A 57,313-nucleotide genomic window follows, 5' to 3' on the forward strand; every position below is an offset into this window, starting at 1 on the left:
CTACACTCTATGAAAGACATAAGAATATTCTGAAATAGGCAGTCAAGGACAACTTGCCTTGCTCTTATGAGGCTTTCCAAAGAGCACAGTGTTGGATATAAAAGAACATTGTGAATATATTTAGATATGTTTTCAATCAATGAGAATTTTAACCTTTTTCAGCTACCTGTAAAAAGCCCAAGCTTTTTGGGTTTGTTTTGACAGGTAAAATAATTAAATTAATTTTCAAAGGTAAAATCTTCATTTCAAATCAGACATTTGAAACCTTATTAACTTAAAATTTGAAATATTACAGCTAGTTTTCTTCCCCTTTGCCTACCCTAAAAACGTGATGAAATGAACCCCAGCTCACCAAATGCAAGTTTGTATTTCTTTATTAGGAAAGTGACACCTTCACTCGGTGCCACTGCCAACTTCCTTAAAAATCTAGTTTTAAACATTATATAAGGAGTTGATGAATGCTGAGCTTCACGGTGTGGGCTGAGCAGCTGAGAATCTTCCCCCGCATACACAGTCTTCATTACCAATGTGCATGCCTTAAAAATCTTGATGAGAAAGAAAGTGTGCGCAGAAGAAAATGTGTCTGTGTATCACATGCCTGCTTTAACCAGACCTCCTGGTTCCCTGCCTCTCCCTCTCTTGAGCCTTATTAGTAGAACTTTTAGATCAGCTTCAGCATTACCTGCCAGGCAAGCTTCTGTACATTGTTTTTTCTTCTCATTCAGCCTGTCAAGAAAAAAGGAGGAACTATTGAGAACTTCTGGGTTGATTTGAATATTCAAATCCATTGTGCTTGGAGGAGCTTAAAAGTAGGGGGGGAAATATTTGGCTCTATTACATTTATCATTAAAAACAGTAGGACAGATTCTGAGCGAATATGTTAACAGAACAAATAAGATTTAAACAACCTAGTGTAGTGGATGTGCTTGTTCCCCTTAATGCAAATAGCCATAACTTGGTACAGACTCCAAAGGAGGGAAAGGCCTGAGACATAGTCAGGCCAAGAACTCCTCCAGAAATCCCACAAATTGACTCAGTGAGCATCAGTGTGTATGAGCTTGGAACATTATGTGACCAGCACATGAATAGCAGATTTTTTTTCTATGACTCACAAAGAATATTTTCAGTAAAAAGAGTCTAATGCATACTCTTCCCATGCAATTTATTAGCCAAGCACTTTATCCCTACCAAGCTGTCAATAAATGACCCCCTTCTTTGACCCCTCTCTGCACAGTAGTGTGGATACATGGCAATGGTCTTCCTCACTGCTGGAACATTTCTCCAGTTTTGAGATTCCTTTCTGAGGCTGAGATACTTCCCTCCCCAAGGCAGAGACCCATTATTCACAACAGATCCTTGGTAGGTTGCTGATAACATGCTAAAGCTAATGAAATTCACACATTTCTTGTATCAGATATAAACCATTTTCCAAATCTGAGACTAAGATTGCTTGACCTAACGTCTATCGGGGGTTTATAAAGTAAGGGGGTCTACCCTTGGCCTCATGACTCAACAGGAGGGTGGGCCTTTTGCATCTTCAGTCTCTCTGTAATTCACTCTGAATTAGTTATTACTGAATTTTCCTTTGCATATTTCACCCATGGAGTAAATTGCAGAACCTTGCCATGGAAATTTGTCAAGTCTCACTTTTATAAATTCATGTTAAAATACTTTTGTTGATACCATTGATGGCAATCCTGCATCACTCATTCACAAATATGGAGACCACTTAACTGAGAGGAGGAACAAAACTCAACAAAATTACTAAAGATTCTTTTTGTGAACAGTTATTCAAAGCAGCATTTAGCTGTTTTTGGAGGAAACCTTTTATGCTTATTATTCCACTGTTAACTAGTTGGCTGCTTTTTTGGCAGCTATTCTTTTAACACCTTTATTAAGCACTCACATGACAGCTGGGTGTCATACAAGCTCAGCATTTTCATACCAAAATCCACCCCTGATATTTCGTTCCCAGTTCTAAGGGATTTCTGTAAGTCATAGAAAGGGTATAAGATTCCCACCAGATTTTAATGTTCCAAGGAGGTGATCAGCTGTGAAAACTAGGAAATACTAATTCTGAAGCAAGAGCTCCACAGAGGAGTACGCACTGTTATGTAGCAGCTGTGGTGAATGTCACTAATGGGGGGTGATGGTGCCTGGATCTTGTACACCTCACCATGAACAGCCAGTGCTGAAGAGGTTTGGAGGTCGTTGCTGCTCAACTAATGCCCGTGTTCAATTAGACATTTTTCAGTGACAGGGAGACAGACAGGTGGAATGAGTTGATTTAACACTAAAATCACCCCCCTGTGTGTTTTTATGTCTGGTATTTTCATAGGTCCTTGCTTCCAGTGAGAAAAATGGATAGAGCTGGCATCTGTCTGGAAAGCAGAAGACTGGAAAAAATCATGTGTATCTTGTCTGAAAGTTTTTAGATGTTGGTGGATTTTAAAGAAAGGAGAAACCAAATGAAGCTTAGTAAGCTTTAAGATGGCAAATCATGTTAACACCAACCAGTCTTACAGCCCGATAAGAGAAGATCTAAAGGCAGAAAGAAGTCAGTGTCAAATCTCTAAGATCCTGTTGTCTATTCTTCACACATTTCTGAGGCAAGGGAATTACTTGTGATTAGTTTTAATCCGTCCCTACTGGCTGAAACTCATTATTGGGACACTTCTAATTTAGTTTAATTAAAAGAAATCTAACTTTCAGACTGTGAAACCATTCTTTGATGTGAGACAAAATACCACAAATGGGGAGAAACGTAGAATTATATCTGAAATGCATTTTTGGTTCAATGCTTAAAATGCTTATGGAGAACGACGGAAAATTTTCTGAGGTCTGCTGCTAAATGATCGTGAAAAATGATTGTGAATTCCCTAACATCAAATCAGCTTCAGTTTCTTCTTACATCACCACTGTTATCTTGCCTTATGACAAAAAATAATTGTCAAATTTCAACCCTTTCCTACTTCACTGATAAGAAATCTTTCTGAACTATAGTGGTGTCAGCAGGATAGTAGTACATGATTAGCCGTCTTTCAACCTGGTGGCTATTTCTTAGTAATAATTTAATCCTACAAAAAATTTAATTTTTAAAGGCCTTAAGCAGTTAGGAGATACAGCAACTCTAAACTGATACTGCTTCACTGAACCAAGGCCAGATAAGCAGCTTGTCCAACAACACCTGAGGTTGTTGTCCAAGGAGCCAACCTATTCCCCAGAATAGTACTGAACAACATTAAACATCTATATAATTCCTGTTACAAATGAGTGGCAATCCAGTGGGGAATCTTTTCATAGATCTATGAAGAGTCAATTTTTTGCACCCCTCCTACAGAACACTAATAGCTGCTATCAAAATATTCTGAAAATGTTCTGAAGAATGCCAGCACAAAACTAGTCTCTGTTTACAGTTGTTTTGTTTGAGAATTGTTGGCAACTAATCTATAGTACACACAATAAAACGTTCATGAATCAAGGGCCCCAGGAGCAGGCCCACAGAAAGATGCAGAGAAGAAAATTACATGATTACTGTTGGGTCTTCCAGCAGTTTTGATTTGTGGCAGCACTTTTGCCATTTTACAGTAAATAAACTACCTCAATACCACTACAGACTGAGTGCTTTTTCTAGCAGTTCCCATATATGTGAAGTTGCCAGAGCCTCAAGTCTTCATTATTAAATCCTGTGGGAGGGAATGCAGATGCACCTTTCCCAAGAGAAAACTAAGTGGTGTACCAGCAGGCATCTCTCTAATAGTGGCTGCAAGGAATACCAAAAACTAGCTTTTAACTGGAGATTTTGCAGATTGCACCAATCTTGATAGGTGCCATCTGTGCTTCTGTGCATGAGTTCCTCCACTTCCCTACCCAAAGATGAAATTACAAGAGAGAATGAAAGTTAAAGAACAAGGATATTAAGTAATCAAAGAGGATGAAACATCTTTTGACCTGTTATGTTTGGTAATTAACCTATATTGCTAAAAAATGACTGGGCTGTCTCCCTGGCAGTACATTTTGGAAGAAAATTGCTGGCCATGTAGGCACCTATACAAATATTAACAGCCCATAAGGGGGGCACAGACAATTCCTTTGCAATCAGTATAGGCAGGTAAATTACTTACATGAAGAGGGCTTGGCAATAAAAGGGAAAAATAATTGATATCCAAAGTAATGAACTCTGAAGATCTCCCACAGAAATGCTCTACTAGATTCTGATTTCATTTGCACCAGTAAAAATTGTTCAGTTTGTGTCAGCAGAGATGAGACTATCTCTCTGTTGATTAGGACCTGTACATGTCCTAATGATGATTTCAGGGTTTTTGGTTTTTTGTTTTTTTTTTTTTTTTTGTTGTTGTTGTTGTTGTTGTTGTTGTTGTTTTGTTTTGTTTTGTTTGTTGTTGTTGTTGTTTTTTGTTAAAAACATTGTTTTCCTTTGCTGTGCAATATTTCACTCTCATAGAATCTAAATCTGGAGCTCCAGGATTGCAGGGACAATAAACCACAAATGCAACCTGTGTTGTCTGCATTGTCTGTCTATGTTGTACAACTGCTGTGAATCTGGCATCCCTCTGAGTCCTGAGTAATGGCTTCCCAAGTACCCAGAGTGGACCAAACTTAAAAAGTCTCAGTCTCTGCTAGAGAAAGCTGTTTTTTCACTGTGTTTGAAAGCCCTAACCTGCATATCATGGTCATGCCTGTAAGTTACAGTCTTTGTTGTTTACATAGATACTCCCTACCTGGAGAACTGTGTCCAGCTTTGGGGTCCAGAGCAGAAGGAAGGCATGGACCTGTTGGAGCAGGCCCAGAGGAGAGGCACAAAAAGTAACAGCTGGACAGAACACCTCTCGGGTGATTGAAGTCTGAAAGAGTTAGGGTTTTTCAGCCAGGAGGAGAAGAGGCTCCAGGAAATCCTTACTGATGGTTTTCAGTACTTAAAAGGAGCTATGGAAAATGGGCACCGGATTTTCAGCAGGGCCTGTTGTGATAGGATGAAGAGTACTGCCCATAGCATTCTATTTTCATTTATAGCATTGATCTGACCACAAGGGCTTCAGACTCGTCATAGCATCCCCAGCAGAACTTGACACCTACCCCTGCTCTATTCTTCTGCCTTTTGACATTTGCAATCAATATTTGCCTTGTTTGTTAGCCTGCTGCCACTGCTGTTCTTCCATTACAAATCCTGCTGTTAAAGAAACATTATTAGAAAAGATTTGCTGTAAATCTTACTTGTCCTAATAGCAATCCACAGAACAGAAAAGCCAGACTGTTATAATCCCACATGGGATGGATATTTCCCCTTTTAATTTAACAAACTTGAAAGAGTAAGACTGATGAGATCTCTATTTTTCCCTTTTAGTCATCTTTCTTCAAAGTTCTTAGGTAGCAGCATAGAGGTGCTGAGACTTACGTCCAGGTTATGCCTCACATCCTCACATAGGAGCATTCAAAAAGCACACAGGACTGTAAATGTTCAATTTGTGACCAGATGTCTGCTTGTCCCACAGCCAACAGGCACTCCTGACAGCCATTCATGATGTGTGCAGTTGTCTAATGAGCTGGAAGTTCATCTCTAAATGGTTCATCTGCAGTGTGATCAGAGTGGGTCTGGTGCATTGGGTCGTGCTGCCATGGGCCATGGAGGAAAGAGGGTAGAAAGGAACCAGCCATCAGACCACTGAACTGTTTGCACAAGCTGCATTTGGCCTGTGACAGAGGTCAGCTGCTCTTTCTTGCAGCATAATTTGCAAGGAGAGAACATGCAAGTTCTCACATGTACTATCCCTCTTGCTAGTGTGAATGTTTATCATTCTCAGCTGAAACTGTGAATGCAATCCCATGGCACTAGTGAAACCTTCTGGATAAACAAATCACTCCTGCCAACAAAGTGTAAAATTCTGCTTTATGACAAATGAAAAATTGTCAAAAGAGGCAGAGAGGGATCAGAAATTACAGAGTTAAACATGTAGTAAACTCAACAGTGAACTAAATCCCCTTCACCTTCTCTGTTCCTTCCCAGACAGGTGAAAAGAAGGGCATACAACCATTTTTTCTTATAAGAACCAGAGTGCTTAAAATGATGCTGCAAAATTGCAGTGCACCAGTATTAAAAGTTCAGAAGAGCATCACTGTGTACAGAAAGAACTAACAAATCCTGAGGGCTGACATAAACTGTGTAAGAAACAAATGTCTAAGCATTAGAAACACAGACAGAACTTCTGCTGTGAGCTTCAGCCTTAGCAACTGGAAGCAACGAAAGAGGAAAAGTAACTCTCTGTAGTTGTCAGGCAAAAAAAAAAAATCATAAATCTTTCTTGTGATACATGCTTGGAATTATCAGTTCCAGAACCCATTTCAATTACATACAGGAAAGAGGAACCTCAGGCAGAAAACTAGTGTTATAAAATGAATAGATAGATAGTGGCTTTAAAATTGCACTGAAAATATTGAGGCATTTCCAAATCACTTATGTTTTGTTATAGCGTTTAATTGGAATTTGTGAAAACAAAACCAAAATAAAAATAATAATTTCTTGTTAATATGATAGTGGCCAATATGCAGAAACAAGGTTCTTAGCTTGGATTCAGGCAGTTTGGTCTGGATGACTGAAGTTTGTAGTCACGAAATTGTGCATCAACAATTGTGCATCAGCCACCTACCTCCCATACTTTCCAAAGCACATGTAATGTGGGTGGCAATGACTCAGTTCCACATCTTTGTAAATCAGCCTGAAGTCCCCTCCTTTCTCTGCTCCCTTGTCCCCTTTGTTCTGCACATCAGTCAGATAAGGCCCTGGCATGCAAAGGAGTCCTGCAAGTGCAATCACAGCGAGCTTGCAGGACTCAGCCTGTGCTCATAAGAAGCTCTTGTAAATAATTGAAGAGATTAATGATGTGGAGCCTAATGCTCAGGAGACTCAATATTTAATCATTAATCTAACTCATGCTTCACTAAGGCATGGAGATTTTACAGATAAAATTTAAGAGGAATATTTATTGATCACTGCAATACTTCTGTAATATTTTTAATTGCTAGTTTTTTCTTTGCAGTTATAGTCACTAGAGCTGTGAAAACAGCCAAGTAGAACTGGTAACACTAGTTCAACTAATTAAAGTTTAAATTAGTTTGATCTTCATGTCTTTTGCAGTTAATTATCACTCTAATACCTACAACAATAAAGTCAAATTTAATCCATGAATCACACTGGATTATCTCATGATAATAACAGCAATAAAGGAAAATTATACACAGTGGGAACTTGGTTCCCAGAACCAAACAATCAGGAATAAAATACTAATGAATAATACACTTCATTACAGACAAAACACTACTCCCCATCAAGAGTACCATCAAATTATACAGGGTTACTGACAATGGTGTCTGAAAAGACATATCGTAGACATGAAATCCTTCCAAGGAAAGGGTTGAGTCATCTGTGCTTTTTTTTGCAGAAGCATAATCATTTCACCCTTGCAAAACAAGGAGCTCTATAACAGCAAGAGTGAACTCTTTAAATATTTCCCTGCGTGTAGAGTGGATTATAAGAATCAGTGTGTCATGCTGGGGTTTTCCCTCTCTTTCATTCATATTTAAATTTTCTTTTTAACTCTGGAGTTTCAGGCAGTTTATAGATTTTCCCCTTCAGGACAGAGGCCAAAACACAAGGTTTCCAGACACTAAGCTGCTCGCTTGGCCACAGAATCAGACTCCATTTTATTCATTTCCAAGTAGTTTCATTATTTGGCAGTTTTGGATGGACTATGTTCTACCTTAAACTAGACAGCATGAAAGTACCCTGCTGCTTCATCTCTTGCTTTATTGCCCAAATTTTGGGGTACTTCTAACAAAGAAGTTTCAGTGTCTCAGGGCTCAAGTACCTGAACCACTGCTATCCCTCTGCTGAGGGTACTCCAGCCATTACCGTGGCTAGCTTATTTCCAACTAAAGATTCAAGAAATTTGCTGATTAGCATGTACAGTTTTCACAACATCACTGGGCTCCTAGGTATCCCCACACACATAATAAGGGGATAAAAAACACTTTCAGAGCAGGGATCAGATTTATCACATCAGTTTGCATGGGGACCCTGGTAGTTCATAGCATTAAACAAGCTCCTCACTCAGCATATAACTTTAGGTGACCTCTTTGAAGGGCCTGGTTTTCCAGATGCATTACACCACGCATGGCACAGTCTAGGCTTTGAATTTCACATGAGCATGTGAGGATGAGGGGCCTTTCTCTTCTCTGCTGGAAGACATTCTGCAATGGACTGTAAGATAAATAGAAGGCATTTCTTACCTGCTATAACTCATGTTTTATGACAAGCTTAGAAATGAGCAACATATTGCTATTTAGGCAGCTAGCTAAGATGGTGATGGAGCCATCTCCATGCTTATAGGGAGGGATTGACCTCAATTAATGAATTATACTTTAAGCCATTATAGAATACATCTCCTACTGCAAATTACTAAATTAATGATGTGCAAAAGTGACAACATATTAATTATCCCAAGAGCTGTGTCAATGTTAATGAGGCAAACTGAACATAGAGGAGAAGGCAGTATACGATTTCTTTCTTCTTTCTTCTGGGAATTACCTTTTTTCAGGATTTGTCATAAAAGCAGTGATTGTGCAGATTGTTACACGGTTGGGTTAAATTTTCTAATCACAGTGGGCATTTGTAGGAAGTAAACATAAGGAAGAATATAAAAGTTGAACATTAGGAAAATGCCTACTGAGCCCTTTCAGTGGGAGTAAAGAAAAATGTCCATGGAGACTGGGATGAATAAAAATCCCACAAAAGTACATCCCACAGGCTTGCCCTTTGGAAACAGTGATTGCCTTTACCAGTCCCTTGACTGCAGAGAAGCCAAAGATGGTGGCACTCCTTGGGTCCTACAGCTGTGTGGAAGGACAAGGATCACCCACCCAGCTTGTGGGAATTTATAATTGCCTTCCTGATTCCCCCTGATCCCTGCTGAGTTTGGCCATTCTCTTTGGATGGGGCCTTGAATTCAGGAGAGAATCTCATGGTGGAAGTTAAATATCAAAATGATGAAAAATTGCTGCCCTAATTTTGGGTTAAACCCTTCTCCTACTTAATGGCTCCACAACCTTCCTGGGCAGCCCATTCTAATGCCTGGCAACCTCTTCCATCAAAAAATCCATCCTAATGTCCAGTCTGCATCTCTCCTGCCAGAGCTTGAGGTTATGTCTTTTTCTCCTGTCACTGGGTGCTCAGAAGAAGAGGACAACCCTCACCTGGCTACACACTCCTTTCAGGGAGTTGCAGGGAGCACTAAGGGCTCTTCTCCAGGCTGAACACCCCCGGCTCCCTCAGCCACTCCTCATAGGGCTTACCCTCTAAATCCTTCAGGAAGAAAGGAGTAAGTTGAGAAACTGTCACCTAATGAAAGTAAATAGAGGAATAAAGTACACATTGCAATTCTTTCAATTCAATACAGTCTTTTCTGAACTTTGTGAAGGAAAATCAAAAAAAGGTTATTTGCTAAATCTTTTCTCAGTTTCAAGGGGAAGGAGATGCACATCAAAGAGAAAGATCATCTCCAACTTTCACAACAAACTTTCCCACAACTAATTATTCTTGCTAAGACAACTCATTACTTCTTTTGATCTTCTTGAAGCAGTAGGGACATAGCTTAATATGCATTCCTCCTTACCTAGAAAGAATTTAAGTACAATTTTCTCGATCTATTCCCAGCTGATTTGAAAATAAAACTAAAATTATTCAAGGAACACACAATCTTAAAGATCAATATCATCTTGCATCAGAATTTAAAAAGAAAAAAACGGACAAAAAGATTACAGAATTTCACTGCATTGTGTTTCAGGGCCAGCAAGAAGGCAACCAGCATAGTGAGCCAACATTTTTCATTTTTTTTAAATCCAGATCACTGAAAAAAAAGAGCAAAAATCTAAGCATCCCAGGGGACAGCTGATCCAGACCATAGATGAGCTGCTCTCTGGACACATTCTGGGGGTCAGCAGGGCACAGGGGCTCAGGCAGGGGCCAGGCTTGTGCCTCCTCCCTTCACATCAGCTCATCTGGCCAGAAAGCACCACCATTTCCCTGGCTAGGTGAGGGAGGGGAGAACCTCCTGGAAACCAGGGAAGACTGGAAAAACATGAGGCAGGGGACAGGGCCAGTTGGCCTATCTTCCCAAATGATTTCTAATGAATGTTTGGATAGAATCAATAAATTATCATGGTAAATCATGAAGCACTTTGGATTTTGTGAGATTGGTATTTCTTAGCTTTGCTGAGGTAAGGAAAATGTGCAAGCTGAGCAGGAAAAAAAGGTCAATGTGGACTGTGGTTTTCTTATAAAGCTTTAAATAGACTGGCAGAGAGTGTGTTCTAACTTCTCTGCCTTAAGAGTGAGTCTCCAAACAAAAAAAAATATTGTTCCTTATCACATTAATTTTGTGACATAAATGACAAAGAGAAGACTGGGCAGGACACTCATGTATCACCACTCCAGTATTTTAGAGCATGAGGCAAGCTGAACAGGGCTTACTTGGAATCTGATTTTCAAATTGGCAGGAACATCAGTTCTCAGATTTCCTGGAGAAGACAAAGGGAGAGAAAGGAAAAGGAAGGCAGAGCTGTCTATCAAATAATTTCCTCTTTTATTTTGCAACCCTGAAAGCAAAGACAACTTACTCTTGTGCTGGTCATGACTTCTGCTGCCTTCCTCTGTCGATATCCTGCATTCCTGAAGTCTTTCATGTCTGGACAGGAGGAAAACATTACCAGGATACATCTGAAGTCTTTCTGTGGCAGGGCACTCCCATCAAGCCTTGGGAGGAGACAGAAATGGAATACAGTTCTCTCAGTAATGTACAGTCAAGTCCAAACTGGACATGTCAGTGAATGTTCAATTTAGGAAACCTGTAAAGATAAAGAAAAGAATCAGCATACAATTTCCCATAGTAGACAAAAACACATCCAAATCTAAGAAAATCCATTAAAATGCCACTGATTATTACACAAAATATGCAGCCCATTCTCTAATACCCGAAAAAGATTCTTGAATTTGTATGATAATTAAGATAAATATACTGATGTGAAATTTTTCATATGCTAGAGACCTAATATCTGATCATAATTATCGCTGTTCATTTTACCTAGCATACAGAAAGCATACAGAAAGCAGTCTTTATGTAGATATACATGGTCACCAACAAAGAGATTTAGGAGAAAATTTAATCTAATCTCAGTGCAAGGTTACTCTTCCAGTGGCTGACGATCACCTTATTCAGAAAACTATTTCTCTGCCCTGGAGACAAAAAGTATTAAATAGCGTTATTTTAATATGACTGTTTTTTGCTTTATAGTACCAAGCAATGCTATTTCTTTTCTCTCCATGCAATTCTGTGTTTTCTCTGTGTGAGCTACAGAGCATAAGCAGATCCTAACTTTGGGAGGTCAGGAGTTTGGCACAATCTTCTTCTGCAGGAGGTTTTTTCTCAATTTGCATATGCTGTTATTGGTCCTTTTCTGCAACCCAAGTAAGTGAGTCCAATTATGGAACCCTGCTGTGATCAATAAACATTGGAATTGTTGCAAGTATTTTGGGGAATAAGATATGAGGCTTTCAAGCATGGAGTGTTTTCAAAATAGGAGAAAATGCAGTAGCTGAAAAGTCTATTTCTAAAAAGGAAAAATCTGTTTATTAAAAAACCCTGGGCTTTGAGACTTTATTTTCTTTTTCATTTCAAAGTCACTCTTATGGCTGATGGACTTTTTTTCAATGCACTTAGTATTTGTAACAAATCAGGAACTAAATAATAGGGCCATCTAGCCTTTGGAAGACCATTTAAATGCCTTAACTTACACTATAAAAATATATACATTTTACAGCGAGCATATAACCCTTGTTGCTATTTGTATTAATATTCATTATAGATACTATAATGAATGTCATATTGAAAATCACCAAATTATTTTAAATTCTAAGGAAAAGAAAGAAAGAAATAAGGGTTTTTTTTCTTGTTCAAGCAAACTCATGGATATGATCCATATGTTCATGTGAAGTCAGTTGTATAGCTATGAGAGCCATATTTTCACTGTATCTTCAGGATACAGACTGCCTTCAAAAAAAGTCATGGTGGATATATGGATTTGCTGAAACTCTCTCTGTACAATACTTTTCACCTAATGGACTGGTATTTAAATGGATGACTTTATTTTTAGGTGGACTTTATAACCAAGCCCCACAGTTAATAAACCTTTGACAGGTTGCTAAGAAGAAAAGATATGGTAATCATTACTGCAAGCAGGTACAGTTTTAGATGTTTAAAGATATAAAACACAGAAATCAAAAGTAGGAGGATTTCAAGCAGCACAGAGCTCAGATCAGATCCCCACAAAGGACCAGTTCATCAAGTACAAAATCATGTAGAATAAATGTAGATCAGCTTTGAAATTAATTCTAATCCTCCTCTAATCTCTCCATTTACCCTCCTGTGCACACACCTTTTCAAACTGCTTCTCCCAAGTGGCCATGTATCACCTCTGTTAATGACATGAGTAAATCTCAGAGATGATAGCTAGGAATCTCCCCAATGTCACCATGAGTGATTCACTCTCCAGAAACAACTGGCAGCGGCAGCCAACTAGCTGCCAAGCTGTTGCTGCTTTTTTTAATGCAATGGAATAGGAAAGGACAGGCTTGGGAGAAATGGTTTAAATAAATCTCTCAAGTATCATGAATACATTTGGCCAATAGATGACAGTGTAATGTATGGCAAATTATAACAGCAGAGAAATTTCAGTTTGGGGCCCAGATCCTCACCCCTGGTACAGTTTCAAAAGTGCTTTCATAGAACTGAAAGAAAAATTGCTCAATGTGCAATATATGCTTTTAGCAGGGAATATCTCTAGCCAAGGTAATGATGCAATAAATCCTTTCATCTTTGCTAGATAGTTTGGAAAGTCTTAAGAAGGTATCTTCATTGTAATTCTAACAGAGACTCAGGCTATCAACATTCATCTCACTGAGAATCCCAAGGAATTTTCCTGAGACAGGTATTCTTAGACACCTTTTGTGGGGCAGCAATCAAATGCAACAAAGAGTGTGCAACACAACATACTTTAGAAATGATATCCACCTCTGCTTAAAAACACACCCTTCACTCTAATATGCTATGTAGGGGCAAGAAGACCTCTGTTCATTCAGCCATGATTTGAAGCAGATTTTAAAGCCTTTTCCTTCATCTCCTTTCTTTTATATCATCACTTTTTTTTCAATGCCAACAACCACTACTTGTGGCACTACGCTGAGAACCATGAGGGAACTGATCCAGCTTAAAAATTATTTTTTGCTGTTTCTGCTCTATTGTTGTTTTGAAAACCCAGAGCTGTTCCCTGACCAAGATTTTTTATTTTCCTTTTATGTTAAAGTTTTTATACAGATATGATATTCAAATAAATGCAGTGCAATTTTATTCTCAGATCAATAGAAAGTCAAAGGTTTAATAAAAACTCAAACACATTACCCTTGAAGTTATATAAATATTGAGAAATAAAGAATTTGACTAACAGCGTAGCAGTGAGGTCAAATGTATTATGTGATGTTTAGACCATGACCCATTGCAATGCTTCCTATGTAATCCACACACAGTAAATAACCTCTTGCCTCTGCCTCAGCCTTCTAGTGATATAATCCTCACTTTGAAGGTTCTTGATGAACATGTTTGGTAACTCTTACTTACCAGAAATTAAGGATCACAGCTTCAAGCGCCTCAAGCCCTTAAACTATAACACTCCAGTGAATAACTTTTGCAACTACTTTCAAACTCTTAAAAAAACAAAAGGAATGATCTTTCAAGCAGCATCCTCATCCAAAGTCATCACTGACAGGATACTCTTGTTCTGAACTAACATGCTAAAAAGAGAGAAATCCCTACATATTCTGCTCAGTATGTTTCCCTACTTTCCCCCTACCCACAACCTTGGTGTAGATTTGAGTTATTGCATTTCAAATTAGATATTTCCTGGCCAGGAATATATCCAGTTCTGACACAACAACAGAGAAGTGTGTGACACATCAATTTGTACTCACCTGCCTGGGAACCTACACCTGCCTCAGTCATTTGCAGCCTGGAGAATTCTCATTTACGACAGTAATTTAATAACAAAACAAAAATACATTTAAAAAAAAGGTACAGTCTCCCAAACCAGGAAATGGTAGTATTAAATAAATTATTAATAAACTTCACTGAAAATTATTGTGATCTATGATAAGAGAAAAAAGCTGTTTTTCATTCAGCACCTCTACATGTCTACATTGCCACAGGCACTGTGATCTGTCCCTTATGTTGCTCTTTCTGCCTTAAACCCTGCATCCCTTTGCCTGGTGCTACTATTCTAATTCTGATGGAAAAAATAGGCACAAATCTTAAACTCCTTGTCAAATCTGTCAGTGATAATAAAGGATTCTACAGCCTGATAGTGACACTACACAAATAAGTGGAAGAGTGTGATATATAGAGATACATAGGAACATCATCCATCTTAAGAGCTTTCAGCAAGTTAGTATGAGAGAAATACACCTATCTTACTCTTGACCTGTTAAGTATCAAATGGTGACTATTCTTATATTCTTAATGGTCTCATGAAACAGGCCCAGGCATTTAAATCCTGGTTAAGATTGTGAATACAAACTCTTGATCTCCTTTGACAGTGGGAAAACAGAACAGTGTCTGTTATTCTTATATTAAGCTTCCATGAAAGGAAAACTAACCATTTCATTGAAGTATTAAATCTGCTTTGAACTTTAACTGTACATTGCAATTCTCTATGCATGTAGAGGCTGAGACCTGACAGAGAACAGGAGAAAGGACTTTCCTTCTCTTCCAATGGTGCTATGGATGATACTTGTGGGAGGCAAAAATGTGATCTCTGCTGTAGTATATTAAGCTCCACTTAATCTTGTTACTAATGTCAAATCTACACACAAATTCTAACAAAAACAATTACAAAGATGATAAGGCAATTTCTGCCTCTTAAACCATGATATTTTCAACAGTTTTGAGAGAAATATTGACAGAGCACAGTTTTTCCAGTCTGAAGACATGACCTGATCTCCCCAGGGCCATACCGGTTCTCAGATGGTTTAGTTGTTTACTTCTAGCTCCTTTTTTGGTCACAAGTACAAAGAGGCATAAAAAAAGTTTTGACTCTCCTGAATGCCAAAGCCAGACTTCTGTAAAGTCTGCAGGGAGCCTTAGGGCAAGGTAAGCAATAAGGAAGGTAGCAGATCAAATGACAGTGGACAAACAAGGTCAAGGATTGAGCTTTCACTTGTGTGCTATTCAGGACTCTCTGACACTCTCTGGAGGGGTAACAAGCACTGTGGCGCAGCATGCAGCAGGCTGCATCTTCCTGAGGGATAGAAGAGCAAAGACACACAAGTTTTAGACCAACATCTCTTAGACTTTCTTCCTAAGTCAGATGTGTTATGATTTTTCACTGGACTCAATTCCCTAAAGTGCTTATTTGTCTTCTACTGAGGAGCCCAGAACTGGACCCAACACCGAGTGCTGAGTAGAGGTGAAGGACCACCTCCCTTAACCTGTTAGCAGCACCATGCATTAATGCAGCCTCTGATGCAGTTGGACACCTTTGCTCCAAGGGCGCACTGCTGCTTGAGTTCACCTTGATGACCAGCAGGTCAGACCCCTGTAATTTTTTCTGCAGAGATATTTTTCCATTACAACAGTGTATGCTGTATAGGGATTATGCTCCCCAAATGCAAAACTATGTTGAGCTGCATCAAGTTGCTCTTAGTCCTGTTCTCCAGTCTGATGAGATCTCCCTCAGTGGTAGCAAAACTACCTGGTGTATAAGCCACCCATCCATCTTTTGCATCACTTGTGAACTTACTGAGTACATTTTGCCCCACTGTCCACATCATTCATGAAGATGTTAAACAGTTCCAGCATTGACACCTGGGGAGCACTGCCAGGGACTGGCCTCCAATTCAGCTTTGTGCTGCTCGATCACACAGCTTTGAGCTTCACTATTCATCTATCCATCCAGTTTGCAATCTCCTCACTGTCCAGTTCTCTAGTCCAAACTTCCTAAGTATTTTTTAATGTTGCACACCCTTGTGCATGTCCACTTTTTAAAAAAATATTACTGTACCAGGTCCTATTCCACCAAGAGTAAGGCATGTTTGTGCCAGGATCCTGACTGCCAAGCTTTGCATTCCCAGCTAGTTCTTCTGAAAGTGCAAGGTCCATCAGAGGATCTTCCTTTATCAGATTCTCCATGTATGTTCATAAGTTTTCCACAATGCACCACAGAAACCTCCTGCATTATTTGTGTCCTGCTGCATTGCCCTTTCCCTGGAAAATGATTAAAGTCCACCAGTTGGCTGCCATATTTTACAGTTCTTAACCACATATGAATTTAGGCTTAATGTTAAGAGAGAGCTGTATGATTTTTTTTTTTTTGTAAAGCCAATTCATCTACAATCTCATTTCCTGCCCTCCCCAGAAAAGCCCCTTCTGTTCGTTTACTACAGCTTGGAATGAATTTAAAATTTCTTTGGATGCATTCATTCTGCAGCTGTTAAGTTGCTCTGGCATGTACTTAATCATATTTATTGTCTGTGGAGTGATTTCTCCTTAAGGCAGGACAGCTTTGAGGTTACACACATAGGATAAAAAAATCGTTGAGTGACTGCTTCATATCTTCTCACAATTCTCTTTGATTACTTTGAAGTCTGCATGAATATGACCCAAGAGATAGTTAGAAAATATTGTCAATACTGATATTTAAATAGCAACAATCACTCTCTGCTGCCTGTTGGAGAATATAAAAAATTAAAAAGATAGAGATTGAATATGTTTTCACTAATGGAATTCAAGTGTCAATCAACATTGAGGCAGGAGTGTTTAGAATTTTGAATTATACTTTTTATACCAAAATACCAACCACTGCAATTCAGTCACATAAATATTTATATTAGAAAAATTATTTCTTTTTTATTTTGTTGCCAATTGAAGATGAGCAAAACAATTACAAAAGTATAGTAAAGCCACCAGTCATTCTCCCAGGCTTCAGGGTGTGTTTGTTGAAGTGCAACACATCTTATTTTGGTCAGAAGGGAAAAGAGAACAACTTTATGTAATATTCCTGCCACCCCTGGATTTCTGGCCACCATCTCAATAAGGCCTTTAAAGCCTTACTGGCCTGAACATCTGCCTTAAGGCAAAGCTCTGTGGTCCTGTGGATAAAGCAGCTTTCTGCCTTCTGCCTGTCTTCCTGCCCTGAGACTTTTCAGCAGCCAGTGGTGCTCAAAGCCACACTTGCCTGTTTCACTTCCAGGAAGGTGCTGACTCTTAGGGATTTATAGGCCCTGGGGAACCCCCTTAGGTGAGAGGGGAACTCCTGTGGTATATCAGTTAATCATTCTCTGGCTTCTCTGTGCCATCAAGAAAATATAGGTGACAGCTAAGGGATCAGAATAAGACCATTTCCCAGCTCCTTGTGCCCCACAGCTCCTACTGCTTCACCAACAGGTAGGGTCTTACGAGGGACAATGAGAGTAGGAGAACTGGCAACTCAGAAGGTAGAGCCTCATTACCATGAAAGCAGAAATAATAATAATAATAATAATAATAATAATAATAATAATAATAATAATAAGTAGTAGTAGTAGTAGTAGTAGTAGTAGTAGTAGTAAAGTAAAGTAAAGTAAAGTAAAAGTAAAGCATAAATTTATACTGTTCTCATAAGTGAGATCAGGCAATTATAATTGTTCAATTCAGTCAGCACTCTAAAACAAAGTGAGTTTATCCCCTGGTCACAGCCAATAGCAAGAATTATGTATAACTAAAGGCAGATTTTACAGTACCTTATTACAAGAATTCTTATGCACTTCCTTCCAGATTTCTGTTGGAATTTTTCCAGGTAACAGCCAAGAAAGAACTGTGAAAGTGTTCTTTTTCCATTAAATTCAGGCTTCAAAAAAAGGCTAACAAAATCCCAAAAACACAATGCTGTCAAACTCTACACATCTGCTGAAATATGGCAGGAAAATAAAAACAAGATTATTCCACACTGCTCTGGCAGCTATTTTAACCAAGGAAGTTTTTATTCTGTAACCCAGCTGAATCTTGTCTCTTGGGTTCATGAAGAAGCTTTACTTTCTTCCAGAAAATAAAGACAGCTCTCTCCTTGCCTAGAAGGCAAAAATAATTAAAGAGCAAAGGCACAAAACAAAAATCTTCTCTTTTGTTACTGCACCTCTGTTTATGAAGTACAGAGGAAAAAAAAAATAGAAATACCATCGGGGAAGAAGAGAAAGAGTTACAGCTCAACAAGTTAAGCCTGCTTGTCCCCACCACTATGCTTGATGCCCCATGGTTTATAAACTTCAGTCTCAGACCTCCATTTTCAAGTGTACTTCAATAAACTCATAACTCAGGACTAGACCAGACAGACTAGAAAGGAAGCAGACTAGTTCCAAACTCATCATTAGAATAAAAATAAACTCTTGTCTATCTTCAATCCTTTCCTCACTTATGTTCATTGGTCTTCTTCACTGCAGACACAAATCTCAAACCTCCATTGCTTCACTGAATTGATAGAAGTCTACCTAGCTGGCAGCAGAGCAAGAATAAAGAGGTACCAAAAAATACCTATGTCATTTTAAATTGTTTATTTCACACCTGAGAGTTCAAAATTGATTTGGAAACTTGGTTTCTCTTGATGGGACCAACTGTGAGTCTGCCTCCCTACAGAATGGTCACAGGCATGCAAGATGCACGTGCAACCCAGGGCTCAGTGCTGAAAAGCACAGACCATTTTCTGCCAGGGTCTAAAGCCTTCCATTAACTTCAAGGGTTGGAAGCCATCAGCACATCACAGAATCAGACACAAATCATCACACATTTTTTTTACATTAAAACAGCTGTACTTCCACCTAGTTATATCAGAAGGAATATTTAAATTTTACTGCTCATGGTAATCTTCTCAATTACAGCCAAGAAGAGTGCCAAGTTATTAGAATTCAAAATTTGACATTGTGTTTGGAAATAATTGTTATTCATGGGTTTAGATTTAAATTAAGTCTCAGCAAAATCAGAATAAGAGCTGTCTAAGTCCAGTAAACTCTCATGCAGCGTGTATTTGCAGGACCATATGTTCTGCTATAATTGCAAATTATTCCAAGCATGTCTTCAGGTAACAAAAAAAGTATTTTCATGGAGGATAAATTGAATTAAAGCTATATTTATATACACAAAGGTAGAGCACTCCTTATTTTCTTGCTTGTTTTTTTCTTCATGAGTAAAAAAGCATCCTTCTCTCAAAGCAATAGTAATAGTTCAGGCAGTGAGAGCATAACTCAATCCCTGAAACATAAGGTCTGTTTGGAAATAACTGGAAGCATTTGGCTAAAGCACAGGCCTGCCCAAGAACCTAGTGGACTTCAGTGGGAAGAGGGGTTTCAAAGTGCCTAAAAGCATTTTTTTTGTGTTTTCCAAAAAACAATAAAAGATATTAAAAGTCCTTTGAAAAGGAAACCGTGAGTTTTTATTGACCTGAAAAGGCATTGAGTCTATCTCTCAAAAGTCAGTCAGCTGGGCCATCTTGTCTGTATTCTGCTGTTGCTTCTTAGATTATTTGGCTGGATATAGCCAGTTGTCTTTGTTGTGAGGAGCAACATATTCTCCTATGAGTAATATCTGAACAGCTTTTCAAAGAAGAGGTTTGCAGGTATGAATGTAGAGAGTAAACAAACCCCACAACTACCAGATTAGATGATAAATTTTCAGTTACTCATATTCATGAACAAAACTAATTGGCCAAATTTGGGTATTGTCACACGTCTCTGTATAAGAATCAAGACTGGAAAGAGCAACTACTTCATCTTGTCCATTTCTGGCATTCACAGGTATAATAAGAAAAGCAAAACAGCAGGTTGCTTTGACAGAGGTCTGCCTCCAGTTGTCTGACTCTATCTCCCTATATAATTTGAATTTTTTTATACAGGAAAAGTCATCAAATATTCCATATATGAACAGAGATATAGAAAAATGTGCAAATTACCAGAAACTGTGAAAAACATTTTTTCACACAAAAAAAATTACAAAAGCAAGGCAAAAAAAAAATACATGCCATAATATTTCACAGGTCTTTTTCCTCTGGTGCAAATTATCTGCAAATATTATCTATTCTTAAAAGTTGAAAAATATAGATTAAGCAAGGAGTCTCATAAACCATTTCACATTATGTTAGGACTAGATTAGTACAACCGTGTCTTGATCTAATTTTGAAGTCATTGATTTGACAAATGACTTTCATTTTGTGTTTCTTAAAATCTCACCTCAGAATCCTAGAAGAACTGTAAGCCACTTGATACAGATGCCTGAAAATGGCTTAAGTACAATGCCTTTAAGAGAAGATAGTGAAAAGGAAGCATCACCTGTGTGGCTGAATGTTGATAAAAATAACTCACAGAAAGCCACAAGGAAACCATAACACCTTGCTTACTGTTTGTCTTCTGTATCTTTAGGATTGCAGGAATAATTTATTGTCTGAGCATAAGCATTCCTAGTGATCCACTTACAAGAGGCAAAAACAGATGTTTGAGGAGAAAATGAGGGAGATGCTATCCTGAAGAAATATGGAGTAATTTCTCTTTAAGAAAATAGTAAATTTAGTCTTCTTTTATGCTAGTTCAAAAACTAGAATCCTTGAAACTATCGTGGACATTTCAAGCTCATTATCAAAGGTATCGCTTTTCTAATCTGCTCCTGCTTGTCCACACTGCTATAGAGACAGAGGCAATGCCTATAGAGAGTTTCAGTGGTATAGACTGAACAAATGTTTCTTGACTTCACAAACAAGATTCTGACTGAAGTGGCAATAGATAGACCCATGGATTTCTCACATAAAATGAATTAATTAACTCTTATCTTTGTGGTTTGCAGAATGTTCTATAAGAGGAAAATCTAATGTGCAAGAAAGCAGTTCAAGCACCCGCAGTAATCAGGCAGTAACGGACCACAGGTTTCAGAAGAGCAGCCCGTACCTGGCCTCAATTGAGTCACTGGACAGTCATGACACTGTGCTTGTCAGAAAAGTAATCAATAGTTCATCAGCACCAGCTTGCAGAGAATTCATTCCTTTGCGTTTAAGATGTAGAAAGATGGAGCAGAAGACTTGGACCATCTTTAAGAGGGCTTATTTTATAGAAATAAAGCTGGCTAAGAAAATGTTGATTTGAGAGATCCTGTAGCACCAGGGATTACTTTCATTCAAACATAAAAGTGCTTAGGAAAAATGAGATGGCCTCTGCCTCACATTTTTTTACCTGAGAAAATTATTCAATGAATTGGCTACCTTTTACTAGACAGATCTACCAAAATTACTATCACTTCTTTCTGTTTACTCATTTATCTTTGGAGTTTTCTTCATTCCAGCTTTGTTTCCACATAGTCAGCATGTTACCCTTCAAAAATCTAGTGACACACTTTGACTGGTCTTCAGAAGCTTATGTTGTAGAAACTCTTCAACAAAGCCATCAGCAAGCTAAAAGATTCCCTGTGAAGATAAATTTTCCACATTTCTCCAAGGAGGCTAAGAAAGAATTAAAGAACCTCAAGTCTTTGAAATTAAGGCATAAATCTTTCCCATTTTATATGCAGTGTTTAACTTGCCATGACCAGATGCTACCATTCTAATTAATTTCATATGAATGAAATCATATTTAAAAGGAAAAAAAAAAGGGAAAAAAAAAAAAGGAAAGGCTAGTCAAAACATTAAATACTTGAGATTGTCCTGGTTTCAGTACTTATGTCTTTCAAAAGGAGTGTGCTGTATCACAGCCATATCATTTTGGAATTAAGTGCTAATGATGATGGGGTTAAGGTAAGCCATGTAAGAAACAGCTGCCATGATTGGCCTGAAAGCAAGTTGAAGCTTTAATCAGTTCCAAAACCAGAGTTTTCTGTCTATTGCTATATAGATAACTAAAACTCAAGTGAAAAGTGGGTGACATTAAAATTAATATGCTAGAAAATATTTCTAAAGTAATTTTCAGAACAAAATTCTCTCCCACAAAGTTATGAAACAGCACTACAAGAATATCAAGTTATTAAAAGTAAATAATATTAAATACATTTTTGAACAGACCATTTTCCTAGTAAGTGTTTTTTTTGTTCAGTTTTATAAAGTATAAGAAAAATATCCCTTGCATTATTATCTCTTTTTCATTAATTCCTTTTCATTGCTTTTTTCTCTGCCCAACACAAATTTTATATAAGGCCAAAATAATACCTGATTTTAATTAGGCTACAAAATTTTCGTGTCCACACAAATGACACAACAAAATTCTTTAAAGTGCAATAAGCATCAGCATTTCTATAGGGAAAATAGAGTATTTTACATTATCAAGTATGGCTGTTTGTTAATATTAATCCCTCTAAATCAGAGCACATTATTAACCTACAGTAGAGCCCACTTACCTCACAATGCTGTAAATAAATTGTGTAACAGTATGCCTTATTAAGCTGCATATTGACAGAAGCTTGTTGATATGGAGCACAGTAATGGGTACATTTACAAAATCATTACAAAGCCATCAAGAACTTTCCAGGTGAAAGATCTTTGCTTCTTTCCTTTAATGTTCTACCAAACATCTGTTTCAGCTGCTGCCTGCAAAAAAGCACGGGTCTCCAGAGTGAAAATCTGTCACCTTATGGACCCAGGAGGAGCCTTTTTTTCATTACTAAGCCATGGCCTCAGACTCCTTCGTGTGAACTCAGGGTGCCCCCTCCTTAATTTCAGTTTTCAGTTAACATATGTTGAAGTGTTCTTCACAGAAGTGCCATTGAGCATTGCTACATTCTTCTACAGAAAACAAACAAAAAACCCCAAACAAAAACAAAAAGAAACAAAAAAAAACAAACTGACACAAAACAAACAGAAAACTCCCCACAAATCTTCACAAAGTGCACCACTGCTAGCAAAACTGTTCCTTCTGAATCTGTTTTCTCACAGCATAACAGCCTGGGGATGAATTGCTTCCTACAATGTTCAATTAGGGTGAAAGCTGTAGCTTAATGGGTTCATGTGAAAGTTAACCATGTATAACATCACAGGCACTCACTGGGAGCTTTATAAGCACTTTAACTGCTTTTTTTCTGGTAAAGTCCTTTCCTCAGCTGCAGTTGGGCTCTGAATAGTCTGAAAATCTCTGGCAAGCTGTTTATTAGGTGTTATCTCTTGTCTAGGTGGAAGAGCACTTAGCAGATCACAAAGTACTTGGTGTCAGCATGTGTGACACAGACATAACAAGCAGGGCTGCATGAACTTTTTTTGGGGAAAACAATAAGAATAGAATTCCATGCTGAGTCTTCAGTGGAAACAAGAATTTATCTACACACATACACACAAAATAGGATTGTGCATTTAACGTCGCCATCTTTTGATCACTGATTTTCTGCATTAAATATTTTGCTTAAACCTCTATTTAGTTAGTAGGAAAAAAAACTATCTCCAGAGAGCAATTACAAGGATATAAAATCAGCTGCTGCTTAGGCTGTCTTTCAGTAAATATTTACCCTTTTTATTGACCATCTATCCAGTGCTGGTAAGCTGGACTACCTAGCCAGCAAAAAGATGACTGATATGAATATACACTGTTCAATTGCATTTTCTGCACACTAGATAGCAGAGTTCAGGGGTGCTGCAGGATTCTTGATGGTCCTAAAAAAGAGAAACAGAAAAAACAGAAGTGATCAAAATCTGATATTGTGATACAAACCCTTGCACTAAACAAAAGAGAACTTCATATCTCTCTGGAAGCTTTCCTAATAATCTCCTCCCTGTTAATCATTCTTCTCAGATAAAATGAGCCAGAGCTTATTTTTTTCACCTGAAGACTTCTTTTATAAAATCATTAGCTGAAGATGAAGTTATTGCTTGAAAGCAGTCAAAGAAGAAAAGACAAAGTAGTCCAGTGCATTATCAGGCTTTCCCTATTAATAAAATCTGCTGTTTAGCAGCTCCCATATTGTCACTTTGCCCTTATTATGAGCAAAAAATGTTATTTCAACATATTTAAACTGCTACATAAAAAACAGATAGAAAAACATTAAGATAGATCTTTGAATGCTAATTTCTAATTTGAGAAAATAGTTTACTGCTTGAGTTTTAATGACTAGAATTTATCCATCCTGCATTGATTGTACAGCAAGGTATAAAGAATATAATTTAGTGCCTTTTTTTTTTTTTTTTAGTTTTTTTTTTTTAGTTTTTTTTAGTTTTAATCTAAGGACATAGTGGCAAAAGGATTTACCCCATGCAGTTAAAGTCAGTCTACTCTCTTTTCAGTGATTATTTAATTGGTATACAACAATGCTTGATTAAATCCAAAGAAAGGTTGATTACAGGTGGTACAAAGGTAGAATACAGCTTTGTCAATGCTCAGTCTAAATGGACTACTTCATTTGGAAATTTATTAGCACTTTTTAAAATTGAGAATGTTTGGTGATTTCTTGCTTTATTTATTACTGGAAAGAGAGAAATGGTCACCTTTCCCTAACTTTTCTCCTTATTGTCATCCAACTTCTCCAGTATATGCTGTCACCATTGACTTCTGTGTTTCCCTGTAGCATCACTCTCAGGAAAATTCCCTATTCAGCAGGCTCTGAAGATTTATTCTTCATTCACTCTTATCTTTCTGCCCTATTAAGCTCATGACAGTCATGTTCAAAATAAGAAAGCATTGCACTGACTACTGGCACAAAAAAGAAGTGTTTTGCAAGAGATGTGGAAAACCAAAGGGGGAATAACTGGGTAAGCAACAGGTAGCAGAGCTTTACAGGGTAGAGTTCCTGTCTTTGGCCGGGGTACTACTGGAGACCTGTCCCTTGGATAAAAGTAACCTGTGGTCAGCTCTAACAGCTAAGCAGAAAGTTTCTGCCATTCACTGGCTTGTAGCATTGTCTCAAACTTTTCTTATGGTTCACAAGATCCTCACCAATCTAGCTTCAGAGGAAAACAGAGGAAAACCATAAAATAATATGCCCCATTCAGGAGCAAGACAGCAGACAGTTCATGAGAAAGAGAAAAATCTAATCTATTACAGTTTTGGTTATCCATATTATCTACTCTAGGACAGTCAGAGATATCCACAAATAAACTTTAATGAAAGCATGAAAGAAAACATGTACTGTAACACATTATCTGTTGTAGGTATTCTGAACAAATTTTAATCTGTTTTTCTTAACTGGACCTATATGTAGGTTAACTGAAACAAGACATTCTTCACACAGGAGTGCAGCAAAATTACAGATAACTGGGACACCATACCTGGTCTTCCCATACAACCAAGATCCCCTGAAGGTGGTGCATCTGAACTGCCCAGATCTAGCAGAAAGCAGTATCAGGGGCAGGAGTCTCAGAAAAATCCTGCAAAGGCTGTTGGTAACACCTGCCAGCTCTCCAACAGGCACTAAGAAATTGGGGGACAACTTCAGTCTTATCCATGAACATACATCTTCATGCCTTTGCTCTGTCCAGCTCACATATTATCTCTCACTTTCCCCCTTATATGTGATGTTCTTTCCTTCTATTCTTATTCTGTTACTGCTGATGTCACGAACTAGACTACAGCAACAGTTCAGTGACTCGAATATTAAGGCTTTACATATGTGGGAGCATTAACACTTGTTATAGTTAAGGTCAAATTCCATAAATGTTGTTTTTAAGACAAATAATGAGGGGAAAACATTCTGACAGCATCAAAAACATCTTGTTTCAGCATGCTGAATATAACACACTGAATTTCAGACTTTAGGAACACTCTTGTCACTTCAATGGATTTACAAGGGTCAGAATGAAAAATGTAGCTGAGGTTAATCTAAAACCCTTAATTGTGACTAACAGCTGTCCCTCTCTGATTTAACAGTAAAATGCAAAGAGCATTTTGCATGCTATTTGAAATAGAGCTCATTTTCATTCAAATGTATATATGAAACTGTCTGGGCAGGTGGATCCATCTCTGTTTAGTGTTGCAGCTTTTGAAGTGCACTACAATGGGAGAAATAATGAAATGGGGAAGTAGTCTAAGAAAGAAAAATTGAACTTTTATTTTAAGGCTGTCAGAACATTATGTGGTTTGTTTTTGAGGCCAAATTAAAATTTTAAATGGTTGATGAGAACGTAATTGTACAAGTAAAACCAACACTATGTAGAGAGGAAGAAACACAGGGGAAAAAACCCTCTAGAAAATTAATTTGAAATATTTCATTTAGACATGAAAGAAAAAGGTTGCTTTCATTTCTCTGTTATATGACTTATTTCCCCAGTCTTATTTTTAAGGGAGCTGACTTCAATCAAATTTTACATGAAAGATGTAATTTCTAATGGAAAAAAAGTCAAAACACTGTAACTCAAAGGATAAATATTTGTACATTAATTGCAATTACAGCTTGTTCCCATTCCTTTCCTACAGACAAATTGAATTTTGTCTGATTCAGAACTGCAGGAAAACATAAATGTTGAAAGAAGGTAATTCCCTCAAAAATAACTGAGAAATCGTGGCCTCCTTTTCCTATTGCTCAGAAGCAGCAACACTCCCAGTTTGTCTGCTGAAAAACAATCTATGACATCTACAACTTTGTCTTTCTTTAAAATAATCAAACTTTTACTCTTTTAGGGAAGGAGAACTGAGGAGCAAAAAATCCACCAGCAACAGGTTATCCCCATAAATCCTTCTTGCCATTAAAACTTGGAGCAGTTATGTGAAGAAGTGGCTTCTCATTCTGCTTCCTCACAGTGCAGAACATCCAGAAGATCCAAGCTACCACTGGGCCTCATTACTTAATTTAAGGGGAATCTCTGCTTTTGTTACATTCCTACAGTAATCCCCATATTGTTTTCAGTATCAAGCTCTTGTTTTCAAAAATCCAGATAACAGCTGGCAGCACAATATTCAATGTTTCTTCTTTATTGTCAGCAATGCTTATGCATCTGGATTTTATCCCTAAGTCAATGCAAAAAAATGATTTTGGAGTATTATATTTCAAATTTTGAAGAAGTATTTTTCCTGAAGCAGTGTTTCATTTCTTTATAGGCCCTGTACACCACTGTTCTGGCTTGAAGAGTTCCTCTGGGTTGCTACAAAACTGGCTGGTGAAAAGATTGCCCATTTTTCTCATCTTTCTGGAAGAAACACCACCTTATACTCTCAGCCACATTTTAACTCTGTGGTTTGGGTATCCACTTAGCTTTTCAGTCTCTGCACATCCTGCTGTTTCTGCTGCTAAGATTTACAGTGCTTTTCAAGTGGGATTTGGCTTATAATTACTGGATTAGATGCCCAAGTACAACAAAGATGTTGCCAGCACATCTCCTGGGAGTAGCATAGAGATTGCTGCAGGTCATCCTGTCCCATCCTGTCCCTCCACATAATCCCAGCATATCTCAGATCATCTCAGATCCTGCTAAATCAATGCAGAAAATATTTTTTACTGTAGTTCTCCCTCTTGACACTGCCGGTGCAGGAGCACTCTGGAATACCTACACCACCAGGTTTTTGCTGTTTGATGAGAGACCCTCACTGTAGAATAAGGCAGCTTGAAAACTCTGTCCCACAGCATGAAGCAGACATTAGGATTTTTCATGCAGCACAGGCAATAACTTGGAATGGTAGGACAAGGTTTTGTTGCCTTTTAGTGTGAGTCACTCTTCAATATACCATCACTTTACTTTCCCTCTGTATTTTTATCCATTATGAATGTTACCATCAAATTTAATTTTTATTTCCTAGCTGTCATCCCTAGAAAAAACTGTGTTGTAAGCAAATATAGGATTTATTTGAGGTCTCCAAAAATATTCCTATCTGTAGAACATTAATCTCTTTATGACTGCAATTAAAAACATGTCCAACACCATGTACATTTCTGCATACAAAATATTCCTAAATGGTGCTATGAGGACAATGGGCTTCCCACAACCTCATTTTTTTCTGTGATTTATTGAACTACTGATATAGTTTATTCAATTTGAGATTGAGAGTAGTACATAGAGTACTTGTGACAGCTGGTTTATTCTTAGTGAAATTATGGATTCACAGTTTAATTACTCTAGTGTTTGTCATTCACAATTTACAATTACCTGTCAGTGTCTGTTGTAAAACTTGGCTTTCAGGTGTTTATCTTTGCCACATTTTAGTATTCAAGATGGATGCCTTCTTTTAGAGTAAAAGTCTTTGAATACTTTCAACAGGGATCACTTATGTCTCTCTAAGGAGAATGATAAAAAAATAAATTCAACACTTTACATTCAGTAATGCTCTAGTCTCTTCTTCAGCCTCCCTATGAATTGACTTCTTTGCTCTCTTTGGATGACTTTCAACCACTTCTTCCACATCCAGTGTCCTCTGTGTGTATATGAAGGGAAAGAGTGGAAACAATTGTAAGTGTAAAGGTTAAACTTTAAGTGTCACGAAAAGGTGCTTTCACAAGAAAAAAAAAACCTCAAAAAAACCCCCACCAAAACAAACAAACACAAACAAACAAACAAACAAACAAACAAAAACACAGGCCATTTAGAAGAAATCTTATCTATTTTTTAAATCTGAAGTGTAAAGGTTTTAACTCTACATAAACTCTACCAGACCCAAGAGATACATACATTTTATTAACCTTCTATTTTATAGTGCAAATACTGCTCTCTGGTTCTCTTCATCACTTAAAGCTATGTCATTTTTAAAGTTAACAATCCTCTCTTTGGGAATTATGACATGTCAGGAATATCACTCATTTCTGATCTATCTTTATACAGATTTCTTTCCTATCACAACTGACAGCATCACATACTTTTTAAATCTTCATGGCTGTCTTTGAAATGGCTCTTCCAACAGTTTTATTCCAACACTTAGGAAGTATAAATTTACTAAAAAGTCTTAAATTCTTGTGTTAATATTTACCTGTATGAATTCTCAAAGCCAAAAACTCCACACTGTTTTGATACAGTACAGAAGAGAGCGGCAATGTAAAATTAGTTACTCCAATAAAATTTTAAATAGTACTTTGAAGAATAAATATTTTTCTTGTTTCAAGTGTTTGATTACTTTAATACATGAAGGTCTCAATTGTATATGGATTTCATTCTGATTGAAATTACTCAAAGTTTTTGATTGTGAATATATGTGCATGTGTATAAAACTGAATAAAAAATGGTAGGCAAAGAGAGGTGAAGTGTTCTGCCTTGGCCATATAACTTATTCATAGTGTGTTCTTGTACACTAGCCATTCCTAACCATTTAAAAAGCATTTACTTTGGTCTTAGAGTCCTTTTGAACTCTGTACCTTCACTACAAATTTAATTCAAGCTAACAAATTTGAGCTAAGGTTTCCTGAACAACTGACATCAAATGTTGCTGCAGAGTGAACTAAAGAAAAGAAAATGCACTGAAAGCCTTGGAAAAGATTAAGGCACAGACTTTTCCCATTGACATATATTTTAGCTTCTCTCAGCAACTTGAACAGCTTTTAAGGTGGATAGCAAATTCATACTCAGATTAAACTGAAGACAAATTCATGACTCTGTACTTCAAGATAGCCATAAAAGTTATTTAAGCACTTTAGAGAAACTCAGGTTACATTTTAAGTAGCACTAAAAACATTTTTTGTACCAAAACCCTTTGCCTTTGTGGTTTTTGTATGCATGTTCTGTAGACCATGAAGGAGCCAGCACCCTAATACAAAGACACTACAAGTCCTTTCCTTTCTAAATTATTTAAATTATCTGACTGGTACAAATCTTCCCAGTGCTCTTTCATCCACATTTCTTGTGGCATGCATGGATTTGTTTGCAGGTCTGCCAAGCTATCCATAGAGGAACATACCTTCCCATCCTTTATTTGCATTATTGCATACAGACAGGTCCCAGCTGCCAGTATCACCAATTGGCTGCCGACTCACATCAGCTAAGCACTGAGGCACTAATTCTCATTTGTTGTCAAAAAAGATGAGTGAACTTGATTTTAGACATGGAGGATGTTTTCAATGACAGAAAATTGCAGTCCTTTTGCTGCTTGCTGTTCTGGAAGAAGCTGTGCTGCAGTATCCCCCAAGTGGCCATAACCCCAGGGCACACACATTAGAGGCAAGAGGGAAAGCAGCATGACTTGCAACTCCTACACAAGCTGTTTCCTACACTAATGCTCTTCTAGAGATATGAACTAATTCTCCTTTCCCAGCCTCAAGGAAAAAGCTAACACTGCCCTGAGCCTCACTTTTCTTTTTTCCTCAATGGTGAAAATTAATAAATATTTTAAGCATATGTTGGATTTCTCACTGAGATTGTTTTCTCTGATAATACTAAATGGTTTCACTTACCTGTAATTTTTGCCCTGATTTTATTAGGAATTGAGTTTGAATCTCTTATGAAAATAAGAATCTAGAGTAAGAAGGTATAAGAACAGGAAGGTAGAGGGGAGAAGATATTTGATCACAAGTAAAAGTGAAGTGAAAGTCTTCTGACTCTCATTTTCCAGGGAATTAGTTCAAGGGCCAATATCCATGGCAGGCTTATTTTAAAGCCAGTTGGGCTGGAGTATGCTCACAGACAGATCACTAAACTAAGAGACAAAATTTGAATTATAGGAAAGTTTAACATGAAATTTTCTCAGTCCAACTCTTGCTTCTATCCTGTACAGAAAGGGAAGGTTTTCATTGGAAAGCTAGTTGGTGAGAGATTAACAGCTGGTTCTTGTTAGACTGAAATGCCATCTGATGCTGGCTAAACCATTTTCCTTGACCATGCTGAACACTACAACATGCCCATAAATTCACTCATGCATAATAAAAATTTACTGCCTCAGTGACCTTAAGAGATTAACAACCCTAACAGCAACACGCTTCCCCAAAACACCGTGAAAGAATTCAAAACTATAGCCACTTTTGAAAACAGAAAAATAGGTAGTTTTGACATTTCTGTATTTTAGAATAAGGTAATAAAATATAATTCCCTAAAACACAGGAAGTTTCAATGACCATAAACTAAAACACAAGAAGTTCCAACTCAACAAAAGGGAGAACTTCTTTACATTTAGGGTAGCAGAACACTGGAACTGGCTGCCCAGGGAGGTTGTAGAGTCTTCTCCCTCTTTGGAGACATTCAAAACCTACTTGGAGATGTGGTGATGCATGTCACCTGCTCGAGGTGAGCCTGCCTTGGCAGCGAGGTTGAAGTCAATGGTCTCCAGAGCTCCCTTCCAACCCTAACTAATCTGGAATTAATTGCAACAAAAGTCTGTAAGATAATATTTCAACCCAGACCAGACTCAATTTTGTAGAACATCAATTGTAAGTCAGACTGGAAGACAAAGGTCAAAAGAGAGAGAATGGTCTTCACCATGAGTATTTGAGAATGAGGTGAGAAAATGTCATAAGGATAATCAAGAAGATATTGTGAAAAGACTTATCACTGGGGCTTGGATGAAATGTCCCAGCAACAATAGCAAACACTTGAAGAAAGCTGCAGTAATTTCCCTGAATGTGACCTAGGTAAGGTACTAAAAAGAAGATGCTAACCAGGAAAGACATTAAAAGTTCAGCATTTGAAAAATAAAAAGGGCAGAACTTATTCTTTCTGCAGGCAGGACTCTGAGAGCTCTCCATCTGCCAAGAGTCCCTCAGAGCTCCAGCAGTCACCACCTAACATGATGCATGGAAAAGTTCAAACAGAATAGCCAGATCTGGAGGAGGATAAGCTGTATGATGAAATGAGGAATAAAGGAGGAAAGTGGTCAAGTTATTACAAATATTAACAAATTTCTTTTAAAACATTTTCACTGCAAGGTTTTCAAGAAGGGTGAGTTTTAAAAGGGAGTAGCAGGAAAAATAAAACTGATGTGAAATATGTCTCATTTTCAGGTTTTGTTGTGAAGAGGCAGCACACGGTTCTTTTGTCCTTAATATTACAGGTGTGAAAAGGAAAAAATCTTTTCCATTCCCATACAGCTATGCAGACTTTTTTCAAGGGCTGTGGGAAATTCATCAGTGTAGGAAATGAATTAAACTAAGAGTAGGCCAGGACAAATGCATAATCATAATCAGGTGCTTAAAGGATCTGGATTGTCAGGGCAGTGACTTCAACACACTTCATGAAAGCAGAAAGAGTGACACAGGAGAGAGGATGTCTTTCCCTGGGGTCACAGACAAGTAGCTGGAAGGATAATAGGGAGGAATTAAGGAAGACCAAAGTCAGAGAAGGACAGAAAGGAATTAGACTGAATCAGGAAAAGAAGCAAAAGGACCAGAAATGTGAGATGCTTCTAGAAGGGAAAAAAAATACACATTGGGTCAAAGAACAGAAAAAGTGTTAGAGCCAATGAGTCCTATAGGTAGTGCAGAGTAGCACTATCTCAAGAGAAATGGGTAAACAGCTCTAGGTGTCCATGAGGACACTGTCAGAAAGGAACCAGAGTCAGCACAAGATTGGTAGCAGGATCCTGTGGGTGAGGTGTTAAGTGGAAGAAGGCACAGGCACATTTAGAAAGCAAAAATCCTTTGCATCAGTTCATTTCTTTCAGAATGCTGGAAAAATAACATGCTGAATGGAATGATTTAACCCCCTATAAATGATGGTGGCACTGTGCATAATCAACAACTGCATCTACCATGCTAAGTAATAATTCTGTGAATCAGTCAACAAAGAATTCCTAAATTCACATAACACACTGACTGCACCCAAGGAACTATTGCAGTGTACCACATCAATATCTAATGTGTCCCTAAGCAGACATTGTCAAGATTCACCCAGAGGGCCTCAGCAGAGCTGTAACAGCATCCTGCATACAAAATCTGTGGACTAAACACTAGTTTAATAGGCTGCAATATGAGAGAATGTAGCAGGTACTGCCTATAATGCCAGTCATCCATGGGTAATGGGAGAAACTTCCAGATTCAAACAGAACAAATTCAAACAAATGGCAGCAACACAATCGTTCTACCAGTGCTTTTCAAACACCATATTAGGCACAAATTCACTAATATAGCCTAAATTAGTTTACTTGCTGTGTTACAATTTTAAACTGCAGTGCAGCAAGAAAAAAAAAAAAAAAAGAAAAACCCCAGCTTTCCAGCATCATGGAGAACTTGAAAGGAACCCTCAAGAAGGAAAATTACTAATTAATGTAGCCCCATCCTTCTGTTTTAATTTTGTGGAATGCATGATGGGACGAGATTATGCTGCATCATTTCCCCCAATAAAGATTCTTTTGCAATAAAAATATGTTCACTTTCACTCAGACACATTTCAACTCGCAATAATGGCTTGCAAACCCCTCCTAAGCTTTCCCCAGAAAGAGAGTCCTGGAAGTGGTAAAAATGCAAAAGAGCTGAAAATAAAATCTGTCTTTCACTTTTCACTATTAATAGCTTGGCTGCCTCGGACATAATTTAAAAAAATTATGTTGTTCTTCTTGTTCCTCTGATTATATATATAGCCTCTTATTCCTGCAAACAGAAACTGTACCACCTCACACTGCAGGAAGGACATGAACAACATCCAGAAACTTCAGAGAATAGTTAAAAAAAAAAAAAAGGAAAAAAGCCATTTTCCCAACAATACTTGATCTAGATGAAATAGATGAAATATACAGTAGGAGTTTTAGTGCAAGCTAAACCAGCACCCTCCCAAGTAATTTCAGTGTTACTGTGGTATTATAGAAAGGGTCACAGAACAATGAAGCTGCAGGATGGTGGTTCAAAATGGTTGGAGTAATATAAACTAGACTCTGTGTCCCTCTCCAGCCAACCTTAGTAAACCATTTTCAGATCACAGGATATACTGAGCTGGAAGAGAACCATAGGCTCATCAAGTCCAGTTCTTAAGAGACTGACACATCTGGGGATTGAACCCACAACCCTGGCATTTTCAGTATCATTCCCTATTTCTTCATGGGGAGCTGTCATTCCAAAAGTTCTTTCAGACATTTGAAGATGCACTTTGGAACATCGGAAAGGGGGCCTACTGAGTTTAGAAATTTGAGTCAGATTTTCTTCAAAATATATCAAATCCATGTATATTGAAATCTCATTCTCAAACCAGGAAAGTTGTGGTCTCTCTTTTATTTTCTTCTGAGCTCTTAGAAGTCAAGCTTTCAACTTACTTTCTACAATGAGAAACATCTTTTGAAAAAAAAAAAAATATACTACTCAGATTCCCACAAAATCACCATTCCCGTTTTCAACACACAAGTGTCATGGAATACCTGATAAAGCAAGAAATAGCAATCACCTAAATGGCAAAGACCAGATTTCTTTGCTCTTTAGGTGCTACAGAGATTTAGACAGGTTTTATCTTATTTGTTTATCCTGGCCATCAAAAACTGTCTGCAAGCCTATCTCTGTACACAACATTTATGTTTTGATTCATTTTTCCATGACTTAACAAATAAATGTAGTGCAGGTTTGGGGTTTTTGTTTTTCGGGTGGTTTTTTTTTCTTTGTTCACTTCATTCTCTATTTCTAATGAAAGGGTAAAGAAGGAAAAAAGTGTGATTGTTTCCACTCTTGAATTCATTTTCACAGACTTTATGCTTTGGGACTGCACAGGCAAGAAATACAGAAGTACTAGAAAGACCTCCGATAAATGTAGCGCAGTGGCATTTGTTTTGTTTCTCTTCAACCAGCCTCTTCCCCCAGATCTCTGATGTTCCTTAAGACTTTTAATTGAGTAAGTGGTCTGGCAATAAATAAAATCTTTTTCCCAAGTCTGTTCAGCCAAAAAAAAATAATAACAAGCAAGTATAAAGGAATATCCATCTGGTAGGTTCCTACCACAGGTAAACACAACCCTAGACACCAAATGATTTGCAAATGCTTAATATTTTCAAAAGTGCACGAGTAACTTGGGAGTTTGAGTTCCATATTTAAGAGACAGTTAGGAATCTTGTTTCCACTGATTTCTGGTGAATCTCTAGATACCTCTTTCTGAATTAGTGGTATCCAAAGCACAAATACTAGTTTGGCCAAGCTTCATTCTGCCCTGTCTGGCTCTGCATCTAATCACACCTTCTATATCCCTGCTAGGGTACCTTTCTTCATACAAACAAAGACTTACTATAATCCTTCCAGAAAATCCCTGTAAGTAATTATGGTCATATCAGTGCCTATGTGAGTTTCTGTGAAAGATTTGCAAACCATCTTGCACTGGCCCTTCCTCCATGATTTGGATATATATTTTAAAGAATAGCACACTTTTAAACTGACTTTCAAATAAAAATATTGATACCTGAGGTTTTTGAAGGTCATATTAATACAGCTCTCTGAGGGATGCTTGATAACAGAAACAGCTGTAACATCTGAGAAGAACCTCATCTGAATGGGAAGCTGGGACTTAAAAAGACTTCATAACCAAATGAAGCAGCTTTACACTGTGACATAAAAGAGAATGACACAACAGCAGTCTCCTCTCAGGCTGAACTTTCCCCTCAGACTGCAAGGACTTGTCAGAAGAAGTGACAACAAGCCTCAGTTCTCAGCAGGCTGTCCTCCCTCAGCAGTGTACAGAGCTATCACACCTCCATAGGGATGCCAGAAGCCAGGAGAAGGTTATCTGCTCAAATTTAACTACTGATCTTTCATCAGAAGCAATGCTTAACCTTTTTTTTTCTGAAAAATGTCTTAAAAGTAACACTTCATGTCTATCAGCACACAAAAACATGCCAGACCATCTAGAGGCAAAACAATGAATATATAACTATGATTTCTTTGACACAGTGAGGTTTACTCCTTTTGAACTCAAGGTCTCAGTTCAGGCCTTACCAGGGATGCCAGCCTTAGAGCTGTGTGAGGTTCCTGTGCAGCCAACCCACAGAGCTGTCACTGCTTTAATGCCTCTAACGCTTTCCAGACCCCCAACAGATGAAGATCCTCAGCTATTTTAGCACAGCTGCCTGAAACACATTCTGAAATACATCCTGAAAACAGAAATAGGATGAGCAGAGACTAAGATAAAATAAATTATTTCACATCCACTGAAATCTGAGTAAATTTCAGACTTTGAGCTCTGCATAAGGTCCTTGATAACTCCAACAGTTCCAGCACAGAAAACTTCACTGTTACTAGCTGGCATTGCAGACATAACTTATTTTGCTCAATGCCACAGCACACCTATGAACCTTGCCAAAAAATGTTTCTAACATTTGGTTCTAATGCACTATGGAACAACAAAAGGATATTTAAATCCCTATAAAAAAACAAGTTATTTTAATTACCTTTTTTTAAGCAGAAGAGGATTTGTGCTACAGTTTTGAACCCCACCTTTAACAAAACAGATAAAGTATGCCTGGTTTTTGCCTGAGATTGCTACTGTTACCAAAATATGGGCATAGCAGAATAATGGCACCTAGAGCAGCTCCCAGTAGATATTTGTGCTCAGCAACAGCTGTGTGTGTGAACATGTAATGAAATGCCTAGCAAAGGAAGCCAATGGTACAATGAGTGACAATAAAAATAATACACAACATCGAGAGGATCACGCTCCACTGAATTATGTCAGAGGATTGGTGCTGAAGCCATTTATGGGGCACCAGTGGAGCTGCCTCATTTATGGGCCTGCATCTCAATTGCTTTGTGGTCCACAGTGCTGCTATTGCCAGCACAAGACAAGCATGGCATAAAGCTTGCATGGCATTTTGTCAGTTATACAAGATGATTTAAACTCTGACCCAAGAAGCCTGCCACCACTTCACCCTTCTGACATGACTGTGCCAAGTTAATCATTTATCCTGTCTCTGTTGGTTAACAGCAGAAAGAACAACAGCTTTGCTCTTGAATGCTCTCTGCCCACTTGGCATCAAGAGCTCACATAAGCACAGAAATGTCAAATGATTATCCAGAGAAATTATTGCAAGGAGGGTGGAGAACAAAATGTTGCTATTGTTTCTCATCTCCATTGACAATAGAGAAGAACTGAACAAAGTACTCAAAGAAGGAGGACAGCAAGGCAGCCACTTTGAAAAAAGGCAGAAAGCTCCAGATGGTTGTCATTTTCACAGAGCTGCCTCAGCTGTTTTGTGACACATAGCCAGTGCCACTGCCAAGCTGTCAGAAACACAGTGTGAAATGGTCAACCAGAATCACAAATGGGGTCCTTGAATGTACACAGTGGAGTGTCAAATATGAACTTAACACTTCCTCTCTTGAGACTGCAGTCTAGTATGTCAGAGTACATACATCAAAGGAATTCCAAAAGGACTGGAAAGGGCAAAATATTATTTAACCCACAGGATAATCTACAGTGGAAAACTGACCTATATTATTCATAGACTATCATTAGCAATTGTTCTTCTCTTATTTACATACACTTGCCTCTGTGTACTCTGAGCCTTACAGATTTGATGGTAATAAGACTCATCTATAGCTTTTATATAGATTTTTTTTGCAAATACTTAATAGCAATTTTCACACTGATTTAAGAGGTGCAAGGGAAAGGAACAGAGGCTATACCCAAGAGGTATTGGCTGAGGGTTTCTGCAAAGAAAATACCTACAAAATGTTTAGTCAATGTCTCATTCCATAAGGCAAAGATGTGATTTGCATCATAAAAGGAGTAGTTCATCATGGCCATATTGGACATGCTCCTGCTCTGAATCAGCCACAGCAGGAGTTTTGTCAGGAATAATTACCCACAGGACTAGCCACAGAAATCAGGCTCATTTCACGGAAGTCCCCAAAGGATAATCACCTCACTGTGAATTTTGTTGACTACTCATGCAGAATGAATCTAAACAAGCATTTCAGTGAGAAAAGGTTCAAAGCTGTGAAATTAACTTGTCTTTCAGTTAAATGGTTCTTCTCATATTCAACAAAGGATGAAAAGAAACAATGAAAAATGTGAAACCCTGCCATATACCTATGGGACTTTTAGAAGGAATTTCGGGTCTCTATAGAATGGCAATTCATGCAGACAGAGAATAAATATTTTCTTACTTAAACAAGATTAAAATTTCTGAATAGCTATTAGAAACTCAAGTAGTGAACCAACATGACTGTAAAAAGTCCTTAGAAAGACAGAGGGAAGCCAGAAGAGAGCACATCAAGCTTCAAACTGTGCTAAGGAACAGCCAAGGCTGACGCTTCTCCACCTGGCTGATGAGTGCCTTCCCAGCAGGAGTTTGCACTGGGGCTGCCTGCACAGCAGTGTCTTTATCTCAGCCCCTCACTTTGTGTGTTAGTCAAGAAAAAACCGCAATGTGCGCTTATAGTTTGGGTATGATTCTGTTTGCAAACAAGTTAAACTCGCCCAGATGTGAACAGTCCATAGAACTCCATGTTCCAATAACAATGAATATCATGTCTACTACTCTTTTTTTTGCTCTCATAGCAGTCTGGCTGCTACCCAATTAAGCACTCACAAGAGTGCTGAGCTTAAGTCTAAGGGCAATATACAAGGGGGATATTTGCATACTTACAGAAAATATGTGATTAATTCCTTGGGGATAATGATGACCAATGATTCTTTTTTGTCTGAAAACTTGAAAGCATGAAGCTTTTTATCAGTCTGACTAAACCATCTAGCTTAGAAGGAATACAAAATATAAGGAAAGAAAATACAAAGTCTTTCTGAAGAGTCACACACAACATCTACTTTTTCTTAAATCATCTACCTGAATTCATAAAGTCATCTTTATGACTTTTTGCTAAGCAACAAAACCAGAGAACTCTTTAGCCACATTCAGTTCTGTTGTCAGCTCTGGTACTATAGCAGTGCTTACTCAATGCATACAGAAATGGTAAGAATAGTAGCTGACATCTGTCAGACTGTATTGCCTTCGTCACATAAGCCCAAACTGCTAAAATTCAGGAAATTAAAAGTGTTCAGCAAATATTTTCTACAGAATAGTTACTGTAGAATCAGGATTCAGAGTTACATGTCACTATAAAATGGGCTATCTGCCCCATGTACTAGAAGAAAAACTGGAAGATATACATCAGAGGATAAAGTTGCATCCTCAGGAGATTGCACTGATGACCTGACAGGGTATCTGTTTCCACCAGCAGTCTCATTCACTCATTATATTGATTCATGTGTCTCTTCTGAACCTTGTGCTGAACCTAGCACCTGTAATTTACCTCAAGTTTAATCCCCGGACTTCTAAAAATCAAATCCTTAAAAAAAAAAAAAAAAACAAAAACCTATTTACAAAAGGCAGCTCCTGGATTTCTAATCTAGGGTTTTAAAAGATTTCCTAAGCTTATGCAGAGCTAGGGCTGTGCTGTACTGACTCTTCACTACTTTTATTAGGAGAAGAATTTATATTTTCCCCTGTCTTGCTTTCTGTAGCACCAGTATGCCTGCATGTATGCAGGCACACATCTGTGCATGTACAACTGGCAAAATATTTTCAGCTTAGAAGCTGAAATTTTAATTGCAAATGTTTATATGGCATTGCCCATCACAGCTTTGTACATAGAGTTCAAAGAAAAAATTTTGCTATAGGAAATGAAATTATTTGAAAAATTAAGGTAAGGGGAAAGAAATAAATGTGAATTATTAAGTGACCTGTTTTGTGGAGGACATACTGTCTATTACTCTGCTAAGTAGCATTAATAAATAATTACAACCAATAAAGATCAGCTAAATGAGAACAATACCTTCGTTTTTTCTTAGCTGCTGAATGAAATGCAGTGAATTAAATCTATGGATTAAGTGAAACACTAGCAAAGAAAAGCTTTACAAGAGCTGAAATGTGAATGCATATGTAACGTTTCAAAATTTCATATATTCTTCCACATATATGGCCTTTGCCAATTCAAAAGCATTTCTACAGTAGTTGATAGGATCCCTGGTTCATTTCTTTCAAAAATAAATAATTTTTTTTGCCTTGTTGCTGATGATCTAACAGGGACCCTGTCCCCGTTACACAATAGAATTATTCCCACTCCAGTGGAAACTACAGATGGAGCTAGAGCACTCAACCAGAGAATGGTATCTTAGTAATAGATCTAGTCATTGTAAACTTGGCAGCTTTATTTGGGGTTTTGGTGGGGTTTTTTGTTAGGACAGTCACAAGATCTGGCTCAGTAACTCATAACTTCCATGTTCCAACATGGAAGAGGTCCAGGATATAGAGAAACATATAATCTCCTCTTCAAGCAGCTGTAAACAGAGCTCACCAGACAAGTACAAATGGCTTACACTTGCATTCTTCATGAAGATTAGTAGATTCGAAAGCCAGGCAGGAGCAACCTTATCACTGTACTCTGGTCTTCTACCTGATACTTGGACTTTCCCTGAATTTCTCCTTGTGTCAAATTTGATTGCTGTGATTTGATCCTTTTTTTTTTTAAACTTCCAGTGGCAGAACACGGCAAAATTGTATATGAGTTGTTACAACAGTTAATCAACTTCTCAGCTAAACATATTTTCTGAATTTTTCTTGTTTCCACTTCCATGTGCTGGATTTTACCATATAGTAGGGTCACCACTCTACCTTTGGTATTGTTATCTGTCTTTTATACCAGTATAATCACAAAATAAATGTTGTCATACATTCTGCTCAAAAATCAGAAATACATTACATTTTAAAAACATCTACAATGTCTTATTGTTTATACAGAGGTATATTCTTTGAGAATTTGTTTGAATTTTCACAGAAAAATAGTAAGAGCAGAAATCTATAAAAACAATTATTGACTCCTTCCTCAGGGCCTGTTTGTACTTCATACTCATAGGAGTTCACAAAACAAGTCCACAAGAACAACCAACTTTTTGCTTGTCATTTAAGAGTTAATCACAGACACAGACATTTTTCTCCATCAATGGGGAGAAGATGTGGTGCTTAAGGCATAAAAATTTTTAATATTACTCTTACTCATTTCAGTATTTCTTTGATGAAATAACAACCTGCAAGTTAGTACATTAAAATGGTAGAACTTCTAATAGTTTTAGAACGTGAGACAAAATTAATCAGCTTTTACATACTTGCTGTGCCTCACACAGCTCAAGAAGCAGTTACTCTGGTGCCCAGGCATATCATGGCATCACTTCACATGTTTTCAGCAGATAGAGTTGGTCTGCTAAGTTGCCATGGAAGCACCATGTCTGGAAAAGTATAAATTTTGTTCAGGATTTGCTTCATTTTCCCTGGCAGTTATGGAACCTCATGGCTGGAATTAAGTACCTTCTCACCAGTAGGGAGTTCACTCACACCATGAATTTCATTTCATCAGAGCATTGGTTCAGGACTCACAGACAAATACTTTGTCTTTAGTGCTTTGTGACTTAATTATTATACACTTAATAAAGTGGAAATATTTTCTTTCTAGTAATATAGCTTCATACATCTATGTTACAAATGTCCTTTGAAATTTGGAGGGAACGCTATGTAATCATTGATTTGAGAAGGCACACACAAATAGTTGGATAGGAGGTATTTTGTCCCTTAAAAAGCAATCAGTAAACTGAATAGCCCACTGCTCTAACCATGGACTTTTTCACATCATATTCATAACTAGAAGAATAGATGCTCTCACAAATGCAGGATGATGATGGAAGGAGCAAGCAATAGTAGCAGCTGAGCTGTGAAAGAGAATTTTATTAAAAGAAACTTGACTGTCTGACTCTGCAATATTACAAACATGATTACTCTGAGGAAATTACTTTTTGTAATCATATTTTCTCATTGCAAGATTATTATACCATGAAAAACTCCTTTTCAAGGATCTGAGCATAGTCAGTTTGGGGCATTTTTTGCTTTGACTATTCAGGGTAGAAATACTATTAAAAGAACTAGAACCTACAATAATCCATCTTCCCCTATACTGACCTCAGCAACCATGGCAGAACCCCTTCTGATGAAGGTTTCTAGGCTCAAAATATTTGCTGTGATGGAGGAGATGGAGCAGGGATGAAGAGTGGAAGATCACATTCTTTCTTAATTTGGTAGGACATAAGTTAACACATCTAAAAGCTTTTAAAACCATATTAGTAATGAGCACTTCCATTTGCCTTTGAAATAAAAACTTTCAGCTGACACCTGAGAGGGTGTGTTCAGAGAGCGAAGGGTGAACAGGAAACTGGAGCTAATACAAGGATTTCTGCCTGGCTTTGAGAGGGGCTGGCCTGTCAGAGGTCAGTAAGTAGATGATAGATAGATAGATAGATAGATAGATAGATAGATAGATAGATAGATAGATGATAGATAGATAGATAGATAGATAGATAGATAGATAGATAGATGTCAGGCATGGCTATCATAATTTAAGTATCAGCCTCCAAATGACATTTTTCCTCAGTTGTAACTTTTAAATAATAAGGCAAGAGAGAAAGACAGCCGGAACACCTGAGGAAGCCAGAGGTCAACAAGATCCTAACTATACCAGATGCTATATTTGTCACCACATATCATATCTATAACTGTGATCTCTGCCATTTTACCTGAAGCAACAGAATACAAACAAGCCAGCATTGTTCAATCATCAGGGCTGAGTTGGGTTATTAAGTTCGATTAAAAATCCAAAACATTTTAAATATAGCCACTTACCAGATTTCAGAATTTATTCTCTTTGAGGATGTGAGAGGACTTGAAGACATTTTGTCGTGGTTTGACACGGAAAGAGAATTTTTTTTCCGGAAGGAAGAGGTCAGTTTAGATATTGAAAGTAGACACGCCTCTGAGAACACAGAGGAGTTAAAAGCAGAATTCCCAGGGGAACTCGCTCTCTTTGGTTACGGTCAGCCACAGTGCAGAACTCTCCCCTGCCCAGCAACCAGCTGGGTGGGGGAGGGGAAGCCCCATGGCCTGAGAAAGGTAGGCCGAAAGCCCCAAGGGTGGTGGAAGGACTGGAACCAAGCTGGCTCCTGCAGATGGAAGGGTGGAAGAAATCTGGGATGTCTCCATTCCCCCCCCACCAGAGTTTCTCTCCCAAGAGGGAGAGAGAAAGACAGCGGCAGTTCTGTAGCAATTCCTCCACGAGGAAGGAGGAGCGGGGGGAGCTGCTGCAAGGTGCCCAGTGCGTGGGAGTTGCTGGATGTCCGGGCATCGAGCCATCCTGGGAGTTCGGACTTTTAACCCTTCCTTGAGAAATGAAAGCTTTGTGAATTTTTTTCCTTTCCCTCCTCAGTTTGAAAGAGAGGAAGAGGGACACCTTGGACCCTGGGATGTTAGAAGGAGGAATTCTGGATGGGAGGGGGACAAGGAGTGGCTTTTGGCTGGACTTTTCCGTGTTAGCCACAACCTGAACCAATCTTCTCCTTCAAGAGGGACTGTGTTTTGGGAGGATGCCAGTGAGTCAAGAGACCTGCTTCAGCTGGGAAAAGACAAAAGTGGAGTGAACAGAGAAAAGGTTAGGGGGTTTGTGGTAGCGCCCCCTTGCCCTGGAAAGGAAAGAGAAGAGAAGAAGATCTCTGTTCTTGAGCCCTTGGCCCCAGGGGAAAATGGGGGGGACTGTGGTCCCAAACAATGAAAACTGAACTGTTGTTTTCTCCCCTCTTGGCAGGGCATCCTTGAAAGGAAAAAATCCTAAAAGCAGTCTGTCCATCCATGCATTGGTGGTGAGAGCACTGTGCATGGAAAGGAGAAGGGTCACCATGGCAAACTTTTTCTCCGGGCAGTGCCATGTGTGACATGGAAACACAGGATGTGGAGCTGTGTTTCTTGGGGGGTCTGTGGCATAGGAGAGACTCTGTTCCCTCGATGGACTGAGTATCGATTGTCTGGAGGGTGGAAACCTGATTGGGGTCCAGATTGTGTCTCACTGTGGTTTGTTGGAGTTGGGTGGTGGGGGGAGGAATGTTTTGCAAGATTTTCATTTGATCTTTGTGTGGGTTTTTTTTCCCTTCTTTAGTTTTCTCTTTTCTTTAGTAGTAGTAGTTTAATAAAGTTTTTTTTTTCCTGTTATTAAGCTTGGGCCTGCTTTGCTCTGTTCTAGATTCCACTTCACAGCATTCAAGGGAGGGATCACATTTTCATGGGGGCACTGGCATTGTGCCAGCGTCAAACCATGACACATTTCAACTAGAGGAGGAATTTTTTTTCCATCGAGTCTTTTTGCTCTTTGTGGGGTTTTTTGATTTTGGTTTTTGGGAATGTGGTGCGGGGGGAGTGTGCTGATTTTTTCATTTATTTGTTTGGTTTGGAGTTTTGGGGGTTTGGGTTGGGGGATTGGGTTGGGGGGCTTTCTGTACAGCCAGAGCAGAGTCAAATTTCTCAGAGACAATTTCTAGAAATTGTTTGTATTTTATAATAAAAAGGGAAAAACAAATATCACCTAAAATATCATCTGTAGTTAAAAATATGTTGCCTCACTTCTTGCACAGTAATTGTCTTTCATCTTTCTCATATTCTTGATTTTATTTCTTACAGAATGTCTTCATTTCACCAGGATCATCAAAAAATATTTTTAGCCTGTGAAGGTTTCTTAGGCTTCACATTGGTAGAAAGTTTTAAATGTTATTGGCCTGCTTTGAATGCAATCCTACTACTCTTGGAAGACTCTGCATAATATCTGAACTTTTCTCAATGCATAAGTCAAAAAGATACTTGTCTGTAACTTTTATTAAATTTCTCCCTGCAGTTTTTATTGCCTCAGGGTTGTTCTCTTCATTTTCAGTGAGGTTCAGAAAACCTAAAGGGCAGGTCTGAGAAAAAGTATATTCCAAACTTAAAAGTTCTAATAATTTTTGAGTTTCACATACTTCTACTCTTTTTTACATTATTAAATTATTCAAAATTCCAAGTCCTTGCAGTGATTTACAGTTGTACAAAGTGCAGCCATGCTTCTGTAGCAACTTGTGTAAGTCAGAGTAGGCATACCAAAATTAATTACAAAGCTGGATTTATGCATGTATATTTCACCATATCAATTATTTACTAAAGGTCCTTACAAATGAAGTGCCTGTAGTATAATTTAGTAAAAGGTCCTGTATGATACCAGAGGGAGCAAATATTTCTGAAAGGCTTTAAGTTATCTTGCCAGGAAAGTCAATAAACATCTGCCCAAAAGAAAAAATAAAACAGAGACATAATAGCATAGAATTTTCAAATTTAAGACATTGCATTTTTATCTTTAGTGTAAAGATATGCATCACATATCATAGAATCATAGAATAGTTTGGATTGGGTGGGATCTTAAAGATCACTGAGTCCCAGCTCCCCTGTATGGTATATCTTGTCCTCTACTATGAACACAGTCTTTTTTAAATATTTAAAATCCAGATGAATATTTAAGGAGTTTTATTTTTACTTTTCTTGAAATTTCTATACTTTAAAAGCTACATGAACATCTAAAGCAATCTACATTTTACACTGAGGACACCAAAACAATAAATCAAACAGTAAAATTCTCTGAAGTGGTACACAGAAATTTCCCTCCTCTTCAGAGAGCTCGAGTCTCAACATCATAGCTGTCCTACAAGAATAAGGTTACATTCACACTGAAAAATCAGTATTTCCAAACATATATAGGCATAAACTCAGAGAAAGCAAGCACATGCCAGGAGTAAGTACAAGATGATTTGTCTTAAGGAAGAAAATTACAAATATGTGAAAACAGAGGAAGTAGTTTTTCAAAACCTTTACAGTGATACATCAGTTTCCATCTACTGGTATATCTGTTCTTAAGTAATTAATGCATTTGGCCTTTTAATGGAATTAACAACTCAGTCATTCAATTTACAAATACAGGAGGAACTCTACCATTCACCTCAGCAACATCCACAAGCATGTCTGATTTTGTACACCAGAGCTCTGCAACAACAAAAATTTTCAGCAGCCATAATTTTGGTTAATCTTAATGTGATTCTTACTCTGTCACTCTATAGTTTCTGCAAGAGGTGACAAATTACAGCACTATGGAAACACATTCTTGCCAGATTCTTCAGCAGATGACAAAATTATACAGATAGATATAAATATATTATACAGATAGATATAAATTATATCTATCTCCTAGTATATAAGGTATTGAAAGTGTGAATGGTGTGCCTTCACGTACTGTTAAGAGCATACACTAGAATCTCTACCAGTAAGCCAGGCCTAATGCAAACAGAAAGAGAGAGCTGTGGTTTTGGAGAATATAGCTCAGCCACAGACAAAAATGCACCAGGAAAAAGGGAGACCATGTAAAATATATGTCTCTTGAATTGTTTTGGTTTAGTTAAATTATTTTTATTATGAACACAGTGTTTATAGCCACACATAAAATAATTTCTTCAGAGGGATTTGAGCTATAAAGGATTATGTTTATACAAGGCTTCTCTTTTTCCATTTAGAATGGCCTCTAATTTAAATAGTTACAGGCAACTGCTCGACCTCTATTAGAGTCACACCTCATTATCACCTCCACTAGGTTAATGTATTAATAAAATTTCATCTGCAGCCGCAGTATGCAAGGGAATAATATTTAAGTTAAGCCATTATGCCATTTGTCCTTATCAAGCCTTTAAACTGAAGTGAATACAAGTTCAATCCCTTCATGTTTTTCAAGTTTAGAGCCAAGGCCAAATTACAACACTAAAGACAATCTCTCAGATTAGAAACTGTGCTTACATAGACTAGATATGAGGACCCTGAAAATTTTTGAAGATCAGCTTTTGATTTGATTACAAGCAATATCTCCCCTCTAATTTTTCATATCCCACTTCTCAAATAGACTTCATTTCAAGAATCTACATTGCAATGGAGGAGCTTCTGGCAAATCAAGAATGTTGTAAATCACACAGCCGTAATGAAAGGTAAAAGCTACATTAAAATTCACTGCTCCTCTGCAGGAATTTGTAGCAAAGATATGAGTAACATAAGTTCACATGTGTCTGCATTAAAACAGTCTCTGCTGTACACTCATCCATTAATGGAGGGAAACAGAGTGGTATAATGCATACATATCCCACAATTTCTCAGGAGTGAAAATGGATACCGATGCAATAAATCAGTTCAAAAAGGAAGCCAAGAACTGTGCAATTTCAAATCATAACTTTGTCACAACAGCAGAACTAACCTCTGTTCTGAAAGGAAAAAAAAATTAACTGGATGATGATGAGTCCCCAGTAATGCATCTAAAATCAAAATACCAGACATAAGCAATAGAACTAACATTAATATTACCTCAATGTCTCATGAGAATAAATCTACTTCATTACTGTAATACATGCAAGTGCCTAAGAGGTCTTTTACCCAGACACTGATTGAGCTTGACTTTGCTTATTTAGGAATAGATCACTAATCCATCATTATGGAAATGAAGGAATATAGAAGACACACAGTCTCATCAGGAAAACTATATTGTTGTATGTCCTCTTGGTTTTGTGAACTTTCAGTAATCCACAATTGTGTCACAATTCTTTCACCTTTTTATTCTGCTTCAATTTTTTCTGCTCCATTTAATTCTCTTTTGTTTCTCTTGCTTTCAGCTATACAATAAAAGAGACACTTCTGCATGACAGGAACAAAAATTGCACAGGAGTTAGTCACATCCTTGGTGCAAAATCATTCTACAGATTTCAAAAACCTTAAAAGGTCAATATTGTGTACAGGGAAAGAAGATCAAAACATGAAGTTCAATAAAATAAGTACAACTTCAAGTGCAAATAATTCAAAATTTAAAAGCACAGCAGAGAGGTGAAAGTCAGAGGCAGTATGGAAAGGTGTATAAAAATGCATGGCAATCAGACTGGTGAGCAAGCTAGCTGTACCCAACATCCTTCATACTGGGGTGGAAGACAACTCTATTCAGCATGCCAATATTATGGATTGCCATTGAGCCTTTGTGTGAGTTTATGCTCTGAAGTGTGAACTTTGGTTTCCCTGATTTTATTTGGAATAATATTGCTGGTAATAGAAATCTGGCATTCTCCCAAATCCAATAGAAGTATTATTTTGATGATGGAAGCATTTTCCAGATCTATGTTATGCAGTGTATAAGTGCTATAAAAAGACTGTTCTTTGTGAGATGATGCATTACTTACACATATATTAACAACTTTGAAATATACTCCTTGGATAAATGTCACAGATATGGTTAATATTTTTTTGTTGTTGTTGTTAAAGTTTTTATCTTCTTACTTCCTTTATCTTAAGTCAAAGTTTTACAAGACAATTTTTATTTCACGTTCTGGACAGCTTTGAAGAGTCATCCTTAAAAAAATGCCTCTCTGATATAGATTTTCTCCCTTACTCACTGTATATTCATAATACTATATATATGTAAAGAGAAAAGGGAAGATAATACTTCCCTTTGATGTGTAATCTCTCTTGGTCCTGTCTCAATCCATGACACCTTTACTATATTTTCTTTCCCCTGTTCAGCTATGGAGGGGAAGGACTGAATGGCTTTTGTGGGTTCCTGGCATCCAGCTGGCATCCACCCACTCCAAGTTCAGACACAGCAATTAAGAAATCTTCGTGCCTATCTTAGTATCTTTTTCACTCATCAAAAGGTGATGTTGCTGTCATCACCCTCTTAACAACGTTGGCTTGGCTGTTATTAAACTAACATAAAACAGCTAACAGTAAATGTAGGGTAGTTTTGCTCTTCAGTTTGCAGTTGCTAACAAAAATTATATTCAAGCTTTATATAATTTTGCATCCTTTTTTCATTCAAAGATTACACACTTCAGCTGACATATCTTGAGACAAGTGAAAATACAGGACATTTATGAAATACAAAGAGTATTCAAGGAATGCAGGGTGACAGTCCTGAAAACAATCAGTTTTCCCTTCCCAAGGTCATAGATAACACTGAGAGACTCTTCACTGGAGTCTGTAAAACCCTGCTAAAGCATCCCTATTTGCCTTTGTTAGGCAGAGCTGTATTAAGAAAAAATGCAGTGGTAATAACTGCATTCTGTTATTTCTATGCAAATTATGTGTGGGGCTTCAAGATGTTAGCTGAAAAAGGAAGAGGTTCTCTTGCATTTTGTGAGTTCCTGTGACAGGAGACATCCTCAGTAACCAGGGAGAAACCAGTCTCTCACAGGTTCTGTCTTTTTTGCCCTTAAACAGTAGAGCAAACCTTGCTCTTTTTCTCTCTTGCATCCTCTATTGTTCACATGACTTTGTTTCTAGAAAGTAAGAAATTAATTCCAACCAAGTATCAACATTTCTTAACATTCTGAGGAGACAAGTTGTGTATCTTCACATCTTTTTATACAATTCATCATTCTTTAAGTTGTAAAACTGTGGAAATATAGGCTGGTTTTTCTAACATCTGAACCACGTAAACAAGCAGTTATTTCCACTTGCAGCAAAAGTAGTGTCTTTGTGTGCAAGAGAGGGGTGTTCAATAAAATGGATGATGACTGTGGGCTTTAATAAGTCAGGAGAAATGAACTTTTAATGGTTTTATGCTAGATGTAATTTTTAAGCAGACAGTCATATCTTGAGGCAGTCTCTAACACTTCTATTCCAATCTGTTCAGTGTGTTCATCATCTGATGAAATTGTTATAACACTGTATAAATGTTCTTCCCATTTACCCCAAAGCAAAGCCCTTAAATTCTGACTGTCTGAGGCATTCAGAGGTTATACTGCTCTCCTTCAGCATAACAGAAAGTCATCTCAGTCTCCTGAGTGAATGGTGCCTACAACAAACATCCATAAAAAATTAATGACAGGAGCTGTTTCTTCTTCCATGGTTGGTGCTCTCTAGAGTTTCAATCTGTGTTTTTCCATTCAAGAAAATGAGTTATATTCCCTGGCTTGCCCTGCAGGACAGCAGATGTATTGGACTTGGAATGCCCTTTGATCACCCTGAACACAAGCTGCAGATCCAGAACTTGCTTCTGACAGGCCGAGTGACCCTTCCTTGCAAGCACAGCGGGGCTCATGGGTCCAGCTTATTACACGGGCTGGGGAAGCTCAGCGTGTTCAGAAACAGCAACTCACAAGTCACAAGTATTGAAGGGAGTCTCACCTGGAAGTTGTTTGTCTAATAACATGACTGGAAATGTCCTTTGACTCAGAGATTTGCCAAACCTGATAATGAAAACAACAAGTGAAAGAAGCAACATCTCTTCAATTTTGTCCAATTCAAGTTCTCCAGAGGGGAGAAAGGCAAACAGGAACCAAACAAAACGAACATTCTTATAGTATACTAAAATAGAAACCTTCCTGAACAATTCTTTGTTGGTAATGTTTAAGGGCACAACACTTACATCTAGAAATCCTGCAAGTAGTTTTCATGTGAAAATTTAAAAATAAAACCAGATTCTGCTAGATTATAGTGATGCATTCCTTTCAGCTGAAAGTGTCTCATTTCCAATATTGTTCCCCTACCTTAAAGGAAAAAAAAATCTTCAAAACTCTGATTTCTGGCCTTTACTGCAAACAGAAAACAATACTTTTTATTTCTTCTTCAGCTCTTCTCTGACTACACATGAATATATATTAAGGAAAACTTAATAAATATAGGCTTAAAACTTGGGCTTTTTGTCATCTGGACAAAACATTTCCATCATGTTTTAGTTTTAAATATGATTCACTAAGGCCACAGGTTTTGTCACGCCTAGAGCTTGACATCTACGATGCATGACCCAGACATCTGAACAATTAGCAAGAGACTCGTATTGAATGCAGAGGAGTACAGTAACTCTTAAAACTAGCTCAGTTTTGATACTTTGGATGTAATTAGGTAACCAACCCATCAAACACATTTTCAGAGGTAGTGACTAAGAAGACAATCTCAAGCTCATGCCCTGTAGTGTTCTGAAATGGTCTGAGATATCTTGAAGTATAATACATGCACTCACTAAGAAAACAGTTTCAATAATGGGGATAAGTGACTACACCGTGTCATGGTTCACCTCCAGCCTGCAGCCAAACCCAGCGCAGACCCTTGCTCACCCCCTCCCCAGCAGGATCTGGGTGAGAACAGAAAGACAGAGATAAAAGATAAAGAACAAATAGAGTAAAAGATAGAGAACAAATGGGCTGCACTAAATACAGGTTAATTGGGAAAGCAAAAGTTCTATGTGAAAGCTAAGCAAAAGAAGCGATTTAATTCCCTGCTTCCCATGGGCAGGTGTTCAGCCATCTCTCCAACCATCCACTCCTTCTTCCTTTTCCCCCACCACTTTATATATTAAGTGCAATGCTATGTGGTCTGGAATGTCCCTCTGGTCAGTTTCAGTCACCTGTCCTGGCTGTGTCTCCTCCCAGTGTCCCAAGCAGCCCCATCTTCCTCACCAGCACGGCCTTAGAAAAAGCAGAAAAAGCCTTGGCTCTGTCTCAGCCCTGCTCAGCAATAACAAAACCATCTCTGTATTATCAATCCTGTGCTCAGCACAAACTCAAAACACAGCCCCATACCAGCCACTGGGAAGAAAATGAACTACCACAGGTGAAACCAGGGCACACCACCAGTTCTGTATCCTAATGTAATAGAAAATTGTAGTATCATTTCAGAGGTAACCTGATGCAGCAGGAAGAGGGGAGGAAAGGAGCCTTCTTTTATTAGCTATTATGTTTGCTGACCTACAATTCTAGCCTTATGCCAATTAGACTGTCTCTGCTCTCAAAATAATGCAGCTTCTCCCCAAACACCATGGGTGTCCATCCTATGCCATAACTCAACCATCTCTTCTGTCCCTTGAGCCATGCAAAAACCTTTCCAGTTTCTTCTCATGTCCCCAGAGCTTTGATAGCAAGAATCAGAAAAGCCAGCTGTTAGGAAGGCAAGCTAAGAATAAATCTAATGCGATATGTAAAGCAATGAATGCAATATCCCAGACAGTTTAATTCTTTTACCTTTTTCTGATTTCTAGAGAGCTGCTTATCCCATGAAGGCATCCACATCAAAAATAGCAAGCAGAGCAAAACAAAAAAAAATATATACAGGAAACTTCATACTGTAATATGACTGCCTAGACAGAGATAATCAGAAGAAATAAATGGTCAGGAAAGTAGAATTATGCACTTTATGGTGACCTGTCAGGGTCAGCAGGTGATACACTATCTCTGCTGTTCATACTTTATTTGACCTCTTAAAGAGGGAAATGCACTGCAAGTCAAACCAGATGTTCATTTTCCTCTAAATGCAGGAGACACAGGAAGCTTCATAAATTTATTGATTCTGACCACGACAGAGAAAATAAAACATATCACATCTAAAAAGGGAAGGTCAAATCCTTCAGACGTGCCATTCTTCAAGAAATAACAGACCTTTCTTCATGTCAAAAATGGAGCCTTTCTTGAGTCATTATATAGTAACACAGCTTCAGAAAAACTGAGAGGAGGTGGGCATCAGTCATATGTGCATTGCTAGGAAAGGGAAAAGGTGAGGTTTGGTAATTATGTCATGTTCTTATTTTCTGTTCTAGGAATAAAATGATATTTTGAAGAATAAACTGAATTATTAAAAAGAGCATATTGATTCAGCCTACCAAAAAAGACACTGCAATACTCATTTTTCATGAACAGCTTTCTTAATATACTGCGTGGTATATCCTAACAAAGGTGTTCATCAAATCAGCACAAATGGGGGAAATTTTAATAAGGCAAGCCTTTACTATCACACAGATTTTTATTATCTAGTACTACAGCCAATTTCAGTCTCTTTTCCCAAAACAATCTGCCTCCACCTTCTATTCAAATTTGTCCCGGTAAAATGTTACATGACTCTTGAAAAACTGTGAAAAACAAATGAAAAAATAGTTTGGTGCCAATAAGGATTTATATGACAAGAGAAAAAGGCATGTTTGCAGCAAACAAAAAGTGGGTCCTTCCTTTGCAAAGTCCTCTTGTACGTTTCAATATCCTTAACTGTATACACATTCTCAAATTCCAGTGGCTTCAGTATGACTTTATAAGTTACAGTTAATAGTTGCTGAAATATTTTTCAGAACACTGATGATTTTAATCCTATGCCCCAGTGTTTTTCCAGAATCAGTTTCGTGTTGGTAAAGATTAAAGTAAATACTATTGGCTATGGCTTTCCATTTTATCCAATTCAAGCTATGGAAGGCAAAATATAGAAAGAAATAGTCTCTGGCTTTTGTCCGTGAAACACAGATGGTTCCAACAGCCACATTCAAGTGCAATATTAAAAACTATGTGGTTAATAATTATGGTAGCTTGATGGCTTTATTTACTCATCCTTCATCAAGCCCTCATCTTGCCTTGCTAGTAGGATTGTTTCTCTGCCTTTCTTAATGAAATTAAATGATATTTTAAAAAAATTTGTAAATTGAGTGAATACAATTAAATGGAATGGGATGACATGAGGTGCAGTGAAAAGGACCCAAGCATGCCAACATTATATTCATTGAAATCTAGAAATCAGTTGAAGAATTGAAACAAACAGGAGAGGAATTTTCATGAATTGTATTCTAGTGGAGCTGGAGTTTAAGCTGATTGGCATTTCATGGGGTCTGCACCTCTGTTTTGACTCAGGCTGCACCTGATCCTGCTGCCTCATCACTTGGCAATGTTGGGACCTGAGAGAGTTGAGTGAACTCTATCCAAGATTTTTGATCAGAGAAAGTGGCATCTAAAAGATAACACCACAGAGAAAATCTGTGTATACACCCATGCATCTCAGTATTTATTTATGTCTTTTGTTATCACTCCTCTTTGCAGAACCTTATATTATTTTCTTTTCAAAATTTTAACAATTTAAGTGAATAAGTTTTTTTTTTTCTTGCCTGATGTAGCATCTGAAGTAAGTTAATAGTGATGCCTTACTTCCACCTATGCTTTTTGTGGCCATGAGGAAGGAACCAGAAAGAGAAAACTATTTGTTCTTTCAACACAGTCCAATAACCTTCATATAAAATAGAACACTGGAAAAAAAACATGGTGTCAGAAATATGCTGGTGAAAGACTAAATCCTATAGTATAGAGGGAATTCAACCTTCAGTAAATTCACTGTAATACCTAGACAGTCTTTAGGATATATATATATTAATATAATGTATTAACTTTTAATATTTCTAAAATAGCGATAAATGCTCTTCCTCAAATACATACATTCTTAAAAAAAGTATTAGAAGGTAGGAGACAATAATTTTTTCTCTATATCTAAACATTTCTTTATTGCACCTAATTACCATCAAGACATTTACTGATTTCCAACAAAGGCTATAAATCTTTTCCTATTGTAGTTCATACCAAAACCCTCTCTTGCTTACAAGTAGTCCACATGCAACCATGCAGTTAGAAAAATGCAGGGATTTTTGAGTCTTTTCAAAAACTGCTGGCTCTTTTTCACTTAGCTGAGCTCAGACAGTATTTTAATGGTCTGGCATAAGCACAGAAGATGTGACTGTATGTATGTGGGAAATAGGTACTAATTTATATTACCAGAATCATCAAAATGTTCTTATTAAATAGGACCCAAGAACTTTGTGTTTCACAAACCTCTGAATAGTCAGAGGGCATTAATAAAAATTATTATATTTATATAACAGAGTGAGAATTAGTCCTTTAATGTCCTGACAATTAAAACTTGATATCAGGTAGTTCCTTCTTAAAGAAATAAATTATCAATAATAATAATAAAAAAAAACAACTAGATTTATTTGGAGACAAATGGGGTGAGAAAAGTCAGTAGTAAAATGAAACCATTTAAAGTACAAGGATTATTCAGATAGAGAGAACAGACACCCTGACCTGCAGAGGGATTTTTAACACTGAGGCCAAAAAGAAAGATAAAGTTTTGTACACACCTATGTCAGCCTACCAAAGATACTAAGGAAGGAAGGGAAAAAACAGATTTCTGTTTTCACATTCCATGGGTAATTAGCATTTGATTTTGAACAAATCTCGATGACCACATCATCTGCATTGCTAACAGATGAGTAGGGTGTGGTATATACAACCACTATCCTTCTATTAATTCTTGTCTATACTGAACTTCAAAACAAATACTTGCCATTAGTCAAAATTTGCCATTTACTCCCATTTGAATAAAGTTCATATTTAATTTTATTCTTAGGCTGCAATGAGATAATGACTTGGAAGTCATGCTTAGAAAACTATTATTTAAATAACTTTCATTTTTTTTTTGTGACAATGAGATTTTTGGGTCTAAGCCAACTGATGAGTTGTAGAGAACATTTGAGGGAGCATGGGTATGAAATTGATATTGTGACCTTTATAGGAAAAAAATTATCTTGGCCAAGATCCTCGGAAAAGCCAGACTGAGAGCATTCCATCAGGATAATTTACCTGATTATATGCAGTGACTGATTTATACAGATTCCCTCTCTTTCTTCCTCAGGACATACATATTAACAATATGCATATATTAACAACCTAAGCATACTCTTTGACTTACTGATGTTGTTTTAAACACTTTATTTTCCCCAGATTCTCCATTGAAATATTTTAAAATTCAGTATTTTGATAACAGACATTTGCTTCTGAAATTAATTTGTACAATTTTATCTCTAGAGCATAAATAACACTATTTTGAATTGGTCTGCTTCTAATGTCTCACAATTTGTAGTACTATTAGACAGTCAGAAGCTTGAAATACCTGATTATGAGCATTTAAAAAAGATAAAAAAGTTTGGATTGATGTTTTTAAACTTCAGACTTATAGTAACAACGAAGTATGACTGGATATTTGTTCAACAGCCATGAGGTTGAGAAATATCTTTAACAAAGCAAGAAATAGATTTTTCTGCATAGAACAGAAAATTTCAAGGTAGCTGGAGACAAGAAACACATCATGTGAAGAGGTCATACAGCTTTCACCCTGCTGAGAAGCACCAAAGTACTCCATGGAGAATAAAAGATTGAGGATCACTCTGATGTCTACATTACTGCAGCCACACTTTTTCTGTCCCAGCTAGCAAGCACAATGGAAAAGGAAAAATGGCCATAGGCTGAACACAAACCATCAGAGGCAGAAACTACTCTGCATCAAAGAAAATGTAATATTAAAATCAGGAATAGAAGGCTTTTCTTTATCTACCCTATAAACAACCAGCTGCCTGCTCCCTCTTGCCCCACACCTTACACAGGAACTTTTCGGATGACCACGAGACCTCTCCTTCTCTGCTTTGCAGCACCAGCACATTACTTGAGTCTTTCACTTTGAAAACAAATTAGCAGCATGTCAATCTGAGCATCACAGGCAGGTCAGAAGAATCTGGTACAACAGTCAGGAAATGGAAGCAGAAATGGACTGACCTCTGGGAATAGAGCAAGCAGCTGTAAAAAGGAGATGAGCTCATGGACAGCTTATGAGGGGAGGATGATAAGATTAGTTACCTTGCTCTGAACCTTGCTCTCTCACTAAGAACTGTTTCTTTGATTTGCCCATCATCACATTTTGCCAGTGTATATTCAGCAACCATGCATAAAATTAGCAACTTTTACCTTATAAATAAAGGGTAATTAAGTCAGGATTTTAAGGTATGTGTGCAAGTTTTTTGCTTTCTGCTTCAGCTTTTAGACTCAGCAAGATAATGGAGGCTGCAGCACTAAGGAGTAACATTTGAAAAGACCAGTGTAATTTCTCTCTGTCAATACCCTCGCATTAATGCTTCTCCCAAACCCTATCACTATTTAATCTCCTGATGGATATGCTGATGCCATCTAAATTCTGATTGCTGACCTGTCAGTATCTCCATGCCCATTATCTACTAACACAAAAGTTCAAACTAGCTCAAGCCCACCTGTGATGTCCAGTTGGGCTCCGTGAAGCTATTTCCTGACATGAGATGGTTGGCATAGGTCAATGTATGGTCACAGGACACGGATGATGAAGTTCCCAGAAGCAGGAGGAGAACAGGAGGTGATACCCCTGTGCATATTAGAAGAGACAGGTACTTTGGACAGGAAGGGAGCTTCTAATATGCTAATGTGGCTGATGTGGGAGCAGCACAACTTAAACAATGAGGTGTTGCTTTCCTTTCATGCAGAAACATGAATCCTTCTCTAATAGCATAGAAAAGTACTGCATATTTTATTTTATTTTTCTAGTTGTCATTTAGTTTGCTCCAGAGCTTGGCTTAAATTTCCAAGCCAATTCTGTCTTAGAATACAACACTGTTCCACCTGGGAATACTTCAATATTTCCTATTGGACTAAGTCTGCATTTGCAATGAAATCCACATGAAATTATGGGGAATAAAGAATTTTAAACATTGAAATATTACAATTTTAGACATGTACAATCATGATGCAGAAGAAACAATTTCATTTTTAAAAATCATATTTTCAGGTGTCTTTTTCTCATAAAAATACTCCAACTAGTTTTACTGTCATGCCCAGAGAATACTGTATGTTTATCACACAGATTTATCACAGCTTAACTAATAACATATTTTCACTTTCATTTCTTACATGCCAACAGTAA

General features: G+C 37.7%; 2 long non-coding RNA genes across 3 annotated transcripts; one reads left to right on the top strand and one right to left on the bottom strand.

The window, feature by feature from the left end:
- Window positions 1–358: 358 nt before the first annotated feature.
- LOC110468855 (uncharacterized) lies at window positions 359–42,782 on the bottom strand. 2 transcript variants are annotated; one of them, XR_013339600.2, is made up of 5 exons: window positions 42,557–42,782; window positions 28,334–28,432; window positions 23,607–23,751; window positions 10,687–10,914; window positions 359–726 (listed from the first exon to the last, which is right to left on the bottom strand). It is a non-coding gene; the product is annotated as an uncharacterized LOC110468855 (long non-coding RNA). The 2 variants fall into 2 exon arrangements; XR_014953821.1 differs by lacking the exon at window positions 359–726 and adding an exon at window positions 6,814–10,587 and having other exon boundaries at window positions 28,168–28,432.
- Window positions 42,694–43,912, top strand: LOC144246002 (uncharacterized). Its single transcript, XR_013339597.2, has 2 exons — window positions 42,694–42,823; window positions 43,137–43,912. It is a non-coding gene; the product is annotated as an uncharacterized LOC144246002 (long non-coding RNA).
- Window positions 43,913–57,313: the final 13,401 nt, after the last annotated feature.

This window comes from Lonchura striata, chromosome 3 (assembly GCF_050655825.1).
Source record: "Lonchura striata isolate lonStrDom1 chromosome 3, ASM5065582v1, whole genome shotgun sequence".
Classification (NCBI taxonomy): domain Eukaryota; kingdom Metazoa; phylum Chordata; class Aves; order Passeriformes; family Estrildidae; genus Lonchura; species Lonchura striata.